This window comes from Malania oleifera, chromosome 12 (assembly GCF_029873635.1).
Source record: "Malania oleifera isolate guangnan ecotype guangnan chromosome 12, ASM2987363v1, whole genome shotgun sequence".
NCBI lineage: Eukaryota > Viridiplantae > Streptophyta > Magnoliopsida > Santalales > Ximeniaceae > Malania > Malania oleifera.
This window is the reverse complement of record NC_080428.1, coordinates 2,691,492-2,763,580: the sequence shown is the minus strand read 5'-3', so window position 1 is coordinate 2,763,580 and position 72,089 is coordinate 2,691,492. Positions and strand designations below refer to the sequence as shown.

The following is a 72,089-nucleotide window of genomic DNA, read 5'->3' as shown; positions in this document are numbered from 1 at the left end:
ATGAAAATATCATTCCATTTACAAGTATTGTTGGCTGGTTGGTAGCCAAAATGATGTAATTGGAATGAGGCACCCACAAGATATTCAAGAATGCTGTTCCGCCAAATATCCAGCCACACACTGAGTTCTGGCATAAAACTTACAGAGCTCCAGCAAAAGAGTACATAAAGTTTTTTAACTCTGTTCAGAAGACTCCTTTCCCTCAAAGGCTCTTCTGTTATGCTCCCTCCAAATGCACAAAGACAGGCACAGGGACTATTTTTTGACACCTAACTAAGTTATTCCTGCCCACTTCAGCACAGTTAACATTTCGACTATGTAAGGTTGCAATCACTGTACATGGCATTAAGACACTACCAAATAAGACCCCACAACTCCCATGAGCAAGAAGACTCGACGGTGCTCTCTCCTTTCTGGACAAATAATACCAGCTACGGTGAATGATAGATAACTCTTCTCCTAAGGTTTTACCCAAAAGAATTGTTGCTTCCCAAGCAAAAAAAAAAACACTTTCCTGGGTACTCCTGACCTCACAGGCTTGACAGGGAAATAGGACACAATCCTGATTGATGAGGTTGTAAAAGGACTTGACAGTGAAAACAAATTTCCCTACAATTATAATATCTTCAGCTTGTTCGGGTTACTAACATTTGCAATTGGACTTTGAGATTGGTTCTAAAATCCCATGACAATGTTAGGATCTTATGCTACATTTGAGAGTAGGAAGTTTTGAGATTGGATTTGGATTTTTCTGGAACTTGAAGAAGCTCAATACAATTATGCATTTTATTTTGTCTATATCCACACAATAGTGGATTGCATGAAATATATAATCCCAAATGCAAGGCTAGAGTTTTTGGTAACTACAACCCCCGAACTTCCATTGATAGTTTGAAGTAAACAATCTAGACAACCGTTGTAGTTAATGTGGTTTTGTGTTAATGGCATTAAAATGATCAAGATCTCATGAAAACGAGTAGAATAAAAATTTAAGAAATTTTAGCAGCTGTTTGGCATCCTTGTCAAAAATCATGCAGATAAAAATGAGAAATTAAAACTAAAAACCAAAAGTAGAATCTAAAAATTGCAAACAACCTTGGTTAAATTTCCAAAACCAAAACAGATTGAAAACTTCATGGAATGCATGTTCATTTTTTGGATCAAATAATAATTAAAAGTTTTGATTAGAGTAATGAAAATGTAAAAGAATACAAATTCAAAATATTATAACAAAAAAATGAATTATAAAAATTTTACTTAATTATTATATTTTTAAACTCTCTTTTAGTGCTTCAAGAGCAATCCTATTGCATATGAAGGTTGAAAAATGGTTCAAGTATTTTTTGGATAACTTCTACTTTTAAAAAAATATACATATATAGAAATTTATGGGTATTTTTATTTAAATTTAGTTTTAAATTAACATGGCAATTTTATTTTATTTTATTTTATTTGCATTAAAAATTGTGTAATGAATTATTTAAGGCTCAAAAATGAATTTTGGCATTGCAGCAACATGCATAACTAAAAATCATAAAATCTTGTTTTCAGATTTACGAAAATTAGAAACTAGCGACACAGACAAACAAGTTGTTGCCACCTATTTCTTCAACAAAAATGTAAAATAAACATGATACCAAACAACTCGTTAAATTCCACCAGTAGTCATTTGAATTGTTTTCTCAATGTCACTTAAAATACGTCTTGCCTAACTAGATAACATGCTTGACATAATGACAAGAACTATGATACTTCCAGAGTCAACATAATGGGTAGATACCATCCCTCAGGTTCCTATACCAAAGCTGAATAAGATTGAATTAGGCCATTTTATTCTAACATAATGAAACTTGAGGCTGAGTTATCTCCAAAAAAGAGATAAAAATGCACAATGCCACACTTGCAATTTCAATAGTTCATTTAGCTCTCCATCAAGATGTCCCATCATATGACCCCCATTTTACAGTCGTATTCTAGGCAATATGGCCGAGTCCAATATGTTCTACCAAGCCCACAGACTTGAAACTGAAAAAAGAAAAAATTCACATTCAAGACTCTTATTTGGTGACTATGTAGATTGGTAGTTTGGGGTCAAAGATAGAAAGTATCTATGTATTAGTATTAAGCTAGCATAAAAAAAAAAAAGAATTATTAAGTGAGAAAAAGGGAATACAAGGAGAAAAGCGTCCTCTAGAAAAATCTAAACAAAAAAAGGTATTTTGGTAATTAACTACTTTTGGAGATTGGTTGTTAGGTGTTAAAGTTAGAAGGTAATGGTATATTGGTTTTTCTTAGAAAGGAGATTTATTAAGAGAAGAAATACATGGAGAACAACACATCCTCTAGGGGGGAGGGGGGGGGGGGGCATCGAAGTGTGAAGAATAGGTAGAAGAAGAGAAAAATATTAAGTATACAACAAAGAGGATATAAGAATAGGAGTAAAGGGGCACAAAATTGCATAGATCTACCTTGCAGCTACTGGAAATCCGAAAGATCTTGTTTTATGGAAGGATGGCGCAATGGAAATATTGCATCATACAACAAATGCTTCTTCAGGAACTTGGAGGATAATTTGACATGGATTTTTACCCGTGTTTATGGTCCAGGTGAAGGACCCAAGGAGTTTTTTAAGGTCAAAGCCAAGTGGGATGCCCCTTGGGTCATTGAGGGGTGTGTTAATTTTATACCCCCATCTAAGAAGTAGAGGGATTTCAGAGAGCATAAGCATGAAGCAATTTCTAGTATTTATTAATGTGAATTACCCCCTTTGATCTTCCTGTCCTAGCTGGCTCTTTCACATGATCTAACTCTCAAAAGATCCCTTGTACTCTAGGATTGACAGTTAATCTCATAATGTTGGGAAGAACATTTCCCCTAGGTACTGGGGAAACTTCTTCCATAGCCCATCTTGGCTCACTTCCCTATTATTCTTGATGCAGCCAATGAGAGGAATAAAATGAGGCCAAGCAAAATAGAAGACATTTCCACAAGGTACTGGGGAAACTTTTTCCAAGACCCGTGTTGGATCACTTCCCTAATGTTCTTGATGCAGCCAACAAGAGGAATAAAATGGAGCCAAGTAAAATAGAGCCATATCTTTCTTTGTTGGTGACTCGAGCAGCCCTTTGGCTTACAGGAATCTCCACTATAGGAGACCTCTAAACGACAGGGAGATGGTGGAATTTCTTCTTTGTTATCTTTATTGAATGGGAGTAACCTTCCTTCGGGGAGAGATGTTTGTTCTTAATCTTTGGATCAATCGGGAGTATATTCTTGCAAATCTCTTTTTGAATTTTTAATCCATTCCAACTCTTCATTTCCGCTCTATTCTATCATTTGAAAGGCTGAGGCTCCCCCAAGAATTAAGGCTTTCACTCCATTGGTTGTGCCTAATAAGATAAATACTAATAACTTGAGGCAAATTAGGAGACCTTTGAAGACTCTCTCCCCCAATGTACGTGCGCTCAGTTACAAAAACTCTGAGACTACTTCTCATCTTCTTTTGCATTGTAAATTTGCAAGAAGGATTTGGAACAAGCTTTTTGGTATTATGAGAGAGAGTTGTGTATGTCCTTCGGTGGAAGACTTGTTAGCCATCTCTTTCGTAGGCTTTGGTACAGCAAAGAATAGGGCAGCAATATTGAAGTGCGGTATTTTTGAGGTTTTACGGGAAATATGGATGGAGCGAAATGCTCAGATATTTTCTGGGAAAAAAATTAAATTGGGTGCTGGTTGAAGAAAAAATTTCAGTATTTGGCCTCACTGCCGTGTGTCGGTTATGGATTTTTCAAAGTGGCAAGATTTCAGGAGTTACAAAGAGATTGGAGGAACATGCTAACTTGTTAATCTTTCTCTCTTTGTGGTTTCAAATTATTTATTTGTGGTTTGTCCTAGTTTTTCTCGGGATATGTCTCATTCTCCCTTTTGAAAATTCTTTCTCTTCTAATCAAATCTTCCTTTGTTCTCAAAATAAAATAAAATAAAATGGGGCAAAGCTCCCTTCGGTTTTGAAAACATGTGGCTTAAGCATAAAAGGCTTTGGTGATCAACTTAAGTTATGGTAATCCTGGCTTCAATTTGAAGGGCAAGCAAGCTTTTTGGGTGCCTCAAGATTGTCGTGATTGAAAGAAAAGTTGAAACGGTGGAATAAGAACACTTTTGGGAGTATTGACTGGAAAAAGGATGCAATCCTTAGCAGCCTGAAAGAGCTTGATGAGAGACAAATAGCTCAAAGCCTCAAAGCCAAAGAAACAACTTGGAAGAAACATGGAAATAACAACTTGGATACAAAAATCCCGGGCCTTGTAGCATATAGAGGGGATTGGAACAGCAGTTTTTTTTTTCCACTCAACAGCAGAAAGCCCACAGAAGGTTCAACACCTCGACCAAAGTTAGAACTCAAGGGGGAAGAGTTTGGTAAAGGAAGAGAACATCACGAAGGGCATTTTTTGTATAAGGATATCTACTCCAAATTGTGATTTGGAGACTAAAAGTTAATGGCATAACTTTATGCATTTCAAATACTTCCCCTGCACAGTGGCTAGAAAAGCAGGCCTTTTCATAAGGAGAAAATACTTGAAGCCCTCAAGGACTGCAATGGAGAGAAAGCTCCAAGGCTTGATGGCTTCTCTTTGGCTTTCTTTCAAACAAGCCGGAACCTTAAGCAGGACATAATCCATATTTTTATGAATTCCACGGATCATGCAGACTCAGGCAGCTTAAGTTCAACATCTGTAGTTGCACAGATTCCTACAAAAGCAAGGGCCTTTAACATCAAGGATTTCCATCCTATTAGCCTAGTGGTAAGTATTTATAAAATTTTATCCAAGGTGCTTGCCTTAGACACAAGAAAGAGACACTGGAAATTATTGGCCAGCACAATACACTTCAGTATCATGTGGACAAATCATGGATGCAGCCCTAATTCCTCTGAAGTCTTGGTTGCCAACTCCAAGGCAAGGAAATGCGGGGTGGTTCGCACACTCGACATTGAAAAAGCTTTTGACCATGTGAGTTGGGAATTTCTCCTCTATATGGTCAAAAAACGGCCTTTGGGGAATTTTGATGTAAATGGATCTGTCAATGAGTTTCAACATTTTTTGCTTCTGATAACTAGCTGACCCCCAAACTTTTTCCTATTTTTCTAGAGTGTTGAGGAAGGTGATCCCCTCTCTCTCTCTTTTTGATTATCATAATGATAGAAGTTTCAGTCTCCTGCTGCAAAAAGTCACCCAAGTAGCATCAAATGGTAGAGAAATGGAAGTCTCCCAGCCCCACTTTATTCACAACAACACTGTCTAACGTGCATTTTTATCGGTTTTGGAGTAATCTTGGGGCATAAAATCAATTTGAGAAAAAGTGCAATTATTTCAATGAAGGACAGCATTAAGGAGGCACTCCTTGAGGGCATTCTTGGCTGCAAATTGGCGGATGCTTTTCCTACCATCCTTGGCCTCCCTCTATGAGCTAAATTCGAAGAGAGAGGAGTTTGGAATCCTATCATTGAGACATTTTAGAAAAACTTGCTGGATTGAAAAGGATTTATCCGTCAAAATAAGGAATACTTACACTCATCAAGAGTACCTTCTCAACTTCCAAACCTCTGAATGCATTATGTCCCTCCATACCGTTCCTTGCTCAATAGCAAAAGCAATTGGAGAACATTCAGAAAAGATTACTTTGGAGAAGCATGGGAGTTCAAACACCATGCCCTACCACAGTTTATGTTTCATTTACATCTCAAGTGTAACTGCCTATCATAAAACGTAAACAATTAAGGGTAGACTATCATTTTTTATTAAATATACAAAAAATGCACCTTCATTATTTTTTCCTTCTGATAAATCAAGGTCACAAGGCAGAAAGTAGCGTACAGCTCGGCATGTCATCGCAACAAGCACAGATTCCAGATGACCACTGTGCTGGGACATCGCTTCCATGATTATGAACAAGATTATCATCACTGTGCACAATGACCTCTGCTTCTGGATCTGATTGTCCCAGAGGAATATAAGGGGGCGGCACGTAACTGCTTTGGCCCTTCATCTTTCTTCAGAACACAATTTACATATAATTCCCAGGTTTCTTTCAAACACTCCAGCAGTATTCTGTCAAAGCAGCTAATGGCATTAACAAAATGCAACTACCCAATTGAACACATAATAAGATCAATAAATTGACTTATTTAAAAAACACAGCAGTATATGACCGTGTCTCGAGTTGAAACCATCTATGTTATCTGGATGGCTATAGGAGCAACTATCTTATGCGAACCAATAACTAAGATATGAAAGCCATATTCAACTAAAATTGGACAGTAAACTGAAACAACCGTATATCCCAGAAAATCAATTGGACCATGCTTGCCAATTCAGATTCAGCTACCCACCCTAAAAGTTTATGGGATTCGGCCCTTCATCTGATTAACCTAATATGGGCAACAGCTGGTGAGACCATGAAGAAGGAAATCTAGGCTTGGAGAGGCATCCAAACAAGCCCAGACAGGAAAAAGGATTTGTCTTTGATCCTTCTCACAAATTTTCAGGTGGGGTGGAAGGACATAAACGGAAGAGCCTCTGAAGGAACAAATATATCTCTTATACTTCCAAAGATTTCCATAACTACCTGGTTTAATGGTTTTTACATTATGGATGGGATACACATAGTGTGGGATTTCTTTTTCTAAATTTTTTTTTGGAGATCGTCTCATGGGGACTTTTTGCTCGTCTTACTCGTACGAGTGGCAAGTCCTTGGCGCCCTCTACCGAATCAACTACTCAATTAAAAAAAAAAAAAAAAAGACACAATTTTTGCAAAGGAGAAGGGAAGCAGAGGTTAGAAAAATAGAAACCCAGAAAGAGGAAGCAGACGGAGTGATACCTGGATCTGCTAAGCTACGGATGGAAGAAGCCCAAGACCGGCGAGAACTCCGGAAGGTTAGAAATGATAACCCACGCAAGCGGAGAAGAGAAGAAGACAGACGGGAGGAGATATTGAGAGCCAATATGAGAAAACAGATACCGGGCGTTGTTACCAAGTAATTGTATATTTGGGGCAGTTTTTATTTCAACATTACCCAATAGGCAATGACTCATCGTCCCAATATTATAATAAATGTTTTTTTATAAAAAAAAATAATAAAGTTATTGACATAATAAAGTGATATTAAGTATAAAATAATTAGTTTATTATAAAACGTGTGTATTATATTTGAGAATATGTTATAACTTTTGGTATGCTCGCATAATTGTTCATTATGAAATTAACTTTTGGAATACCAATATAATTTTTACCTATATAAGGGCATATTTTATAATTAAAATTGAAACAAAAATAAAAAATAGTAACATTTAGTTCTTGAAAAATTAGGCAATTAAATTTCTATAATTCCAAATTTCGTTACTGTAATTTTTTTTTATAATTCTCTCTTTATTTCATTTACAACACGTTATCAGTACGATCAAATCTCTCATGGTATAACAAAATCTTTTAAATTTCATTGATATTATTCTAAAGTAAGAATCTTATTTATTTATTTTTTAACGTTTGTTATCTATATTACTTTAGTTTTTTTTTTTTTTATCAAACTATATTTATGTATTAACTATATTTCTTATCTTGAATACGCTTTTTTAAATGTTTTTATGTTGAAATATATGTAAGAATAACATTTACATTTTAATATTAACATCTAGTTCCTGAAAAATTAGACAACTGAATTTCTATAGTTCCAAATTTTGTTACTTTAATTTTTTTATAATTCTCTTTTTATTTCATTTATAACACGTTATCAATATGATCAAGTCTCTCATGGTATAATAGAATCTTTTAAATTTCGTTGGTATTATTCTAAGGTAAAAATCTTATTTATTTATTTTTTAACGTTTGTTATCTATATTACTTTAGTTTTTTTTTTTTTTTGTTAAACTATATTTATGTGTTAACTATATTTCTTATCTTGAATACGCTTTCTTAAATGTTTTTATGTTGAAATATATGTAAGAATAACATTTAAATTTTAATATTTACCTAACTTTTGAATTTTTATTTATTTTTCAAAGTGACTTTATGATGTCAAATCTCACAATACTTGAATTTGTTGTCCTTGAAATTTCTGAAAGAAATTATTTACCATAGGTTCTTGATGCTAAGATTCACTTTAATGCTATGAATCTTGATAATACAATTGAAAAAGGAAATCAAATATCTCAACAGGATCGCGCAAAGGCAATGATTTTCCTTTGACACAATTTACACAAAAAATTGAAAATTAAGTACCTTACTATAAAGGACTCATTAGTCCTTTGGAACAACTTAAAAGAGAGTATGAACACCAAAAAACGGTAATTCTTCTAAAAGTTCGATATGATTGGATACACTTGCGACTGCAAGATTTTAAAACTATAAGTGAATATAATTTAGCCTTGTTTAAAATTAACTCTCAATTGAAGTTATGTGGAGAAAAAATTACTGATGATGATATGTTAGAAAAAACATATTCGACTTTTCATGTCTCGAATGTGCTCCTACAACAGTAATATCGTGAGCGTAGATTTACAAAATATTCTGAACTAATTTTTTGTTTACTGGTGGCTGAACAAAATAATGAACTTTTGTTGAAAAATCATCAATCTCGTCCAACTAGCTCAACATCATTTCCTGAACTGAATGTGATTTTTTCTCAAGGTCATGGACGAGGTCGTGGTGGTAAAAAGTGTCGTGGTAGGAAAAATTGTTAGACCCGTGATGATCATCTTTCAAAGTTTGAAAGCAAAAATGCTGAAAAGACTCAAAGGAAGTGGGCAAAGAATAACGAAAGTTCTGAACAAAATAACAAAGTGCAAAATAATGACAATATTTGCTATAGGTGTGGAACAAAAGGTCATTAGTCTCAAATATATCGCACTCCTAAACACCTTGTTGATCTTTACAAGGCATTGTTAAAAGGAAAAGGGAAAAATGTTGAAGTGAATTTGTCTGAACTCATTGATGCTAAGTATGAGTCTCCTTTAGATGTTGATTTTAATGTTTCTGATTTTTTTTTTGTGGATCATAGTGGCAAAATTGATCATTTGATTGGAGATGGAAATGTCTACTATTAAATTATCTTCATTTTTATGTTCCTTTGAAAAAATTAATTTATGTAATTTTTAAAAGTTTTACATATAATATGTTTGGTAATATTTTGTTATATTTCTTAATTCTTAAATTTTATTTTTTCATTTACTAGATCATACAAAATAAACTTGATAAAATAGAGGATAACATGTGTTTGATGGACAGTGGCATGACTCACACAATTCTTAGTGTTAAAAAATATTTCTTACAATTAACATTAGTTGAAATTAATGTTAATACAATATCTGACTCTGCAAATGTAATAGAGAACTCTGGAAGAGTTCATATTATGTTTTCAAATGAGACAAAATTGTATATTGATGATGCGTTGTATTCTAGTAGATCCTAAAGAAATCTACTAAATTTTAAAGATATACGTCACAATGGATATCATGTTGAAACCAAAAATTAAGGAGATGAAATATCTTTTAATTACATCTACAGTTTCAAACCAAAAGATCATATTGGAAAATTTTTCAAGTTTTTTATTTTGTCATATTTCACAAAAATAAGGATGGTTGGATCAAATTTTATGTACCGGAAGTGCTCCAAGCCTAAAAGTTTTATACTCTGACATGATCGTCTTAACCATCCTGGTTCAACTATGATGCAACGAATCATTAAAAATACACATGGACATCCATTAAAGGATCATTTGTATTTCTTGTGCTAAAGGAAAACTAATTGTTAGACCTTCTTCATCTAAATTATCTTTAGAGTCTCCATCCTTTCTACAAAGAATGCAAGGAGATATTTGTGGCCCAATCCATCCATCTTGCGAACCATTTCGATATTTTATGGTTTTAATTGATGCTTCCACTTGATGGTCACATGTTTGTCTACTTTCAACTCGTAATGTTGCTTTTGCTAAATTTCTTACTCAAATAATAAAATTAAGATCAAGTTTTCTTGATCATCTCATTCAAACTGTCCATTTAGATAATGCAGGTGAATTTTCTTCAAAAGCATTTTATGACTATTGCATGTCAATAGGAATAAGTGTTGAACATTCTATTGCACATATTCATACACAAAATGGTTTAGCGGAATCTTTCATTAAGTGTTTACAATTTTTTGCTAAACCTATGCTTATGCGATCAAAGCTTCTTGCATCTACTTAAGGTCATGCTATAGTGCATGCTACATCTTTGATTAGAATTAAACCAACTGCATATCACAAGTTTTCACCTTCATACCTTGTGTTTAACTACCAACCTAATATATCTCATATTAGAATTTTTGCTTGCGCAATATATGTTCCTATTGCACCTGTGCAACGAAGTAAAATGGGACTACAACGTCGGATTGGTATTTATGTTGGTTTTGATTCTCCTTCTATCATTAGATATCTTGAACCACTAACTAGTGATCTTTTTAGAGTAAGATTTCTAGATTGTCAATTTGATGAATCAGTTTTCCCTTCATTAGGAGAAGGAAAAGGTAAAGGATTAAAAACATAAGAAATTTGTTGGAACACACCAACTTTGTCTAATCTTGATACACGCACAAATCAATGTGAACTTGAAGTTTAAAGAATAATTCATTTACAGAATGCTGCAAATCAATTGTTAGATGTTTTTACAAACACCAAAAAGGTCACTCAATTACATGTTCCAGCCACAAATATTCCTACTAGATTGATTGTTCCTGAAGAACACCCAATGGTAATAGCATCTAATAAATCTAAAATGCGCAAAAAGCGTGGTAGACCAATTGGTGCAAAGGATACTATTCCTCGGAAAAAAAAAAAAGGAAATGAATAAAAGTGACACTCCAAAAGAGGTCATTAACACTCAAGAAGAGGTTAAAAGAAATATCTATCAACAATCCCATATTTCCACAAAAGCAACACCAGAAGTGTTTCCGATACCAAAAAATTATGAGATCTCATTAAAATTTGGAAATATGCGGAGAAAAAATAAAGTTGTTGTTGACGATGTGTTCGCATATGCGATTGCTTCAACAATTATTAATGATAATGAGCCTTAACCTCAAACTGTAGAAGAATGTCAATATCGAAATGATTGGCCAAAATGGAAAGAAGCAATACAAGTTGAGCTAGACTCATTAGCCGAACGTAAGGTATTTGGACCAGTAGTCCAAACACCTGAGAATGTCAAACCTGTTGGGTATAAATGGGTTTTTGTACATAAAAGAAATGAATTGAATGAAATTGTGAGATATAAGGCGTGTCTTGTAGCACAAGGTTTCTCACAAAGGCCTAGTATAGATTATAATGAGACCTATTTCCCTGTTATGGATGTAGTTACTTTCAAATTGTTGATTAGTTTAATGGTTTCTGAAGGACTTGACATTCACCTCATGGACGTAGTAACAACTTACTGGTATGGCTCATTGGATAATGACATATATATGAAAATCCCTGAAGGATTTAAAATTCCTGAAACATATAATCCAAAACAACGACAAATGTATTATGTTAAATTACAAAGATCCTTGTATGGACTGAAGCAATATAGATGAATGTGGTACAATCATCTAAGTGAATATTTGTTGAAAATTGGATATGAAAATAATCTTATTTGTCCTTGTGTTTTTATCAAGAAGATAAATTTTAAATTTGCTATAGTCGCAGTTTATGTTGATGACATAAACATAATAAGAACCCCAGAAGAGATGTAGATTCCCGAACTCGTAAAAAATAAGAAAAGTATAAAAAAGGGATTTTGTTGGCTTTGTCAACGAAGCTAATGTTCTCGTCGACGAATGCCCTTCAGTGTTTCGTCGCCGAAATTCAGAGTATCGTCGACGAAGAGATCCCAACCGACAGGAAAAATATCAGGCTTGGGTTCGTCGACAAGGGAGGAAGTTCGGTGACAAACAGCCTTCTATGGCTCGTCGATGAGGGACCAATTCATCAACGAGTGTGATTGGGTCAAAAGTCTTATAAATATCATTTTTCATTACTTAAGGGTTATGAAACCCAAAATTCTCTCTTTCTCTCACTCTCTCTCTCTCTAGAACCGATGAGTTCACTCTCTCTCTACAATTCGTTGTTGTTCATCTCCCATTTCGACGATCGAAACTTACTGCGAGGATTAGGGAGCTAGGATCTACAGTTCTAGTGGATTAGATTTTCAATTTGGTGAAAAAGGTCGGGATTTGGATTTCGAGCGTTTCGGTTTCTATTTCGAAATCAAGTAAGGGGATTATATTTAATGCAGTGTTGTATTGTTTTTGAACCGATAAAAATGTTTGTGGGGTGAGTACGTTATGTTTTCAGTTAAAATTTCAAAAAACCAATCATTCAAAAGGCTCGTTTTCGAGCCTAGGATATGATATTTTGAGCAGAAATGAACGGTGGAAAGATCATTTTGTTTTACAAACCATTTATACAGTGTTTTCATGGTTGCCTACGGCCTATGTTTTTAATATGGAAAACTATGTGGCATGTGAATATTATTTTGAGAATTATTGAAATACCAGAATGGGTATGTTTATGTAATATTGAACTGTTTGCGAAATATACTGAAACTGTTTTGAGAAATGCAAGGATTTTATGAGAGGGTCGAGGCTTGAATTGGAAACAAAAAGGACCCGAGGCATGAGTGTGACTTAAACGGCCGAGGCTAAGATTTATAAAATAACAAAATTTTATTCAGAGGTTGAGAGCTGAGTTGTAATAGAGGGGCCGAGGCCTGAGTTTGTACTTTATGAGAGGGTCGAGACCCGAGATTGTATTAAACGGCCGAGGCTGGAGTTTATTTTGTGAAACGAGTTTTAAAGTACATTTTTATTTACTTAAATTACATGATATGTTTTAGGAAACCTTTGAACCCAGTGTTGCGAGCGTGGTACCATTGCTAGAGAGAGTTTCACTAGTTGACGTCTTGCGCCCACATCTACGAGCGTGTGGTGTTGGGTGGTTCTAGTTGATAGACTGAGATGCAATCGGACCCATAAGCGAGCTTGCAGAAGCCTGCCCATGTATATAGCAGGGAGTTGACTTGGCTTGGGTTGATCCCCCAGGTTTTTGTCCAACCTTTGGGCTGCACAACCTTGACCATGGGGGTTTATACATTGCGAGTAGTTTTAGGGTGTATCTTTTATGCATATCTGTATATTTATGTAATGATGTAAATGTTTTCCCAGTATTGATATATGTTTTGAGAAATGAGCATACATACTATGTTCAGTAAGAGAGAGAGAGAGAGAGAGAGAGAGAGAGAGAGAGAGAGAGAGAGAGAGAAAGAGGTATGATTCTAGTATACACTGAAAAGCATGCTGCCACACACTGTCATTAACTTAATCTTCCTTACTGAGAGCTCTCTCACCCTGTTGTACAACATATCTTTTCAGGGAATCCCAGAGATCGAGTTTAGCAAGATCCAAGGGGTGGAGACTAGTTAGTTATTTTTTTTGTGAGTGTCTTCAAGAACTCAGATATGAGTAGATATGGTAGTATGCCTTCGGGCTTGTATCGCTCATCATATGGACCAAGCATGTAAACTAGTTTTTGGGATGTAATATGTGTATGGACAGAACCTTGATATATATGTTGATTTAGACTCTGGTAATAGTATGTTTAGATTGTTTCATTTATTCCGCTGCATATCGTGTATGATATGATGGTATCAGGTACTCAAACGTCACTAAAGTAGCACCCTGGGCCCACGTGTCGGGTCGGGACCCTTCAGGTGGTATCAGAGCCTAGGTTTGCTAGGTTCTGCAGACTTTGATGGTTAGTGTTAATTACCATAGTATAGGTTGAGATAAGTTAACAATAAGAAAGGGTAAGATAGGTCGGGTTTTAGTCTAGAGGCTTGGAAACGTAATTTGGTCCACAGTCTTCTATGCTTTTCCTAAAATGACGATTTCAGGAAAACCATGGTAAATCCATTAATGTTTTGGTTCTAGGTGTAAGGACTGGACTCGGAAGGTATGTGCATCGTGTTATCATATGTCTAGGGTTGGATATTTTGGAAGTCTTGTAGTAGAAATGTACATGTGGGTCCTTTAAACTGCAGAATTACGTATTCTATCTGTTAACCATTCCATATATGTTTTAACCATGATAAATGTGGAATTTCTAAATCGGGTCATATCCTATCTTCAGGATGGATTTTAGAGGAAATGGAGTCATGATTAAAGGGGACAATCGCATGGATACCTCCAGTAGTGATGATGTTGAGGCTTCGTCCGTATTGCGTAGTAAGGCACAGCAGGCCAAGAGGGAGTTTTAGAGAGATTCCAAGGAGTAGAGTCAGACAGCGACTGATAAGGGTTGCACGTTCTAGCAGTTCTCGCAGATGAATTCGCTCGCATTCTCGAGAGAACTGAACTCGATTGCGGCGGAGGACTGGGTCTAGGAGATGGAGGAGCTATTGAAAGTGCTAGAGTGTCCGGAGGAATAGAAGGTACGTTTTTCTACCTTCAAACTGGTGGGGGAGGCAAAGAGATGGTGGTGATCGGAAAAGCTGGTAGAGGAGCAACATCCAGGATACGTATCAGTTACCTGGAGCCGATTTAGGGAGGTCTTCTTCAGCAGATACTTCCCCGTTGCCACCAAAGAGGTACATGTGGAGGAATTCCTATGTTTGACACAGGGATCCATGGTCGTGCAACAATATGCGGCCATATTTGTGGATCTATCCCGATTTGCTCCATATATGGTCCCGAATGAGCCAAGGAAGGCTTGAATGTTCGAGAGAGCACTAAGACACGCCATACGTGTGCAGGTGGCGGCGTTGATGGTCCAGGGCTTTACGGAGCTGATGGATAGAGTCATGGCAGCTGAAGCTAGTATACAGGAAGGGGAGAGAGAGGCAAGTCAAAAGAAGAGGTCTCTATCTCAGAGTTATTAGTCCAGCACCGATCAGAACTCTAGGAAGTGGCCTGGTAGTCCGTCGGGCCAGTGATAGGCGTCAGGACCGCGAGCCACTCAGGGAAATTCTCAATGCCTTGCCTGTCCTAAATGCAATAAGATGCATAAAGGTGAGTTTGGGGCTGGTTTTTCAGGTTGCTACAAGTGTGGTAGTACAGGACACCGGATACGGGATTGTTTTTAAGATTTTTTGGCGGGAACAGAGGTGGTGTAGATGCCTTGCCCACATGTTTTTCACCGAGGATGAATCTCGTCGTGGTTCGAGAGAAGTCGTCGTTGTTCAGTTAGCCGCTTCGAGTTGCCCAAGTAAAGTTAGAAAGAGACATTAACTCTATTTTGAGTACTATTTTTAATTTTTCAAAAATAGATAGGATAATGTTTGAAATTATAAATTTTAAAATTTGAATTTGAATGTGTAGATTTACTTTGTGGAGCTTTTTAAAGAAAAGTACTGCAATTTCTCAAAAAGCAATCTAATATTTGTCATCGAGTGCTAGGTTTGTTTCTTAGATACTCTTGCTTCTATTTTTTACTGCGTATTCTACACAAAATTTCACTGTTTTTTTTTTGTTTGGTTTTTGGATTTGTGACGTCTCCATAGCGGCTACAAAAAATTGTTCACCCTTATATATGAATATAACATGCTACACCCCATATTTCTGTATTTTGAATATAATTTTTTGCGAGATTATTGGCACATCTTGGTTACCTTTTAAATTTACAAGCTTATATTAGTATGTACTTTTGAATGGGAGCTCATGCGCAATAGTAGGGTTGTCGTCGTATGACGGATTCGAGATGTGGGAACAACCTCTTGCAAAAATGCAAGGTAAGGCTGCGTACTAACTATAGACACATTGTGGTTTACCCCTTCCCCGAACCCCACATACGCAGGAGTTTTGTGCATCGAGCTACCCTTTTTTATATAGTATGTACTTTTCTTCGTTTTTTAAATCTATATTATAATTGTCAATGCTAACTTTTTTTGGGGGGTGAGGGGGGAGGGGGTGCTAATTGTATGACTAAATAATGATAATGGCATAATAAAACTTAAAAAAAAAAAAAAAAAGTCATCCTATGATTGTTGAGTCCTTAGATTTGGATTTGTATTACATTTAAAAAAGATATGATACAAAATTATATTAAAATTTGTCTAAATTCACTTAAATCCAAATCCACGTGTGAAACCCATGACCCAAAACGCAACATCAGTGAATTTCTTGAATTTAATTGTCATTGGTTTAGATCTTCTTACGATTATTAAATGCACAAATAATCAATAATGGTTTTGTTTGTGTTGTGTTTTCTTCCAATTCCAGCCAAAACATATTTGGAAACTTGAGTTGAAAGAGTTTAGTAATGAAAATGGTTACGATCTTAACAGGAATGGTGAAAGTGGTCCTTTGGTATTTGATGTTTTACAAGAATTATTGAAACTTGAGTATGCTTTAAGGTTGATTCTTGTGATTATTTGCTTCATAGGAAGCAACACACACACACACACACACACACACACACACACACATATATATATATATATATATATATATATATATTTATTTATAATAGAGATATTAGAATAGAAAGGTTGGTATTGTAAGTTAGGGCATAGTACGTGGAGTTATATAGATTTGGTTGCAGTCGCAGTCAAAAATCAATATGTTGTGTTTGTCTGTCAACAGGAACAATCTCAATTTTATATAATATAGATTTATGTTGTGGTGGAAAGCATGGATTTTTAATATTTCAATTAGATTTGAGTAAATTTGAATAAATTTAAAAGTAATTTTACATTATATCTTATCTAAATTTAGTACAAATACAAATTAAAGGTCTCTTGATCTAGCTAATTTCTTCTTGAAATTACATTTAATTTAATTTGGTGGTTGATGAAAAAATAGTAACGGATTGATTGACAAAAAAATATAAAAATTTAATCAAGCTGATTATAAATGTATTGAAGTTCTAATTAAGATATAATTTAAAAGTAAGTCTTCTTATTGAAGTTTTAAAATAAAATAGGAATTCATAATACAATGCCTCACACAATTTTACATCTTTCACTAAAATAGGTAAATTAAGTTTATCGTGATAATTCATTTACCGACAGCATTCTCAATTCGTTGTAATTGATACTACACATGTTGAATAATCTATTATAATTTATGTATTACTGATCATTATATCGTTAATTTCATGAAAATAACAAACTTTAATTTTTTTTAAAAAATGTAAAAATTTGTGTATATGGAAAGATTGATAGGTTAAGGCTAATTAAATTCCAAAAGTTTCTTAAGAGACTTGAGAAGACATAACAACAGAACAATTACATTTCAAAGCAACAAAGACAACAAACTAAGCATGAAAAACTGAATGCAACAGCGGCTATAAAAAACAAACACTTAAAAAAGGAACCAGAGCCTATCTCCCAATAAGCCAATACCGTCCCTAATCTGAAACTGGAAAAGCAAGCCTGCAACAAATCGATCAAGGCCACGGAGAGTCTTTCACTCATTCCAAAGGAGCGCCCCCCTCCTCAAATTACCCTCCCAAAATGGACAAAATGCATTTAATAACTATTACATCATCCAAAGTACAATTAAGATAAGTATTAAAATAATTAAACTTCTCTTACTTGTCTTAAAATTTTTAAACATTATTTTATGATAAAATTAATTAAACTTCTCTAACTTATTTGGATCTTCCTGTTCTTGGTTTTTTTTTTTTTTTTGATCGATTTGACCTGGATTAAACCATCAATGTACTATATCTTTTCTACACTTCTCCTTTTTATCTTTGTTTTAATTTTTCCTTTTTTGTTTTGAATGACTCTTTAATCTTTCTTTGCATTTGATTTGACAATCGCTTGAGCAGCAACTTTAAATTGCTAATGGGTCTATTCCCCATATGGTTAGACGCATCAAAGCTATCTTTTGTGGGCAAAGACAAGAAATCAAAACGTCCACTAGGTTCTCAATTTCAACAACCTTTGCAAAAAATTTCTTTATATATTTAAAAAAAAAACAGTTAAGAAACAAAAAAATCATAACTGAACCACCAAAATTTGGTTCTCCCTAGAGTAGCCAATTCAATTTTGATTTTAGTTTCCACTAACTGATTTTTCATAAAATTACATTAAACTTGGTAACTAAGAGCCTAACCTTCCTTCATCAGTTTCATCATGATCAGTGCCTTAGGTTTGACCGCCATGAATTGCTACTTCACCACTTATCGTCCTACGTTGTACAACTATTGTATTATTTCGGAGCCGAAACAACCCAATACCGCCGATACTTTCGACAGCCTCCATGTTAAACTCAAGTTCAAACTCTTGAGGAAGCAATGGTGGTCTTCTGCTCCTAACAACGGACCATCCTCCTAAGTTTTCTTCAGGAAAAGATATCAGTCGTCGTATGAAGACTTCGTGCAAACCCAAGTGTTCGTGTCTTATGCAGATGCTTCCCGCACCGTCTCCCGCATCCTCTTTGCCCTCCAAATTGACCGCGCCTTCCACCCGCTACTTCTCAGAGAACTTATTTGCAGGGTTCGCGAGATGATCGCAAATCGTGCCCTGTAACTCCCCCCTGCTGGCACCCCAACTCGCGCCCTCCCGCTTTCCGTCAAGCTCTTGGTGGTGACCGAGCACGTCTGTGACGAGAGGAATCTACCTGCAGTGGTGGAGATGCTCAAGCCCATGGCAGCGGTGTGGGCGCTGGACTGTCAATCTCTCGGCTTCTGCTCGGTATGCTTGGAAGATTTTGCGGCGGGAATAGATGTGGAATGGTTGCCTTGCTCGCATGTTTTTCACCGAGGCTACATCTTGTCGTGGTTAAAGAGTAGTTGTCGTTGTCCTGTCTGCTCTTTCAAGTTGCCCAACTAAAGTTAGAAATCTGACTTTAAAATTAGTAGCATAGTACGATTCATTTAAAAGAAAAGGTAGTGATCCAACTTTAGCCTTTGAAATTTTAAAGACTTAAACAATTGAACACGACGAACAAAACTTATTATTCTTCCAAATATTCTAAGTGGTAATTGGTTCAAAAAATGATATCACAACTTATCTTCAGTGATTTCAATTTCAATAAGCAAATGATTAGCCCGAAAGAATAAATATATCAATACCACATTAGATCACAAACTTAGTGCAATCATACACAGTTTCTTTATAAAATAATTGCTTAGCAAAAAACGAAATCAACCTTAAAGCATAAAGACACTACTATGACAACAAAGTTCCCACAAAATATTTAAATGATAAGAAATATGATGCATAGAATAACAAACCTAAAATTTCAAAAATCCTTGTAAAACATCGAAAACCAAAAGATCACTTTCGCCATTCCTGTTAAGATCGTAGCCATTTTCATTACTAAAGTACTTTTTCAACTCAACTTTCCAAATATGCTTCAGCTGCAATTAAAAGAAAAAACACAACACAAAACCATTATTGATTACTGGTGCATTTATTATAAGAACACATAAACCAATGACAATTAAAACAAAGAAAATAAAAATAATACTGAAAATATAATTAATGTCTCTTTCTAACTTTACTTACGCAACTCGAAGGAGCAGACAGAACAACGCCGATTACTCTCTAACCACGACAAGATGCAGCCTCGGTGAAAAACATGTGAGCAAGGCAACCGTTCCACATTTGTTCCCGCCGCAAAATCTTCCAAGCATATTGAGCAGAGGCTCACAAATTGATAGTCCAGCGCCCACGCCACCGCCTAATTTTTCGGTGCCGCTGCAGGCTTGAGTGTCTCAATCGCTGCAGACAGATTCCTCTCGTCGTAGACGTGCTCCGTCACCACCAAGAGCTTGACGGAAAGCGGGAGGGCACGAGTTGGGGTGCCAGCAGAGGGGAGCTGCAAGGCCCGATTTGCGATCATCTCGTGGACCCTGCAAATAAGTTCTCTGAGAAGTAGGGGTGGTAGGTGCGATCGATTTGGAGGGCAAAGAAGAAGCAAGAGACGGCGCCGGATGCCTCCGCATAAGACGCGAACACATGGGCTTGAAGTCTTCATACGACAACTCGTATCATTTCTTGAAAAAAACTTGGGGGAATGGTCCGTTGTCAGGAGCAGAAGCCCACCATTGCTTAGAGTTTGAAGTCGAGTTTAACACGGAAGCTGTCGAAAGTATCTGCGGTATTTGGCTATTCCGGCTTCGAAATAATACAATAATCGTACAACGCAGGACGATGAGTGGTGAAGTAGCGATTCATGACGGCCAAACCTAAGACACTGATCAAGATGAAATTGATGAAGAAAGGTTAGGCCCTAGTTACCAAGTTTAATGTAATTTTATGAAAAATCAGTTGAAATAAAATATATATATATATATATATATATAAATGGAAATATTAAAATGTGCACACGTATATAGGAAACTTAGCTTCCCTGCTACTGACTACTATTGGAAAGAACAAAAAATAAAATGATACGTGTAAATGAGGTAGCATTTTCATATTTCTTTGTTGTTCGAAATATAAATTGGCAGATCTATAATAATAACTTATAATAGAGGATTTTAGAGCCCTCTAGTGGACTTTGTTCTATGTGACATTTAAAAAAAATTCAGCATTTTCAACATGGAAGATTGAATGTTATTACTTCTCTCTCCACCTCTTCATCTGCCCTTACATTAACGTCTGGTCTCTCTTTATTTTAAGATATTTATTAATGGTGTCATTTAATTAAGTAGACCATGTCTTCTCGAAGCAAACTCTTTTCATTTTTCAAGATTTCATGTTGGATAGAAGTTGTTGCATGGTCAATTTAGTACTTCATTATGGAAGAATCAATACTTCACGTCGTGTTATATATTCACAGGCACCAATCGATCGGTAGCCCTCTTGTGACCCATATCAATATTAGCCTACTCCGTCATCATTGAGGTGACTTTGCTTCCAAAATGATTGATATATCTCCTCAATTTCATGCATGCTTGCTAGCTAGATCTATAATTATAGCAATATCCATGTCCGCTGCACACTAAAACAATCAATTACTCTCATTCCTCTTTCGCTTTTGATTCATCCATTCTTTTTAGTTATTTTGTTTACTTGTTTATTTATGTTTTGCCATCATTTGATTGCAACAAACTTGACAAAATGCTTTTCATTTTTATTTTTAACATGTAATTAAACATTATTAAGTATTTTTTACACATAAATTATGTTTATTGCAACACATACAATTAAGGTATTGCCACCACATTTAATTTAGCATTATTTATTTATCATATTAATTATGCATAGTTTCATAACATCGCTTAAAAATTTAATGCCTAGCTATTTAAGATTCGTTAAAAACAAAGTTTCAAATTCAAGCCTTGAAATTTGTCCCTTCTCAAACATGGCTTAATTTATTTGTATATGTGATGTTTATTTGTTAAATAATCATTAAAAAATAATATTTAGATATATAAAGAATTTGTTGATTTCAATTTTCTCAATATTTTTTCTAAGTGTAGTGCACTAAACATAAATGCATATTTCCAATTTAAAATATTAGTTAATTCTTGTCTTTCATTTGTGCTATATTATTTGACACTTATTAATGTTCATGTTATCTTCTTTTTTATTGTAACTCTATAATTAGATATTCTACTAAGCAATACAATCTCTTAGTTTGATCACTAATTATCTTAAACCCAAACTTTAAAATATAAAAAGAAAGGCAATCATATTTTATGGTAAAATATTTTTTTTGTAAGACATTTATATTTATTTGACTGTATACAGTTATTAACAAAAGTTAAGACCATTTCATTAAGTATGATATTTGTGCAATATCAGTATCTAATTCAAAAGTTATAACAGTAGACACATTAACTCTATATGGGTAAAAAAAATATCAAATTTTTATTTATTAATTTTCTATAAAAATATAAGAACACGTACAACCATAGGAAAAATAATCTTTAGTAAGCAATGTTATATAATAGAAAGAAAATTGAGTAAAAACAAGATTGAAAAGGTAATGATTAAAAGCACAATCTTTAGTAAGCACTGATGCGATCATATGCTTCTTACCAACCAACCGGCCGGACAAAAGAAATGAAAAGGAAAATTTAGAGTAAGCGCGTACCGTGCTGGTGGGTCATTTCGGTTTGGCTGGACCGGCTAGATAGAAAACCCTTTTGGTCTAAATTGAGTTTTAGGGCCTGAACCACTCTTGCTGGCGGGAGGGCTGTTGAGCATCCTGAATATTCAAATAATATATCATAAAATTTTGGGCGACTTCTGAAGTTTGCTTGAATGTTCAAAACCACAGCTCCCAGGCAGAAGCAAAAGTTACAGAGAACTGGCAATGCAATGATAAGGGCAGATGAGACAAGGAATGTCTGATTGGCCAACTGGAAGACAGGGTTGTCCACAGCAGTAAACCCGCATCTCCCAAAATCATAGTTCTTATGTTTCTCCAACTGTAAACATTTCGGTAGCATAATTTTTTCCATGTGCCCAAATTTTGATAAATTTATGAAAGCATAGAGCTGTGAATATATGGAAAACCTACCATTGCATTCATTCCTTTGGTAGTCAAAATGTATCGAATGTGAATCAAACCATAAAGCATCTCTGCCGCTGATTCGACTAATTCGTTCTGTTCTTCTATGAATATATTACCTATCCAACCCAACAAATCCAACTTGGATCATTATGAAGACCCAACCACTAAAGTTCATAGAATAAAAGCATACATCAAACTAGATCTAATTCAAAGTGTTCATTGAGAAAATCGGAAAGTAATTTTCTTAAGCAAGTTGTAAGAGCGCCTAAAAAATGATTTATTTGAACTCAGTCAGGCTAGAACAGCAAAGAATTTCAAATCTGTAGCAACAATTGTTTCAATAGAAATACTTTTTTTGAAAACAAAAAGAAGATTTCATTAGATGAAGAATCAGGAGAAAGTGCCTTTGAAGGTCTCTTACTATGCTAAACATAAACATAAGATGGGTACTATTTTTAAAAATTATAATGCATGTCATTAATTTTAAAGCAAATGTGCAGTAACAGCATCAAACAAGTGGACCCTAATGAATCCACTTGTCCTAGATTTTGCCATCACCAAAAACAAACATGAACAAAGACAGATGAAATGGCACAGTCAGACGCACAGAGAAAATGTACTAGTGCCCCAACAAATGAGAATTCAAATTCCCGAGTACCAAACAGGTGAATCAAACGAAAGCTAAAACATCAATTTCAATTCGAGCAACCAATCTTATCCCATCTGTACCTGGTTTCTTGCGCCACTCACGGTCGTTGCCCGCTCCACGGGGCAAGAAAACGCCCCGTCCCACGCGATATGGAAGATTGTATAATTGGAAGAAAATTTAGTTAAAACAAGATTGGAAATATGAAGATAGACCACATATTAATTTTTCATTCTATAATGGTCTTGCTGTGTATTGCCGCTGCCGGAGTTGGGACGCTGGCCGTGGAGTGTGGCTGGATCTGCTGGTGTGGGGCTGCTGTGGTGCCACGGTGGTTGAGTCTCTCCGGCTACGTTTTCTGTGTTTTCTTCTCTGCTGTGTCGCCGGAGCTGGTGAGCAAGACCGGAGAGATAAGGATTGCCTTCTTTGCTGCAGTCTGTGCGTGGGCGCTGCCCTTGTGCGTGGAGTGCTGTGGGGGCTGCTCTGCGGCTGTGCAAGGTGGAGGAGGGAATGCCGTGAGGCTGCAGGGGAGCTGGGTGCTTGGCCGTGAGGTGAGGGGTTGTTTAGGCGGCTGTTTTTCTTGGTATTTTTGCTGGGACGGAGAAGAAGAAGAAACTGGCAGCAGTAGGGAGAGAAGCAAAGGCTGCCGCCCAGCCGTGGGTGAGTGCCGCGAGAGAGAGAAGAAGATGGTGCCCAGCGCCGTGAAAGAGAGGCGCTCACACCCCCCCCCCCCCTTTTTTTATAATACTTTAAAACCCCAAAGTATATTGTTGCCCTATTCTCCGGCCCATGCCCTGCGTGGGCCATGTGTCAAAAAAAATATATATATATATATATATATATATATATATATATATATATATATATGTTGATGACATGTTGGTTGCTTGTGGAGACATGGATATGTTAAATCAAGTTATGACCATACTCAAATTTGAATTTGAAATGAAAGACTTAGGACCTGTTAAAAGAATATTTGGTATGAAAATAACTAGAGAAATGAATAAAATACTTCTCTGCTTGTCTCAAAAGTCTTATATTTCAAAGACATTAAAAAGATTTGGAATGAGTCATGTTATTTCTACTTCTATTCCTGTTGCACAACATGTTAAATTGTCTAAAAAACAGTGTCCTGAAACTGAAGATGAGTCACTATTTATAAATAGAATACCTTATGCTAGGGAAATCAGGGAGGAATATAGGGAGAAACCTAGGGTTCTTCGCAGGTGCGAAGGGGGGATTTCTTGGATTATTCTTGGGCTGATTTTTAGAGGAGATCGGTAAGACAAAAAATGGTAAATCTGTGTGTACTTGTATTTATTTCCACTGATTTAATATAGTGTCTCTGCAGGTGAGTTTCTGCCGTGGATGTAGGCCAATTTTTGGGCCGAACCACGTAAATTTGTTCTTGTGATTGTGTGATTGGCATGTTTATGTTTTACTGAATATTATTTGGTGAGCATATATTTTTTTTTATCAGGCTTAGCACACGCACGCGTCAAAATAAACAGGTTTAAGTTTGGGTGTGATTGTAGTTGATGCTTGGACAAAAATCATATTGTTATTGTGGTTTGTTTGGAATTAATTAAAATCTGAAAATACAATTAGTAATCAGCTGAATTACACACAACAATAACAAACGTTAAAAAATAAATAAATAAGATTCTTACCTTAGAATAATACTAACGAAACTTAAAATATTCTGTTATACCATGAGAGACTTGATCGCACTAATAACGTGTTGTAAATGAAATAAAGAGAGAATTACAAAAAAAAATTAAAGTAACGAAATTTGAAACTATAGAAATTCAGTAGTATAATTCTTCAGAAACTAGATGTTACTATTTTTTATTTTTGTTTCAATTTTAATTGTAAAACATGCCTTTATATAGGCAAAAATTATATTGGCATTCCAAAAGTTAATTTCATAATGAACAATTATGTGAGCATACCAAAAGTTATAACATATTTTCAAATATAATATACATGTTTTATAATAAACTAATTATTTTATATTTAATATCACTTTATTATGTCAATAACTTTATTTTTTTTATAAAAAAAAACATTTATTATAATATTGGGACGATGGGTCATTGCCTATTGGGTAATGTTGAAATAAAAACTGCCCCAAATATACAATTACTTAGTTAACAACACTCGGTATCTATTTTCTCAGATCGGCTCTCAATATCTCCTCCCATCTGTTTTCTTCTCTAGTCCGCTTGCGTGGGTTATCATTTTCTAACCTTCCGAAGTTCTCGCCGGTCTTGGGCTTCTTCCATCTGTAGCTTAGCAAATCCAGGTATCACTCCGTCTGCTTCCTTTTTCTGGGTTTCTATTTTTCTAACCTCTACTTTTCTTCTCCTTTGCAAAAATTGTGCCTTTTTTTTTTAATTGAGTAGTTGATTCGGTAGAGGGCGCCAAGGACTTGCCACTCGTACGAGTAAGACGAGCAAAAAGTCCCCATGAGACGATCTCCAAAGCAAAATTTAGAAAAAGAAATCCCACACTGTGTATCCCATCCATAATGTAAAAGCAGATTTTCTCAATTGTATGATGTTCAAGTAATGTATATGTTTGGTTTGCAAAAGATATATAATCTTTGTATTCAACAAATAATATATTAGTCAATGAATATTGCAACAAAGATCAATATCACATAAACAAATATTTTTTCAAAGTTATATCAAAATAAAACCCACAAGATATTAGAAAATGTTTTGAAGAGATTTTGCAATCCAAAAATAAATACAAACTTCACAAGATATTGCAATGAATGTGCAATACTCGGAAGTTTAATATAAGTCTTCTTAGGAGAGACTTATTAACAAAGTCCCCTAAGAAAACTTAGGTTTTGCTCTTAAGAAAATCGAATCAATCAAATAGAGCAAGGAAAACAAACCTATAGAACAACCACGCTTAAACACACTTACAAAGAAGTTTGAGTAGTAAGATTAGGTATGAATAAGTGTAGGAGGCTCAAAAGTGAGTATTATAGGTTTTTGGTTTTTTCAAAGAATTTTTCCTAATCAATTATGCTAATCTCCTCTAATTTGCACAAATGGTCTCATATATATAGACATGGGAAGAGTCATGACCCTTAGGGACTATTGGGTATTATTAAGAAAATTTTAAATTATTTGAACGTAATTAACCCCGTTTAAAATATTTAACTACGGTAAAAAATTCAAGGCAACCTGAGAGACCCGGTCAACTAGAAACCTTTCGATCGACCAAAGTTCATATAGGTCGGTTGACCGGGCATATTTTGAACTGGGCATTCGGTTTGTAACGACCTGCTATTTAACTTGAGTTTTATTTTTTATTTTTTATACTATACTATAACAACTATAATGCTCTGATACCAAATTGAATTAAACCCAACCATTAACCTAAGCAGCGAGAAGCAGAAATTAAATAAACATAACCATATATAATTATATACAATACCAAAGTGCTAAAGTGTTTCCTAGAATATGCATATATGACTGTTCCCCAAAATACCCTCAACTGACTAGGACTATACAAGAATACTCTCAAAAAATACTCACTCTACTGTCAGGGCAATACTGAGGCCCCTCTATCTACGAGCCTATTCTGCAAGCCTACCTGGATCACCCGAAAAATGTTAAAGTAACGGAATGAGCCAACGCTCAATAAGACGAAATATGCTATTGCTAGTGTGTGACAATTGAGTTACAATATTGTAAAATCTATTACTATATAATCATGTATCACAAAATCTGTAAAAACAATACTAGTAATATAAACCATCACCTTTTCCCGGTTGCTTATCGTATCTGTACTTTAGGTTTCTACTCAAAATACTTCTAATATATATATATATATATATATATATATATATATATATATATATATATATTCTATCTCTGTAAATCTGTATAAACATAGTAATAATTGAAAACTTCCCCATGGATAACTGCGTATCATGATTTAACCCCTCATGACAGGGTTGTGTGGCTCGTAAGTGGGATCTACCTTAGCTGGCAAACTAGGAATAAATCACTATACTCCATCAGTTTGATCAGCCTTCCTCAACCAATATCTGATGGGGAGTTTGTCCACTCGTGGGCTCTATATAATCGACTGTTATACCACACATTATCTGAATAGGTAGTTGCACTCTATATACTGTATGTAGCTACGGTACCGTGCTCTGTAATCTATAATAGTCCAATAGGGTCTGATACTATATAATACATCTCTATATACAACTATCTATTTTACCATGATTCTGTAATAACTGTATAAACCATGACGATGTGATAAACTGTATCTGTATCAATTGTATTTCTGAAATGAACTGTAAAACTGTATGTCATGGTATTGTAAACTGTATCTATATCAACTGTATTTCTGTAATAAACTGTAAATCTGTATAATCATGGTATTCTGAAAATGCTGTAAAATATATTCACTATCTATATATTCTGTATAACATACTCTAAAAATATTGCAAAACATACTTCTGTACTATATCTATATTCTCAAGCTATACAGTAATTTAAAACATATTAAATATACTTGATAAATTGTAAAACTATATTAAATTCCTGCTGTGAATAATAATCTAGTATAAATATATATACTATACTGAAAATCATACTAAATTTTCCTAACATAGCATATTTCTCTTACCTAATTTCTGCTAAAATCTCCATACTGAGACAGGTCCTACACCCGCAGGGTTCTTCACTTAACACCCTGAAAATCATACATCCCAAAACAAAAAGTCACTATTTCTATGTCTACAGTATTTCCTACAACTGCTAGAAAGTCAAATTCCGAATAAAAGATGTTACCCTAGATTTCGGATGAAATCCAACTTCATCCCATCGACGATCCGCTCCAACAGACTTGGAGAGAACTTCCCTAGGAGCATCGTGGTGGCCTTAGATCTTCGATCCGGCGACTGACGGGGCCAAAATCGAAGAAAGAAGGGGGAAGGGCCGTAGAGGAGAGAGAAGAGAGAGTCTTCGCTGAAATTTCTACGTAAAACTGAGTTTAAGCACTATTTATATTGTGGAATTTGTCGACGAGCCACGTCACCTCGTCGACGAGTCCTATAGAAAGTTCATCGAAGAACCTACACCCTCATCGACGAATTTCAGACTTCCAAAAAATCCTTCTCGGTATCTTCTCGTCGACGAGACAGGACCTCGTTGACGAGATCTTGAAGAACCCTCGTCAACGAGGCTTGGGAAATTTCTTGGACTTATTACCTCCAAAATGCAATGTCGTCGACGAAGTTGACTACCTCCTTCTCTTACTGTTTCCATTTTTTCCCTCTTCTTTATTATTTAAATATCATTATTGTTCGGGCCGTTACACGGTTGATTGGACATCATGTTCGAGGCAATTTTTCCATTTTAGTGAGGTTTGATCGACCAGGCTGATTTTGAATTGAGCGATTCGATCGACCAGATTGTGGGGATTTCTCTCGAGGACCCTCGGTCGACCAGAAAGTTGGAATACAATTTGGGCTCGGTCGACCAGGAAGTCAAAATGTTAACTTCAAGAGGTTTCGGTCGACCGGGGGCTAATTGAACTATACAGTTCGATCGACTGGGACAAGGTCAATTTGTTGACCCAAATCGGGTTCAGTCGAGCAGGGCAGAATGAACTGCATGGGCCGGTCGACCGAAAGTGCACAAAGTGTGTATTTCGGTCTTATTTTGATTCACAAACATCCTATTCAATGTGCCTAACATATGAGAGTGCAAAGGTGAGTGTCTTAGGTCTTTTCTAGGTCTAGTTTTAGTTATGATTCATTTTTGGCCTGAGTTTACTTATTAGACCATGCATGTGATGTGTGTGATGATTATTACAAGTAAAGTACTAATTACTATTATAGACCAATCACACAACTGAATATGTATTACAATTATAAACATTCTTCAAGTTTCATTTGCTTTATGTTCATCTTGATCTTGACACTTTTAGGTTCCTCCACAAAGTGTCAAACACTCATTAGATATAATGAGTATTTGTTATAATCAAAACCGAACGTGACCTATAAGCTCAACACCAGTTTTCTTTTATTTAGTATCATTTCAATGTTTGAAAGGTTCACAAAAATCCACACAAAATGTTAGAAAAATCACATAATTTTTATAAATCCCAAAAATATTTTCCAACTTTGACTTCCATGTTTTTATTCAAGCGCCTCCTAGTTCTTATTCAGGCGCGAGGCAGGGCGCATGGAAGAAGTATAGTGGTGGTGAAGGTCAACGGAGAGAGACTGGAGGTGGTACATCTCAGGGTACCACGTCCGTACCTGGTTGTCCTTCTTGTGGCAAACCTCATGTAGGGAAGTGTTTGTTGGGTTTGGGGGTTTGCTATCGATGTGGCAAACCAAGACATATGACATGCTACTGCAGCACATTGGGTGGCAACGCACCCCCACAACAGCCATCATTGCCTCATCCGGTACCATGAATAGAGCAAATCGTGCCAACTCTTGGAGCTTGGCAACATACTGCTGAACTGTCAGCAGCCCCTGCGACAGACTCATAAATTCCTCCATCTTGGCATTTCTGACCGCGGTTGGGAAGTACCACTCAAAGAATAGCTCTCTGAAATAGCCCCATGTCATCACCACTGGAATGGGTCGATGCTCTTCCAGTTTCTTTACGGACTCCCACCACCTCTGTGCCTCGCCAGTCAACTTGAATGTTGCAAAAGCTACATTTTGCTTCTCTGTACAGTTTAGAACATCCAGGACCTTCTCAATATCCCGGATCCAATTCTCAACTCGAATCGGATCTGCACTTCCTTTGAGAACAGGGGGCTTCAGCCGGGTGAATTGATCGATGGAGCATCCCAACTTAGCTGTGGGACGGTTCTGCCCCCTATTTGTTTGCACCACCTCGACCATAAGCTGCGGTGCAAAATCCCGTAGTACGCTTGTGGAGACACTACCAGCCTCATGGCTGGCTCCCTCACTACTATTGCCTCCTACGTTGGCAGTATTCTCCCTCGACTCCATCCTGAACAAGCAATTGAGGAAATTGATTAGAAACTTCACAACCTACATATCGACTATTACTACAATACTATAAAACTCAATTCCCGAAATTAACATTCCTAACACTGACGTACTCTGCTAATTCAACATTCTCATTCTAACTGAAGTCCTGCCTCTCCACACTGACGTACTCTTTTATTTGATTTGGCGGTGAAAAACTCCCATTACATGGAAGTATTTAATTTGTAACAAGGATCGATTAATTTTGATCTATTTTTGTTGAATGGGAGGGTATAATTCTAGTAGGAGGACTGCCGACCTCTATTTTTTTTTCCCAAATACGTGGGGTTTATCATGTGATATTTATTATTTGATGTGTTTTTATTGAATGAGAGAGTCAAACAAAATGACCTAGTTTTTTCTCCTCAATCAATCGCAATATAAAATTTTTTGGGTTAGTTGGATTAATGATCTCATTAAATAATTTTTTATCAATTAACTTAGCTACAATTAGCTTTAATTTCTTATATGTTTATTGATTCTTTTAATTTCTTTAATATTTTTTGAAATTCTCTAATTGTGAATTGAGTTATCCTACACTCGACAATCCCTAAAGAAATTAGCAATATATGTACATAAATTATAACAAATTAATTCAACATATACCGGTCCAATTATAGTAAATTCATAATACCATCACTGAATGAACTATACAATAACCTAATTTTACCTATTTTTGTGAAAGACACAAACTTTTGTTGGTTACTATAATCTTTAAAAAAATCAACAATGTATAATCAATACTATGTAAATTATAGCAGATTAATTCAACATGTACAATACCAACAATGAGTCCACTACCATCTTCTTCATCGACCACCAAATTAGGCTAAATGTAATGCCATTTAAGAACAATTAAGTATTATTTATTTTCTAAAAGAATTGAGACATTGACCAAGCACACTGGTAAGAATAAATACCTCTAATGTATATATATATAATCTTCAACTCCACATGAACTGAGCAAGGAAAGAAAAATCATTTGCATACAGTAAGGAAATTGTTTAAGGAAGATAAATCAATTTCCATCCATGTCATGGAAAAAGTTTTTTAGTTTCCTAATTTAAACCGATTTGCAGTAATTATATATACATATATATATATATATAGTTTTTTAGTTTCCTAATTTATAAAGATTTGCAGTAATTATATATAGTTTTTTAGTTTCCTAATTTATAAAGATTTGTAGTAATTATATATGGTTTTTTAGTTTCTAAATTCATACAGATTTGCAGTAATTATACATAGTTTTTAAGTTTCCTAATTTATAAAGATTTACAGTAATTATATATAATTTTTTATTTTCCTAATTTATACAGATTTGCAGTAATTATATATAATTTTTTTACTGCAAATCTGTTTAATATATATATATTGACAGGCCCACGCAGGGCATGGGCCGGAGAATAGGGCAACACTTTACTTTGGGGTTTAAAAGTTTTATAAAAAGTGGGGGGAGGAGCACCTCTCCTCGGCGCTGGCACCATCTTCTTCTCTCCCTCACGGCACTCACACACCCACGGCTGGGCAGCGGCCTTTGCTTCTCTCCATACTGCTGCCGCCTACACAACCCCTCACCTCACGGCCAAGCACCCAGCTCCCCTGCAGCCTCACGGCATTCCCTCCTCCTCCTTGCACAGCCACAGAGCAGCCCCCGCAGCACTCCACGCACAAGGGCAGCGACCACCACAGACGGCAGCAAAGAAGGCAATCCTCATCTCTCCGGTATTGCTCACCAGCTCCGGTGACACAGCAGAGAAGAAAACACAGAAAACGTAGCCGGAGAGACTCAACCACCGTGGCACCACAGCAGCCCCACACCAGCAGATCCTGCCACACTCCACGGCCAGCGTCCCAACTCCGGCAGCGGCAATACACAGCAGGGTCATTATAGAATGAAAATTAATATGTGGTCTAACTTCATATTTCCAATCTTGTTTTAACTAAATTTTCTTCCAATTATACAATCTTCCGTATCTTGTGGGACGGGGGGTTTTCTTGCCCCGTGGAGCGGGCAACGACCGTGAGTGGCGCAAGAAACCACGTACAGTTGGGATAAGATTGGTTGCTCGAATTGAAATTGATGTTTTAGCTTTCGGTTGATTCTCCTGTTTGATGCTGTTACTACACATTTGCTTTAAAATTAATGACCTGCATTATAATTTTTTAAAAATAGTACCCATCTTATGTTTATGTTGAGCATAGTAAGAGACCTTCAAAGGCACTTTCTCCTGATTCTTCATCTAGAAATCTTCTTTTTGTTTTCAAAAAAAGTATTTCTATTGAAACAATTGTTGCTACAGACTGAGTTCAAATAAACAATTTTCTTACAACTTGCTTTAGAAAATTACTTTCCGATTTTCTCAATGAACACTTGGAATTAGGTCTAGTTTGATGTATGCATTTATTCTATGAACTTAAGTTGTTGGGTCTTCATAATGATCCAAGTTGGATTTGTTGGATTGGATAGGTAATATATTCACAGAAGAACAGAACGAATTAGTCGAATCAGCGGCAGAGATGCTTTATGGTTTGATTCACGTTCGATACATTTTGACTACCAAAGGAATGAATGCAATGGTAGGTTTTCTATAAATTCACAGCTCTATGCTTTCATAAATTTATCAAAATTTGGGCACATGGAAAAAATTATGCTTCCGAAATATTTACTGTTGGAGAAATATAAGAACTATGATTTTTGGAGATGCGGGTTTACTGCTGTGGACAACCCTGTCTTTCAGTTGGCCAATCAGACATTCCTCGATCAAGCACTGTGAAAATTTACTGCTCCAAATGCGAAGATATTTATTACCCTCGATCCAATTCTCAAGGTGGTATCCTTTATTCAGGATGCTCAACAGCCCTCCCGCCAGCAAGAGTGGTTCAGGCCCTAAAACTCAATTTAGACCAAAAGGGTTTTCTATCTAGCCGGTCCAGCCAAACCGAAATGACCCACCAGCACGGTACGCGCTTACTCTGAATTTTCCTTTTCATTTTCTTTTGTCCGGCCGGTTTGGTTGGTAAGAATCATATGATCGTATCAGTGCTTACTAAAGATTGTGTTTTTAATTATCTATCTTTCCAATTTTATTTTTCCTTAATAAACTTTCAATTATATATTCTTCCACATCGATTGTTTGTGTTCTTATATTTATATAGAAAATTAAAAAATAAAAATTTGGTATTTTTTTTTATCCATATAGAGTTAATGTGTCTATGTTATAACTTTTGAATTAGATATTGATATTGCACAAATATCATACTTAATGAAATGGTCTTAACTTTTGAATGGTTTATTATTATGTTATTTAGGGTCCCTTTCTCTTCTCAACTAATTTTATAACCTAAGAGTAAGCTGAATTAATTGTTTTCAAGTTTTAAAAATAAAACTAAATTGTTGGCGACCAAGAAAAGATTTGGGTGGATGATCCAAAAGCACAAATCCACCTATGATGGTTTATGAGTTTGAACACAAACTGAACTGCGAGTGCGAATGTCTACTAAAATATTGTTTTAAAATATTACTATCTAAAGATAAAACTTGCCACATAATGATACTATGTAGTTTTGTTAATAACTGTATACAGTCACGTAAATATAAATGTCTTACAAAAGAAATATTTTACCATAAAATATGATTGCCTTTCTTTTTATATTTTAAAATTTGGGTTTAAGATAATTAGTGATCAAACTAAGAGATTGTATTGCTTAGTAGAATATCTAATTATAGAGTTACAATAAAAAAGAAGATAACATGAACATTAATACGTCTCAAAAAATATAGCACAAATGAAAGACAAGAATTAACTCATGTTTTAAATTGGAAAAATGCATTTATGTTTAGTGGTGTATGTGTTAATTTTGGTTTGATTATTTACTTTTAATTTGTGATTGATTGATTGACTTGACTACTTGGATTATTGATTACTTGTTTAGCTAAGTAATAGTGTTGTGTTGTTGATTGATTAAAAGAACTAAGTTCTTGTGTGATTGGTAAATCAAACAAACAAGTCAAGAATTGGTTAAAGGAATTAAAAGAAAATTTTAAAATCCAATTCACCCCCCCTCTTGGGACTACACTTTGTTTTTCAAATTCCATGTTTTGCTTGTTTGATGTGAAGTCTTAGGAAGAAATTTAGTTCATTCATCATGCTCTTTAAATCGACAAAGCTTTTGTTAGACTATAAACGTGATTTGGATACTTATGATTTTCAAAACGTGAGGATTGTTCTACATAAACTTCTTCATTTATGTAGCCATTTAAAAATGCGCTTTTGACATCCATTTGATACAACTTGAAATCCTTAAAAGTAACATAAACTAAAAGCATTCGAATGGCTTCCATTTGAGCTACAGGTGCAAAGGATTCCTTAAAGTCTATTCCTTCTTCTTGGTTATATCTCTGAACTACTAATCTTGCCTTATTTCTATCAACTATCTCATGTTCATCTTTCTTGTTCTTATATATCCATTTTGTTCCAATAGCTGTCTTATCTTTAGGTTTAAGAACTAATGTCCATACTTTATTTCTCTGAAACTGATTTAACTCTTCTTACATGGACACCACCTAAGATTCATTCTCGATTGCTTCACTCACGTTCTTAGGTTCTTTTTGAGATACGAATGCACAATGATTAATCATATTTCTAAGTGAGGATCGTGTGGCTATTCCATGGGATGGTTCACCTATTATTTGATCAATGAAGTGATTCTTTATGTACTTTCATTCCCTAGGTAGTTCATTAACCTCATTTTCAGTTTGATTATTTTCAACAGATGGTTCCTTGGTTTCATTTCTCTTATCTGAATCATTTTCAATAAACAATTTTTTAAACTCCTTATTCATCTCAATTTCATCCTCATTAGTCTGATTAAAAAAGCTTTGTAATCCATCAAATTTTGAGTTGAAAATTTCAAATCAAGTAGTGCTCAACATCTTCATATCAACTCACCAAAAATGCTTCTGCTCGTCTGTTTTCCCTTTTTCTAAATTTGGAATTTAGAAAGGCAAAAGGGTCACTTTCAATAAACATTTTGATGAGTGATGAAGAGGCTCTCTTTTGGTTTTTAATTAATATAAGCAGTAGGAGTATCTGTTTTTCCAGATGAGCATGTTTTTTTTTTTTTTTAGATAATTGAAATTTCCTAATATCTACATAAAAATATTAAATATATATAATTGCAAGTGATGCAGCCAATCCTTGAAAGAAAGTTTTAAGGAGCTTTATTGGCTTAATTCCAAATTAAGAACAATTAGTTAGATCGGGGAAAACAAAATATGAACAGCCAAAAATTAAATATTATTTATTTTCTAAAAGAATTGAAACATTGACCAAGGAAAAATCTTTGGCATAGAGTAAGGAAATTGTTTAAGGAAGATAAATCAATTTCCATCCATGTTATGGAAATAGTTTTTAAGTTTCCTAATTTAAACAGATTTATAGTAATTATATATATAGTTCTTTAGTTTCCTAATTTATAAAGATTTGCAGTAATTATATATGGTTTTTTAGTTTCCTAATTTATACAGATTTGCAATAATTATATATAGTTTTTTAGTTTCCTAATTTATACAGAGTCCACTACCATCTTCTTCATCGACCACCAAATTAGGCTAAACGTAATGCCATTTAAGAACAATTAAGTATTATTTATTTTCTAAAAGAATTGAGACATTGACCAAGCACACTGGTAAGAATAAATACCTCTAATGTATATATATATAATCTTCAACTCCACATGAACTGAGCAAGGAAGGAAAAATCATTTGCATACAGTAAGGAAATTGTTTAAGGAAGATAAATCAATTTCCATCCATGTCATGGAAAAAGTTTTTTAGTTTCCTAATTTAAACCGATTTGCAGTAGTTATATATATACATATATATATATATATATATATATAGTTTTTTAGTTTCCTAATTTATAAAGATTTGCAGTAATTATATATAGTTTTTTAGTTTCCTAATTTATAAAGATTTGCAGTAATTATATATGGTTTTTTAGTTTCCTAATTTATACTGTATAAATTAGGAAACTAAAAAACTATATATAATTACTGCAAATCTTTATAAATTAGGAAACTAAAAAACTATATATATATATATATATATATATATATATATAATTACTGCAAATCGGTTTAAATTAGGAAACTAAAAAACTTTTTCCATGACATGGATGGAAATTGATTTATCTTCCTTAAACAATTTCCTTACTGTATGCAAATGATTTTTCCTTCCTTGCTCAGTTCATGTGGAGTTGAAGATTATATATATATACATTAGAGGTATTTATTCTTACCAGTGTGCTTGGTCAATGTCTCAATTCTTTTAGAAAATAAATAATACTTAATTGTTCTTAAATGGCATTACATTTAGCCAAATTTGGTGGTCGATGAAGAAGATGGTAGTGGACTCATTGTTGGTATTGTACATGTTGAATTAATCTACTATAATTTACATAGTATTGATTATACATTGTTCATTTTTTTAAAGATTATAGTAACCAACAAAAGTTTGTGTCTTTCACAAAAATAGGTAAAATTAGGTTATTGTATATATTGCTAATTTCTTTAGGGATTGTAGAGTGTAGGATAACTCAATCCACAATTAGAGAATTTCAAAAAATATTAAAGAAATTAAAAGAATCAATAAACATATAAGAAATTAAAGCTAATTGTAGCTAAGTTAATTGATAAAAAATTATTTAATGAGATCATTAATCGAACTAACCCAAAAAATTTTATATTGCGATTGATTGAGGAGAAAAAACTAGGTCATTTTGTTTGACCCTCTCATTCAATAAAAACACATCAAATAATAAATATCACATGATAAACCCCACGTATTTGGAAAAAAAATAGAGGTCGGCAGTCCTCCTACTAGAATTATACCCTCCCATTCAACAAAAATAGATCAAAATTAATCGATCCTTGTTACAAATTAAATACTTCCATGTAATGGGAGTTTTTCACCGCCAAATCAAATAAAAGAGTACGTCAGTGTGGAGAGGCGGGACTTGAGTTAGAATGAGAATGTTGAATTAGCAGAGTACGTCAGTGTTAGGAATGTTAATTTCGGGAATTGAGTTTTATAGTATTGTAGTAATAGTCGATATGTAGGTTGTGAAGTTTCTAATCAATTTCCTCAATTGCTTGTTCAGGATGGAGTCGAGGGAGAATACTGCCAACGTAGGAGGCAATAGTAGTGTGGGAGCCAGCCATGAGGCTGGTAGTGTCTCCACAAGCGTACTACGGGATTTCGCACAGCAGCTTATGGTCGAGGTGGTGCAAACAAATAGGGGGCAGAACCGTCCCACAGCTAAGTTGGGATGCTCCATCGATCAATTCACCCGGCTGAAGCCCCCTATTCTCAAAGGAAGTGCAGATCCGATTCGAGTTGAGAATTGGATCCGGGATATTGAGAAGGTCCTGGATGTTCTAAACTGTACAGAGAAGCAAAATGTAGCTTTTGCAACATTCAAGTTGACTGGCAAGGCACAGAGGTGGTGGGAGTCCGTAAAGAAACTGGAAGAGCATCGACCCATTCCAGTGGTGATGACATGGGGCTATATTAGGGAGCTATTCTTTGAGTGGTACTTCCCAACCGCGGTCAGAAATGCCAAGATGGAGGAATTTATGAGTCTGTCGCAGGGGCTGCTGACAGTTCAGCAGTATGTTGCCAAGCTCCAGGAGTTGGCACGATTTGCTCTATTCATGGTACCGGATGAGGCAATGATGGCTGTTGTGGGGGTGCGTTGCCACCCAATGTGCTGCAGTAGCATGTCATATGTCCTGGTTTGCCACATTGATAGCAAACCCTCAAACCCAACAAACACTTCCCTGCATGAGGTTTGCCACAAGAAGGACAACCAGGTACGGACGTGGTACCCTGAGATGTACCACCTCCAGTCTCTCTCCGTTGACCTTCACCACGACTATACTTCTTCCATGCGCCCTGCCTCGGGCCTGAATAAGAACTAGGAGGCGATTGAATAAAAACATGGAAGTCAAAGTTGGAAAATATTTTTGGGATTTGTAAAAATTATGTGATTTTTCTAACATTTTGTGTGGATTTTTGTGAACCTTTCAAACATTGAAATGATACTAAATAAAAGAAAACTGGTGTTGACCTTATAGGTCACATCCGGTTTTGATTATGACAAATACTCATTGTATCTAATGAGTGTTTGAGACTTTGTGCAGGGACCTAAAAGTGTTAAGATCAAGATGCACGTAAAGCAAATGAAACTTGAAGACCAATTCATGTTTATAATTGTAATAAATATTCAGTTGTGTAATTGGTATGTAATAGTAATTAGGACTTTACCTGTAATAATCATCACACACATCACATGCATGGTCTAATAGGTAAGCTCAGGCAAAAAATGAATCATAACTAAAACTAGACCTAGAAAAGACCTAAGACACTCACCCTTGCACTCACATATGTTAGGCACATTGAATATGGTGTTTGTGAATCAAAACATTACCGAAATCCACACTTTGTGCACTTTCGGTCGACCGGCCCATGCAGCTCATTCTGCCCCGGTCGACTGAACCCGGTCTGGGTCAACAAATTGACCTTGTCCCGGTCGATCGAACTGTATCGTTCAATTAGCCCCCGGTCGACCGAAACCTCTTGAAGTTAACATTTTGACGTCCTGGTCGACCGAGCCCAAATTGTATTCCAACTATCTGGTCGATCGAGGGTCCTCGAGAGAAATCCCCACAGTCTGGTCGATCGAATCGCTCAGTTCAAAATCAGCCTGGTCGATCAAACCTCACTAAAATGGAAAAATTGCCTCGGACATGACGTCCGATCGACCGCGTAATGGCCCGAACAATAATGATATTTAAATAATAAAGAAGAGGGAAAAAATGGAAACAGTAAGAGAAGGAGGTAGTCAACTTCGTCGATGACATTGCATTTTGGAGGTAATAAGTCCAAGAAATTTCCCAAGCCTCGTCGACGAGGGTTCTTCAAGATCTCATCAACGAGGTCCTGTCTCGTCGACGAGAAGATACCGAGAAGGATTTTTTGGAAGTCTGAAATTCGTCGATGAGGGTGCAGGTTCTTCGATGAACTTTCTATAGGACTCGTCGACGACGTGACGTGGCTCGTTGACAAATTCCACAATATAAATAGTGCTTAAACTCAGTTTTACGTAGAAATTTCAGCGAAGACTCTCTCTTCTCTCTCCTCTACGGCCCTTCCCCCTTCTTTCTTTGATTTTGGCCCCGTCAGTCGCCGGATCGATAATCTAAGGCCACCACGATGCTCCTAGGGAAGTTCTCTCCAAGTCTGTTGAAGCGGATCATCGGTGGGATGAAGTTGGATTTCATCCCAAATCTAGGGTAACATCTTTTATTCGGAATTTGACTTTCTAGCAGTTGTAGGAAATACTGTAGACATAGAAATAGTGACTTTTTGTTTTGGGATGTATGATTTTCAGGGTGTTAAGTGAAGAACCCTGCGGGTGTAGGACCTGTCTCAGTATGGAGATTTTAGCAGAAATTAGGTAAGATAAATATGCTATGTTAGGAAAATTTAGTATGATTTTCAGTATAGTATATATATTTATACTAGATTATTATTCACAGCAGGAATTTAATATAGTTTTACAATTTATCAAGTATATTTAATATGTTTTAAATTACTGTATAGCTTGAGAATATAGATATAGTACAGAAGTATGTTTTGCAATATTTTTAGAGTATGTTATACAGAATATATAGATAGTGAATATATTTTACAGCATTTTCAGAATACCATGATTATACAAATTTACAGTTTATTATAGAAAATACAGTTGATATAGATACAGTTTACAGTACCATGACATACAGTTTTACAGTTCATTTCAGAAATATAATTGATACAGATACAGTTTATCACATCCTCATGGTTTATACAGTTATTAGAATCATGGTAAAACAGATAGTTGTATATAGAGATGTATTATATAGTATCAGACCCTATTGGACCATTATAGATTACAGAGCATGGTACGGTAGCTACATACAGTATATAGAGTGCAACTACCTATTCAGATAATGCGTGGTATAACAGTCGATTATATAGACCCTATGAGTGGACAAACTCCCCATCAGATATAGGTTGAGGAAGGCTGATCAGACTGATGGAGTATAGTGATTTATTCCTGGTTGGCCAGCTAAGGTAGATCCCACTTACGAGCCACACAACCCTTTCATGAGGGGTTAAATCATGATACGCAGTTATCCATGGGGAAGTTTTCAGTTATTACTATGTTTATACAGATTTACAGAGATAGAATATATATATATATATATATATATATATATATATATATATATATATATATATTAGAAGTATTTTGAGTAGAAACCTAAAGTACAGATACGATAAGCAATCGGGAAAAGGTGATGGTTTATATTACTAGTATTGTTTTTACAGATTCTGTGATACATGATTATATGGTAATAGATTTTTACAATATTGTAACTCAATTGCCACACACTAGTAATAGCATATTTCGTCTTATTGAGCGTTGGCTCATTCCATTACTTTAATATTTTTCGGGTGATCCAGGTAGGCTTGTAGAACAGGCTCGCAGATAGAGGGGCCTCAGTATTGCCCTAACAGTAGAGTGAGTATTTTTTGAGAGTATTCTTGTATAGTCCTAGTCAGTTAAGGGTATTTTGGGGAACAGTCATATATGCATATTCTAGGAAACACTTTAGCACTTTGGTATTGTATATAATTATATATGGTTATGTTTATTTGATTTCTGCTTCTCGCTACTTAGGTTAATGGTTGGGTTTAATTCAATTTGGTATCAGAGCATTATAGTTGTTATAGTATAGTATAAAAAATGAAAAATAAAACTCAAGTTAAATAGTAGGTCGTTACAGACCGAGTGCCTAGTTCAAAATATGCCCGGTCGACCGACCTATATGAACTTTGGTCGATCGAAAGGTTTCTAGTTGACCGGGTCTCTTAGGTTGCCCTGAATTTTTTACCGTGGTTAAATATTTTAAACGGGATTAATTACGTTCAAATGATTTAAAATTTTCTTAATAATACCCAATAGTCCCTAAGGGTCATGACTCTTCCCATGTCTATATATATAAGACCATTTGTGCAAATTAGAGGAGATTAGCATAATTGATTAGGAAAAATTCTTTGAAAAAACCAAAAACCTATAATACTCACTTTTGAGCCTCCTACACTTATTCATACCTGATCTTACTACTCAAACTTCTTTGTAAGTGTGTTTAAGTGTGGTTGTTCTATAGGTTTGTTTTCCTTGCTCTATTTGATTGATTCGATTTTCTTAAGAGCCAAACCTAAGTTTTCTTAGGGGACTTTGTTAATAAGTCTCTCCTAAGAAGACTTATATTAAACTTCCGAGTATTGCACATTCATTGCAATATCTTGTGAACTTTGTATTTACTTTTGGATTGCAAAATCTCTTCAAAACATTTTCTAATATCTTGTGGGTTTTATTTTGATATAACTTTAAAAAGATATTTGTTTATGTGATATTGATCTTTGTTGCAATATTCATTGACTAATATATTATTTGTTGAATACAAAGATTATATATCTTTTGCAAACCAAACATATACATTACTTGAGCATCATATGATTGAGAAAATCTGCTTTTACATTATGGATGGGATACATAGTGTGGGATTTCTTTTCCTAAATTTTGTTTTGGAGATTGTCTCATGGGGACTTTTTGCTCGTCTTACTCGTACGAGTGGCAAGTCCTTGGCGCCCTCTACCGAATCAACTACTCAATTAAAAAAAAAAAAGGCACAATTTTTGCAAAGGAGAGGGAAAGTAGAGGTTAGAAAAATAGAAACCCAGAAAAAGGAAGCAGACGGAGTGATACCTGGATTTGCTAAGCTACAGATGGAAGAAGCCCAAGACCGGCGAGAACTCCGGAAGGTTAGAAAATGATAACCCACGCAAGCGGACTAGAGAAGAAAACAGATGGGAGGAGATATTGAGAGCCGATCTGAGAAAACAGATACCGAGTGTTGTTAACTAAGTAATTGTATATTTGGGGCAGTTTTTATTTCAACATTACCCAATAGGCAATGACCCATCGTCCCAATATTATAATAAATGTTTTTTTTATAAAAAAAATAAAGTTATTGACATAATAAAGTGATATTAAGTATAAAATAATTAGTTTATTATAAAACATGTATATTATATTTGAAAATATGTTATAACTTTTGGTATGCTCACATAATTGTTCATTATGAAATTAACTTTTGGAATGCCAATATAATTTTTGCCTATATAAAGGCATGTTTTACAATTAAAATTGAAACAAAAATAAAAAATAGTAACTTCTAGTTTCTGAGGAATTATACTACTGAATTTCTATAGTTTCAAATTTCGTTACTTTAATTTTTTTTGTAATTCTCTCTTTATTTCATTTACAGCACGTTATTAGTGCGATCAAGTCTCTCATGGTATAACAGAATATTTTAAGTTTCGTTAGTATTATTCTAAGGTAAGAATCTTATTTATTTATTTTTTAACGTTTGTTATTGTTGTGTGTAATTCAGCTGATTACTAATTGTATTTTCAGATTTTAATTAATTCCAAACAAACCACAATAACAATATGATTTTTGTCCAAGCATCAACTACAATCACACCCAAACTTAAACCTGTTTATTTTGACGCATGCGTGTGCTAAGCCTGATCAAGAAAAATATATGCTCACCAAATAATATTCAGTAAAACATAAACATGCCAATCACACAATCACAAGAACAAATTTACGTGGTTCGGCCCAAAAATTGGCCTACATCCACGGCAGAAACTCACCTCCAGAGACACTATATTAAATCGGTGGAAATAAATACAAGTACACACAGATTTACCATTTCTTGTCTTACCGATCTCCTCTAGAAATCAACCTAAGAATAATCCAAGAAATCCCCCCTTCGCACCTGCGAAGAACCCTAGGTTTCTCCCTATATTCCTCCCTGATTTTTCTAGCATAAGGTATTCTATTTATAAACAGTGACTCATCTTCAGTTTTAGGACACTGTTTTCTAGACAATTTAACATGTTGTGCAACAGGAATAGAAGTAGAAATAACATGACTCATTCCAAATCTTTTTAATATCTTTGAAATATAAGACTTTTGAAACAAGCAGAGAAGTATTTTATTCATTTCTCTAGTTATTTCCATACCAAATATTCTTTTAACAGGTCCTAAGTCTTTCATTTCAAATTCAAATTTGAGCATGGTCATAACTTGATTTAACATATCCATGTCCCCACAAGCAACCAACATGTCATCAACATATAATAGCAAATATATATGACATTTATCACATGATTTAAAATAAACACAACCATCATAATTACTTCTACAGAAATCATTTTGAATCATGTAAGAATCAAATTGTTTATACCATTATCTAGGTGATTGTTTCAACCCATATAAAGATTTCTTTAATAAACATACATGATTTTTATTCATTTCCATATCAAAGCCTTCGGGAGGTTGCATATAAATTGTTTCTTCTAAAGTACAGTGCAAGAAAGCAGTTTTAACATCAAGTTGTTCCAAATGCAAGTCATGTACAGCAACAAAGGATAATAGAATTCTAATGGAACAATGCCTCACAACAGGGGAAAATATTTCATTATAGTCTACCCCTTCCCTTTGTGTAAATCTCTTAGCCACTAACCTAACTTTATACCTAGGTGGTTCAACTCCAGGGATTCCCTTTTTCCTCTTAAAGATCCACTTGGATCCTATGAGTTTTTGTTTTTCCAATCTAGGTACCATCACCCATGTCTCATTCTTGTTTAGAGACTCAATTTCTTTTTGCATTGCAAGAATCCATTTTTCAGCCTCTTTACTATCCATAACCTCTCTAAAAGTCTTAGGCTTCACCTCAATTTCTATTTCAGCAACAGAAAGAACAAAAGCTATCATATCAGCTTCCCCATACCTTTGAGGAGGTCTTATGACCCTCCTCTCCCTATCCCGTGCTAGAAGGTAAGTTTTTCTTAATTCAGAGGTTTTTGTTTATGAGTTTTGTTTTTCAAAATCAGCAGCATTTGTTTCTAAATGGCTATGAGAAGTGGAGGGTTGCTCCACCTCAAGTTGCAAGTCACTAGTGTCAGAGTGTCTAACACTTTCATCCAAATTTTTTGGTTTTCCCCCCATTTTAGTTTCATTAAAAACTACATCCCTGCTAATAATACATTTTTGTTTTCCAGGTTCTACAACCCAAAGCTTATAGCCTTTAACCTCCTCTGGGTATCCCACAAAAATGCATTTAATAGCCCTAAGCTCTAATTTATTAGTTCTAATGTGGGCATAGGCTACGCACCCAAAAACTTTTAAACCCTAATAATCAGCAGGCTTACTCGACTAGATTTCTTGAGAGGTTTTATAATTTAAAGCTGTGGAAGGAAACCTATTAATAAGGTATATAGCAGTGGTCATCGCCTCTGCCCAAAAGATCTTGAGCAGACCTGAAGTGACTAACATGCATCTTATCCTTTCCAAAATAGTCTTATTCATGCTTTCAGCTAATCCATTGTCTGTTCTCAGTGTTTTAACTCTTCTGCCAACTTGATTTTCAACTAAGGTTTTCTATTCTTTAAACTTTTCAAAAGTATCACTTTCATGTTTTAGAATATAAACTCATACTTTTCTAGAAAAGTCATCTATAATTGACAGAAAATACCTACAACCACTATGAGAACTAACCGTAGCAGGCCCCCACAAATCTAAATGTATGTAATCAAGAGTCTGTTTCGTGGTGTGAGTGGACTTCTTAAAACTAACCCTAGTAGACTTACCCAAGACACACTCCTCACAGAATGACAATCCCTCAAGTTTCCTATCTCCAAGGAGCCCCTGTTTCTCCAGCTCCTTTAGGCCCTGTTGGCTAACATGTCCTAGCCCCTTATGCCACAAGGAAACCTGATTTTCTACCCTGTGATTGATAGGTGAAGCCTCACCAATCATTGTCTTTCCTACTAAGGTGTACAACCCATTCTTTAGCACCCCTTTCATCACTACCAGTGAACCTCTACAAACTCTTAGGCTACCTCATTTAGACTTAAACGTGTACCCTGTCTTATCTAAGCTACCAAGAGAAATCAAGTTTCTCTTCAGCTCAAGTATGTACTTCACATCTTTTAGCACTCTTTCCATCCCATCATGCATTAGAAGTCTCACAGTCCCAATACCCTGTATTTTACATGACTTATTGTTTCCTAGGATAACATAACCTCCTTCTAAGCATGTAAAGGACTCAAACCAGTTTTTCAATGGACACATATGGAAGGAACATCCTGAATCTAATATCCATTCTTTTCTTGAATCTCTATTAGAGACATTCAACACTTCCACACTATCATACCCATCTAAAACTACAGCTGCCTTACCCTTTGATTCCTAGGTGGTGGCATTTGCACCATTTTTCCACTCAAGGCAGTCCCTCTTAAAATGTCCTTCCTTGTGACATGCAAAACACTTTAGTGCCTTGCTCTTAGACTTTGATCTAGACCTCTCGTCTTTTCCTTTCTTGTTCCTCTTTCAGACTTACCTCTCACATTTAACCCTTCCCCTGACCCTGTTTTAAACTTAAACTTAGTGTGCAATTCTCTAGAGTGCAAAACTACTTGCACATCTTCTAAAGTCAGCCTCTCTCTCCTATACATCATAGTTTCTTTAATATTGTCATATGTGGAATCAAGAGAACTCAATAAAAGAATTGTCTGGTCTTCTTCATCTATACTAATATCAATATTAGTAAGATCCAAAAGAATTTTATTAAATTCATCTAAATGTTCATCAATTGATGTTCCAGGGGTCATTCTAAAGGTGTAGAGTCTAGTCTTCTTATGGAGTCTATTTGCTAGGGATTTTGTCATGTACAAACTTTCTAGTTTTTACCACACTCTAGCTGCCGTATCCTCATTGGCAACTTCCCTAAGCACTTTATCTCCTAAGGACAAGATAATGACACTATGTGCCTTTTGGAGGATTTCGGGCTTCACTTTGTCGGCGGAAGGTAAACCTAGTTTCCTCTCTTGTGAAGTAGAGGCTCCTTTCTTTTCTCCAAGAAGAGCCTCCTCAAGCCCCTGCTATACAAAGATGACACGCATCTTAATCCTCCATAAGCCAAAGTCATTTTTCCCGGTGAATTTTTCTATTTCAAACCTAGCGGTCCCCATCACATAGTCAGGCTCTAATACCACTTGTTGTATGTAATTCAGCTGATTGCTAATTCTATTTTTAGATTTTAATTAATTCCAAAAAAACCACAATAACAATTTGATTTTTGTCCAAGTATCAACGACAATCACACCTAAATTTAAACCTGTTTATTTTGACGCGTGTGTGTGCTAAGCCTGATCAAGAAAAATATATGCTCACCAAATAATATTCAGCAAAACATAAACATGCCAATCACACAATCACAAGAACATATTACGTGGTTTGGCCCAAAAATTGGCCTACATCTACGGCAGAAACTCACCTCCAAAGACACTATATTAAATTGGTGGAAATAAATACAAGTACACACAGATTTACCCTTTCTTGTCTTACCGATCTCCTCTAGAAATCAGCCCAAGAATAATCCAAGAAATCCCCCCTTCGCACCTGCGAAGAACCCTAGGTTTCTCCTTATATTCCTCCCTGATTTTCCTAAAAGAAACCCTCCCTAAGAAACCAAATCTGAGCTTACCTTGCCTTACCCTTGCGCGAACCTCCATTGGAGATACCCACGCTGCACCCACCTCCTGCCGTCTCCCTCTTCCGTGCGCATCAGCTGAAGGATCTCTTGGCGGTGATGGCTTCCTCATTGCAGGTGAAGACACTCGCGGCTCTACAGGCAGAAGCCTCGGCTACATTGAACCCCTTCTGAAGCTCGGGTGAAGGAGCCTCCTCTCGGTTCTCCAAAGGAAGCCGCACCCACCTCCAGTTGTGCTGCGATATCTGAAGCTGCAAACGGAAAGTTCAGAAGGCCTTCTCCTGCCCCTCTGCTGCTTTTGTTTTAATTTACAACAAGAAAAGCAAATTACATCCATGCCCCCATAACAAAATTAAAATACACAGCAACAACTGTTGGATCTGAGGAAGAAATGGACGGCCTGGATACTTCTTAGCTTGACACTCTAACAGTTATCTATATTACTTTAGTTTTTTTTTTTTTTTTTTTGTCAAACTATATTTATGTGTTAACTATATCTCTTATCTTGAATACACGTTCTTAAATGTTTTTATGTTGAAATATATGTAAGAATAACATTTACATTTTAATATTTACCTAACTTTTGAATTTTTATTTGTTTTCAATGTAACTTTATGATGTCAAATCTCACAAAACTTGAATTCGTTGTCCTTGATATTTTTGAAAGAAATTATCTACCATGGATTCTTGATGCTGAGATTCACTTTAATGATATGAATCTTGGTAATACAATTGAAAAAGGAAATCAAGCATCTCTACAGGATCGCGCAAAGGTAATGATTTTCTTTCGACACAATTTACACAAAAAATTGAAAATTAAGTACCTTACTATAAAGGAATCATTAGTCCTTTGGAACAACTTAAAAGAGAGATATGAACACTAAAAAACGGTAATTCTTCTAAAAGTTCGATATGATTGGATACACTTGTGATTGCAAGATTTTAAAACTGTAAGTGAATATAATTCAACATTGTTTAAAATTAGCTCTCAATTGAAGTTATGTGGAGAAAAAATTACTATGATGATACGTTAGAAAAAACATATTCGACTTTTCATGTCTCGAATGTGCTCCTGAAACAGCAATATCGAGAGCGTAGATTTACAAAATATTCTGAACTAATTTCTTGTTTACTGGTGGCTAAACAAAATAATGAGTTTTTACTGAAAAATCATCAATCTCGTCCAACTAGCTCAACATCATTCCCTGAATTGAATGTGGTCTTTTCTTAAGGTCGTGGTGGTAAAAAGGGTCGTGGTAGGAAAAATTGTTGGACCCGTGATGATAATCCTTCAAAGTTTGAAAGCAAAAGTGCTGAAAAGACTCAAAGGAAGTGGGCAAAGAATAACGGAAGTTCTGAACAAAATAACAAAGTGCAAAATAATGACAATATTTGCTATAGGTGTGGAACAAAAGGTCATTGGTCTCAAATATGTTGCACTCCTAAACATCTAGTTGATCTTTACAAGGCATCGTTAAAAGGAAAAGGGAAAAATGCGGAAGTGAATTTGTCTGAACTCATTGATGCTAAGTATGAGTCTCCTTTAGATGTTGATTTTGATATTTCTAATTTTTTTGTGGATCCTAGTGGCAAAATTGATCATTTGATTGGGGATGGAAATGTCTACTATTAAATTATCTTCATGTTTATGTTCCTTTGAAAAAATTAATTTACGTAATTTTTAAAAGTTTTACATATAATATGTTTGGTAATATTTCTTAATTCTTAAATTTTATTTTTTCATTTACTAGATCATACAAAATAAACTTGATAAAATAGAGGCTGGCATGTGTTTGGTGGAAAGTGACATGACTCACACAATTCTTCGTGTTAAAAAATATTTCTTGCAATTAACATTAGCTGAAATATATGTTAATGCAATATTTGGCTCTGCAAATGTAATAGAGAACTCTAGAAGAGTTAATATTATGTTTCCAAATGGGACAAAATTGTATATTGATGATGCGTTGTATTCTAGTAGATCCCAAAGAAATCTACTAAATTTTAAAGATTTACGTCGCAATGGATATCATGTTGAAACCAAAAATGAAAGAGATATGAAATATCTTTTAATTACATCTACAGCTTCAAACCAGAAGATCATATTGGAAAATTTTTCAAATTTTTCATTTGGTCTATATTTCACAAAAATAAGGATGGTTGAATCAAATTTTATGTACCGAAAGTGCTCCGAGCCTATAAGCTTTATACTTTGGCATGATCGTCTCTACCATCCTGGTTCAACTATGATGTGATGAATCATTGAAAATACACATGGACATCTATTAAAGGATCAGAAAGTTCTTTTACCCGGTGATTATTTTTGTATTTCTTGTGCTCAAGGAAAACTAATTGTTAGACCTTCTTCATCTAAATTACCTTTAGAGTCTCCATTCTTTCTGCAAAGAATACAAGGAGATATTTGTGGCTCAATCCATCCATCTTGCGGACCATTTCGACATTTTATGGTTTTAATTGATGCTTCCACTTTATGGTCACATGTTTGTCTCCTTTCAACTCGCAATGTTGTTTTTTCTAAATTTCTTACTCAAATAATAAAATTAAGATCAAGTTTTCTTGATTATCCCATTCAGACTATCCGTTTAGATAATGCAGGTGAATTTTCTCCAAAAGCATTTTATGACTCTTGCAAGTCAATAGGAATAAGTGTTGAACATTCTATTGCATATGTTCATACAAAAAATGGTTTAGCAGAATCCTTCATTAAGCATTTACAATTTATTGCTAAACCTATGCTTATGCGATCAAAGCTTCCTGCATCTACTTAAGGCCATGCTATAGTGCATGTTGCATCTTTGATTAGAATTAGACCAACTGCATATCACAAATTTTCACCTTCACAACTTATGTTTAACCACCAGCCTAATATATCTCATCTTAGAATTTTTGGTTGCGCAATATATGTTTCTATTGCACCTACGCAACGAAGTAAAATGGGACTACAACGTCGGCTTGGTATTTATGTTGGTTTTGATTCTCCTTCTATCATTAGATATCTTGAACCACTAACTAGTGATCTTTTTAGAGTAAGATTTTTATATTGTCAATTTGATGAATCAGTTTTTCCCTTCATTAGGAGAAGGGAAAGGATTAAAAACACAAGAAATTTGTTAGAACACACCAACTTTGTCTAATCTTGATACACGCACAAATCAATGTGAACTTGAAGTTTAAAGAATAATTTATTTACAGAATGCTGCAAATCAATTGTCAAATGTTTTTACAAACACCAAAAAGGTCACTCAATCACATGTTCGGGCCACAAATATTCCTACTAGATTGATTGTTCCTGAAGAACACCCAATGGGAATAGCATCTAATGAATCTAAAATGCGCCAAAAGCGTGGTAGACCAATTGGTGCAAAGGATACTATTCCTCGAAAAAAAAAAAAAAAGAAATGAATAAAAGTGACACTCCAAAAGAGGTCATTAACACTCAAGAAGAGGTTAAAAGAAATATCTATCAACAATCCCATATTTCCACAAAAGCAACACCAGAAGTGTTTCCGATACCAGAAAATTATGAGATCTCATTAAAATTTGGAAATATGCGGAGAAAAAATAAAGTTGTTGTTGACGATGTGTTTGCATATGCGATTGCTTCCGAAATTATTAATGATAATGAGCCTAAACCTCAAACTGTAGAAGAATGTCGATATCGAATTGATTGGCTAAAATGGAAAGAAGCAATACAAGCTGAGCTAGACACATTAGCCGAACGTAAGGTATTTGGACCAGTAGTCCAAACACCTCAGAATATCAAACCTGTTGGGTATAAATGTGTTTTTGTACGTAAAAGAAATGAAATGAATGAAATTGTGAGATACAAGGCACGTCTTGTAGCACAAGGTTTCTCACAAAGGCCTGGTAGAAATGAAATTGCGAGCATCCTTTGTCTCAAAATGCATCCTCTCTTCTTGCTTGTGTTGTAATACATGTATGTTAGTTTTGCCTCAAAATCATACAGATCTTATATTGACTAGATGTTGTGGGAAATACAAAATGAAAGGAACAGAAGAAGAAGAAACCTAAATTAAGTAAAACAGTGCTAATGCCGGTGGGAAGGAATTGTAGATCACAGAGGTTTTTGGAGACATTGAAATTAAAAGGTAAAGAAGAAGAAGATGAATAAAGGGTTAATAGGGAACAGGGGGTGTTCCTTAGGTTCTGGGAAGAAAAAGAATAGCAGAGTGAGGTGGTGAGATCTGTTATGGTTGTTTGGTTTAATGTTGTTTTTACACATTTAATCCATCACATGAGCCTACTAGAATGGGTTTGTACATATCTAAACCACAGCCTAGTGAATTGAAGTTCAAAACTGCTCAATTTTAGACAGGTTGGATTGGGTCAGATTCGCTTCATTTTTTTGCAGATTCTATTCCATGCAAAAAATATGGGATTAAGGTCTAAATTTGAGGCTGGATAATCTCTGTTGTGCGGTCTTCGCTCCCTTATACCTTACTCTTACCCTTTGTTCCTTGACCAAATGTTGTTACACATTCACGTGATTATGCTTTGAACTGTGAATATGTTTTTCTGTTTTTCTTTTATTTTATTTATGGTTTCTTGATTAGAGTTACATTTTTATTCAATAAGATAGGTGAAAATAACAAAATAAGGTTTTTTTTTGCCTATAGCTATATATTACTTGTAGAGTGATTAAAATTCTTCTAAAAATGACATTAATTATGAACTATGAATACACTACGTTCTCTGTCTTTCATTTATATTTGCCATTTGTTTGTTTAAATTACATCAATACTCAATAAATTTGTGAGACGTGACAAATGTAAAGCTTTTTCTTGCTTGTCCTTATATCTTATATATGTAAATTGATTTTTCTAAAAATCATATGAACATTAGTATTGAAGTGTGCCGCGGGCTGAACACTTCACCCCTTGTGAATAGCTGTGCAGCACTAGCTAAAGCACTCATGCTTAACTAGTCAGCCAAAGTGTACTACAGTTTTCCACAAGAACACATTCACGGTTATTGAATGAAATGTAAGTAGAAGCAGTAAGCAATTCTGGTAAGAAAATGACAAGCACGCGTTAAACATTGAAGCAACATAATTCATTAACAACACACCTTTCCAGAATAATGCCCCTCAGAATAACCATGGAAAAACTTGAACCTCATGAGGATTGGCTTGCGGTAGTTGTTACTCAGGAATGGTCTTGAGGCAGATATGACAATTTCCTCTCTTTAATGATCCTGTTATGTGCAGTCTCAGTTTTCCTTTTTCTGGCAGTGTGAAGGTACTGAAAATACAATGTTAGGGTTTCGAAACCCAATGTGTAAATCTTTGGAATGTCTAAGAGTTCTCAGCTGATCTGATTTTAATGGGTTATCAAGAATCTGTATGCTCAAATTTCTTTTGTTGTCACAAGATAGCCTTTTATATATATATATATATATATATAAGCTGTTTCAATTTTTAAAAAATTGAAGCGATAGCGGATAGTCTTAAATTTTGAGGTGAAGGGAGAAAAAGGATCTGCTTAGCTGATGCAAAATATTTGGGATAAAGACATGACTGCTGCTGTGATTACTGCTGCTAACTGTTCTGAAAAAGATAATAGATGTGCGCATGTGCATGTTTCCATGTATTCACAGATGTATTGTGTATGCTACTAAATTTTGTATGTCTATTTATAATATGTTCTGCTACACTGATGTCTTAGGGAATGTGCAAATTTAATCCTGAGCTACATTATGATGCTATGAATTGCAGCGGGTGACAGAGACTCGGACCATCAAATTGACAGATAGGATGTGGGCGAGACTTCTTGCATCAACAAACCAGCCCAGTTTCATGAATGTCAATGATGAGATGGAACAAAGAGTTGATAAACAGACCACTGAAGTGTTCAACAATGCAACGATTAAGTCAACATAGATTTTATAAGGTTCTAACCAATTGAACTCTTGATCTTAGAAGGATCAACACCTCTGGAAAGGTAAATATGGCTACTACATCTTTGAATCATTTTAATTAAGTACATTTATATGTTGTCTACAATTTAGGTTCAATTGTTGTGGGTTGGCGTCAATAAAACATGTCAAGATTTCTCAGTCAGATTTAAACAACACTAATGTATTTGTATCATGCATATGAGATTGTAAAATGCAAAATTAGTTGCCATTTTTTATTCTCCTGCAGTGATGACAAAGCTTGCAGTTCCTGAGAGAATACTTCTAATTTGATTTGACAAACATCTAGTAAATACATATAATATATAGATGAAAATAATGGAACTATCATTTAGAAGAAACTGTACATTGTTCCACTAACTTTGAAATAATCCTGTTATTTTCTTAGGGAATTAAACTCGTCCAACAAAAGAATAGCAGCAGATAAAAGGATCTAAGAGTGTCGAGATGTTTAAGGCTTCAAACGAGTCAAAAAATTTGCGAGTTATTTGGTCCTCAACTCGATAATGGTTTATTCGAACTCATTGACCAAGATAAAATGAGCCAAATTCAAACTTTACTTTGGAACTTGCCAACTAATAAACTCAAGCTCGAGCTCGATCATACCTGGCTTGTGCAAAACGTCCACTAGGTTCTCAATTTCAATAACCTTTGCAAAAATTTTCATTATATATTTAAAAAAAAAAAAAAAACAGTTAAGAAACAAAAAAATCATAACCGAACCACCAAAATTTGGTTCTCCCTAGAGTAGCCAATTCAATTTTAATTTTCGTTTCCATTAACTGATTTTTCATAAAATTACATTAAACTTGGTAACTAAGGGCCTAACCTTCCTTCATCAGTTTCATCATGATCAGTGCCTTAGGTTTGACCGCCATGAATCGCTACTTCACCACTCATCGTCCTACGTTGTACAACTATTGTATTATTTCGGAGCCGAAACAACCCAATACCGTCGATACTTTCGACAGCCTCCATGTTAAACTCAAGTTCAAACTCTTGAGGAAGCAATGGTGGTCTTCTGCTCCTGACAACGGACCATCCTCCTAAGTTTTCTTCAGGAAAAGATATGAGTCGTCGTATGAAGACTTCGTGCAAACCCAAGTGTTCGCGTCTTATGCGGATGCATCCCGCAGCGTCTCCCGCATCCTCTTTGCCATCCAAATCGACCGCGCCGTCCACCCGCTACTTCTCAAAGAACTTATTTGCAGGGTCCGCGAGATGATCGCAAATCGTGCCCTATAACTCCCCCCTGCTGGCACCCCAACTCGCGCCCTCCCGCTTTCTGTCAAGCTCTTGGTGGTGACCGAGCACGTCTGTGACGAGAGGAATCTACCTGTAGTGGTGGAGATGCTCAAGCCCATGGTAGAAGCGCGGGCGCTGGACTGTCAATCTCTCGGCCTCTGCTCGGTATGCTTGGAAGATTTTGCGGCGGGAACAGATGTGGAACAGTTGCCTTGCTCGCACGTTTTTCACCGAGGCTACATCTTGTCGTGGTTAAAGAGTAGTTGTCGTTGTCCTGTCTGCTCCTTCAAGTTGCCCAAGTAAAGTTAGAAATCTGACTTTAAAGTTAGTAGCATAGTACGATTCATTTAAAAGAAAAGGTAGTGATCCAACTTTAACCTTTGAAATTTTAAAGACTTAAACAATTGAACACGACGAACAAAACTTATTATTCTTCCAAATATTCTAAGTGGTAATTGGTTCAAAAATTGATCAAGTGATATATAAATATTGTTGCTGATATCACAACTTATCTTTAGTGATTTCAGTTTCAATAAGCAAATGATTAGCCCGAAAGAATAAATATATCAATACCACATTAGATCACAAACTTAGTGCAATCATATACAGTTTCTTTATAAAATAATTGCTAAGCAAAAAACAAAATCAACCTTAAAGCATAAAGACAATGCTATGACAACAAAGTTCCCACAAAATATTTAAACCATAAGAAATATGATGCATAGAATAACAAACCTAAAATTTCAAAAATCCTTGTAAAACATCGAAAACCAAAAGATCACTTTCGCCATTCCTGTTAAGATCGCAGCCATTTTCATTACTAAAGTACTTTTTCAACTCAACTTTCCAAATATGCTTCAGCTGGAATTAGAAGAAAAAACACAACACAAAACCATTATTGATTACTTGTGCATTTATTATAAGAACATATAAACCAATGACAATTAAAACAAAGAAAATAAAAATAATACTGAAAATATAATTAATGTCTCTTTCTAACTTTACTTGCGCAACTCGAAGGAGCAGACAGAACAACGACGATTACTCTCTAACCACGACAAGATGCAGCCTCGCTGAAAAACAGGTGAGCAAGGCAACCATTCCACATTTGTTCCCGCCGCAAAATCTTCCAAGCATACTGAGCAGAGGCTCACAGATTGATAGTCCAGCGTCCACGCCGCCGCCTGATTTTGCGGTTCCGCCGCAGGCTTGAGCATCTCAATCGCTGCAGACAGATTCCTCTCGTCGTAGACGTGCTCCGTCACCACCAAGAACTTGACGGAAAGCGGGAGGGCACGAGTTGGGGTGCCAGTAGGGGGGAGCTGCAGGGCCCGATTTGCGATCATCTCGTGGACCCTGCAAATAAGTTCTCTGAGAAATAGGGGTGGAAGGTGCAATCGATTTGGAGGGCAAAGAAGAAGCAGGAGACGGCGCCGGATGCCACCGCATAAGACGCGAACACATGGGCTTGAAGTCTTCATACGACGACTCGTATCATTTCTTGAAAAAAACTTGGGGGCATGGTCCGTTGTCAGGAGCAGAAGCCCACCATTGCTCAAAGTTTGAAGTCGAGTTTAACACGGAAGCTATCGAAAGTATCTGCGGTATTTGGCTATTCTGGCTCCGAAATAATACAATAATCGTACAACGCAAGACGATGAGTGGTGAAGTAGCGATTCATGACGGCCAAACCTAAGACATTGATCATGATGAAATTGATGAAGAAAGGTTAAGCCCTAGTTATCAAGTTTAATGTAATTTTAGGAAAAATCAGTTGAAATAATATATATATATATATATATATATATATAAATGGAAATATTAAAACGTTCACACGTATATAGGCAACTTAGCTTCCCTGCTACTGACTACTATTGGAAAGAACAAAAAAAAAATGATACGTGTAAATGAGGTAGCATTTTCATATTTCTTTGTTGTTTGAAATATAAATTGGCAGATTTATAATAATAACTTATAATAGAGGATTTTAGAGCTCTCTAGTGGACTTTGTTCTATGTGTCCATGTGACATTTAAAAAAAAATTCAGCATTTTCAACATGGAAGATTGAATGTTATTACTTCTCTCTCCACCTCTTCATCTGCCCTTACATTAACGTCTGGTCTCTCTTTATTTTAAGATATTTATTAATGGTGTCATTTAATTAAGTAGACCATGTCTTCTCGAAGCAAACTCTTTTCATTTTTCAAGATTTCATGTTGGATACAAGTTGTTGCATGGTCAATTCAGTACTTCATTATGGAAGAATCAATACTTCACGTCGTGTTATATATTCACAGGCACCAATCGATCGGTAGCCCTCTTGTGACCCATATCAATATTAGCCTACTCCGTCATCATTGAGGTGACTTTGCTTCCAAAATGATTGATATATCTCCTCAATTTCATGCATGCTTGCTAGCTAGATCTATAATTATAGCAATATCCATGTCCGCTGCACACTAAAACAATCAATTACTCTCATTCCTCTTTCGCTTTTGATTCATCCATTCTTTTTAGTTATTTTGTTTACTTGTTTATTTATGTTTTGCCATCATTTGATTGCAACAAACTTGACAAAATGCTTTTCATTTTTATTTTTAACATGTAATTAAACATTATTAAGTATTTTTTACACATAAATTATGTTTATTGCAACACATATAATTAAGGTATTGCCACCACATTTAATTTAGCATTATTTATTTATCATATTAATTATGCATAGTTGCATAACATCGCTTAAAAATTTAATGCCTAGCTATTTAAGATACGTTAAAAACAAAGTTTCAAATTCAAGCCTTGAAATTTGTCCCTTCTCAAACATGACTTAATTTATTTGTATATGTGTTGTCTATTTGTTAAATAATCATTAAAAAATAATATTTAGATATATAAAGAATTTGTTGATTTCAATTTTCTCAATATTTTTTCTAAGTGTAGTGCACTAAACATAAATGCATATTTCCAATTTAAAATATTAGTTAATTCTTGTCTTTCATTTGTGCTACATTATTTGACACCTATTAATGTTCATGTTATCTTCTTTTTTATTGTAACTCTATAATTAGATATCTACTAAGCAATACAATCTCTTAGTTTGATCACTAATTATCTTATGGTAAAATATTTATTTTGTAAGACATTTATATTTATTTAACAAAACTACATAGCTTCATTATGTAGAAAGTTTTATCTTTAGATGATAATATTTTAAAACAATATTTTAGTAGACATTCGTACTCGCCGATTTTACGTATTTAAAATTTTCTTCCCTATCACTTTATATATATGTCAATCAAGCTTTCGTAAGTCATCAACACTTGTCTTTGCGTCCGCTCCCATGGACAACCATAACCCGAGCATCCCCCTCCTCGTTCAGTTTGTGTTCAAACTCATAAACCATCATCGGTGGATTTGTGCTTCTGGATCATCCACCCGAATCTTCTCTTGGTCGCCAACAATTTGTTTTTCTTATTAAACCATTAATTTTTGTTTAGTTTTATTTTTAAAACTTGAAAACAATTAATTCAGCTTACTGTTAGGTTATAAAATTAGTTGAGAAGAGAAAGGGACCCTAAATAACATAATAATAAACCATTCAAAAGTTAAGACCATTTCATTAAGTATGATATTTGTGCAATATCAATATCTAATTCAAAAGTTATAACAGCAGACACATTAACTCTATATGGATAAAAAAAAATATCAAATTTTTATTTATTAATTTTCTATATAAATATAAGAACACGTACAATCGATATGGAAGATTATATAATTGAAAGTTTATTAAGGAAAAATAATATTGGAAAGATAGATAATTAAAAACACAATCTTTAGTAAGCACTGATACGGTCATATGATTCTTAGCAACCAAACCGGCCGGACAAAAGAAAATGAAAAGGAAAATTCAGAGTAAGCGCGTACCGTGCTGGTGGGTCATTTCGGTTTGGCTGGACCGGCTAGATAGAAAACCCTTTTGATCTAAATTGAGTTTTAGGGCCTGAACCACTCTTGCTGGCGGGAAGGCTGTTGAGCATCCTGAACCACCTTGAGACTTGGATCGAGGGTAATAAATATCTTCGCATTTGGAGCAGTAGATTTTCAGAGTGCTTGATCGAGGAATGTCTGATTGGCCAACTGGAAGACAGGGTTGTCCACAGCAGTAAAGCCGCATCTCCCAAAATCATAGTTCTTATATTTCTCCAACTGTAAATATTTCGGTCGCATAATTTTTTCCATGTGCCCAAATTTTGATAAATTTATGAAAGCATAGAGCTCTGAATTTATAGAAAACCTACCATTGCATTCATTCCTTTGGTAGTCAAAATGTATCGAACGTGAATCAAACCATAAAGCATCTCTGCCGCTGATTCGACTAATTCATTCTGTTCTTCTGTGAGAATATTACCTATCCAATCCAACAAATCCAACTTGGATCATTATGAAGGCCCAATAACTTAAGTTCATAGAATAAATGCATACATCAACCTAGATCTAATTCAAAGTGTTCATTGAGAAAATCGGAAAGTAATTTTCTTAAGCAAGTTGTAAGAGCGCCTAAAAAATGATTTATTTGAACTCAGTCAGGCTAGATCAGCAAAGAATTTCAAATCTGTGGCAACAATTGTTTCAATAGAAATACTTTTTTTGAAAACAAAAAGAAGATTTCATTAGATGAAGAATCAGGAGAAAGTGCTTTTGAAGGTCTCTTACTATGCTAAACATAAACATAAGATGGGTACTATTTTTAAAAAATTATAATGCATGTCATTAATTTTAAAGCAAATGTGTAGTAACAGCATCAAACAAGTGGACCCAAATGAATCCCCTTGTCCTAGATTTTGCCATCACCAAAAACAAACATGAACAAAGGCAGATGAAATGGAAAAGTCAGACGCACAGAGAAAATGTACTAATGCCCCAACAAATGAGAATTCAAATTCCCGAGTACCAAACAGGTGAATCAACCGAAAGCAAAAACATCAATTTCAATTGGAGCAACCAATCTTATCCCAACTGTACCTGGTTCTTGCGCCACTCACGGTCGTTGCCCGCTTCACGGGGCAAGAAAACGCCCGTCCCACGCGATATGGAAGATTGTATAATTGGAAGAAAATTTAGTTAAAACAAGATTGGAAACATGAAGATACCACATATTAATTTTTCATTCTATAATGACCCTGCTGTGTATTGCCGCTGCCGGAGTTGGGACGCTGGCCGTGGAGTGCGGCTGGATCTGCTGGTGTGGGGCTGCTGTGGTACCACGGGGGTTGAGTCTCACCGGCTACGTTTTCTGTGTTTTCTTCTCTGCTGTGTCGCCGTAGCTGGTGAGCAAGACCGGAGAGATGAGGATTCCCTTCTTTGTTGCCTCTGTGCGTGGGCGGTGCCCTTGTGCGTGGAGTGCTGTGGGGGCTGCTCTGCGGCTGTGCAAGGAGGAGGAGGGAATGCCGTGAGGCTGCAGGGGAGCTGGGTGCTTGGCCGTGAGGTGAGGGGTTGTGTAGGCGGCTGTTTTTCTTGGTATTTTTGCTGGGATGGAGCGTGAGTGAAGAAGAAGAAGAAACTGGCAGCAGTAGGGAGAGAAGCAAAGGCCGCTGCCCAGCCGTGGGTGTGTGAGTGCCGTAAGGGAGAGAAGAAGATGGTGCCCAGCGCCGTCAAAGAAAGGTGCTCCACCCCCCGCCCTTTTTATAAAACTTTAAAACCCCAAAGTAAAGTGTTGCCCTATTCTCCGGCCCATGGCCTGCGTGGGCCCGTCAAATATATATATATATATATATATATATATATATATATATATGAATATATAAAATTACTGCGCATCTGTATAAATTAGGAAACTAAAAAAACTATATAATATATATATATATTATACAGATTTGCAATAATTATATATAGTTTTTTTACTGCAAATCTGTTTAAATTAGGAAACTAAAAAACTATATATAATTACTGTAAATCTGTATAAATTAGGAAAATAAAAAACTATATATATATATATATATATATATATATATATATACTGCAAATCTGTTTAAATTAGGAAACTAAAAAACTATATATAATTACTGCAAATCTTTATAAATTAGGAAACTAAAAAACTATATATATATATATATATATATAATTACTGCAAATCGGTTTAAATTAGGAAACTAAAAAACTTTTTCCATAACATGGATGGAAATTGATTTATCTTCCTTAAACAATTTCCTTACTCTATGCAAATGATTTTTCCTTCTTGCTCAGTTCATGTGAAGTTGAAGATTAATATATATATATATATAAACATAATTCCAATTAAGAACAATTAGTTGGTGGTCGACGAAGAAGATGGTAGTGGACTCAATTGTTGGTACTGTATATGTTGAATTAATCTGCTATAATTTACATAGTATTGATTATACATCTTTCATTTTTTTAAAGATTATAGTAACCAACAAAAGTTTGTGTCTTTCACAAAAATACGTAAAATTAGGTTATTGTATAGTTCATTCAATGATGGTATTTTGAATTTACTATAATTGGTCCAGTATATGTTGAATTAATTTGTTATAATTTATGTACATATATTGCTAATTTCCTTAGGGATTGTAGAGTGTAGGATAACTCATTTCACAATTAGAGAATTTCAAAAAATATTAAAGAAATTAACAGAATCAATAAACATATGAGAAAGCTAATTGTAGTTAAGTTAATTGATATAAAATTATTTTAATGAGATCATTAATCTAACTGACCCAAAAAATTTATATGTTGCGACTGATTGAGGAGAAAAAATTAGGTCATTCTATTTGACGATCTCATCCAATAAAAACACATCAAACAATAAATATCACATGATAGACCCCACGTATTTGGAAAAAAATTAGAGGTCGGCAGTCCTCCTACTAGAATTATACCCTTGCATTCAACAAAAATAGATCAAAATTAATCGATCCTTGTTACAAATTAAATACTTCCATGTAATGGGAGTTTTTCACCGCCAAATCAAATAGCAGAGTACGTCAGTGTGGAGAGGCAGGACTTGAGTTAGAATGAGAATGTTGAATTAGCAGAGTACGTCAATGTTAGGAATGTTAATTTCAGGATTTGAGTTTTATAGTATTGTAATAATAGTCGATATGTAGGTTGTGAAGTTTCTAATCAATTTCCTCAATTGCTTGTTCACGATGGAGTCTAGGGAGAATACTGCCAACGTAGGAGGCAGTAGTAGTGAGGGAGCCAGCCATGAGGCTGATAGTGACTCCACAAGTGTACTACGGGATTTCGCACAACAGCTTATGGCCAAGGTGGTGCGAACAAATATGGGGCAGAACCGTCCCACAACTGAATTGGGATGCTCCATCAATCAATTCACCCGACTGAAGCCCCTTATTCTCAAAGGAAGTGCAGATCCGATTCGAGCTGAGAATTGGATCCGGGATATTGAGAAGGTCCTGGATGTTCTAAATTGTACAGAGAAGCAGAAAGTAGCTTTTGCAACATTCAAGTTGACTGGCGAGGCACAGAGGTGGTGGGAGTCCGTAAAGATACTGAAAAAGCATCGACCTATTCCAGTGGTGATGACATGGGGCTGTTTCAGAGAGTTATTCTTTGAGTGGTACTTCCCAGCCACGGTCAGAAATTCCAAGATGGAGGAATTTATGAGTCTGTTGCAGGGGCCGCTGACAGTTCAGTAGTATGCTGCCAAGTTCCAGGAGTTGGCACGATTTGCTCCATTCATGATACCGGATGAGGCAATGATGGCTGTTGTGGGGGTGTGTTGCCACCCAATGTGCTGCAGTAGCATGTCATATGTCCTGGTTTGCCACATCGATAGCAAACCCCCAAACCCAGCAAACACTTCCCTGCATGAGGTTTGCCACAAGAAGGACAACTAGGTACGAACATGGTACCCTGAGATGTACCACCTCCAGTCTCTCTCCGCTGACCTTCACCACCACCATACTTCTTCCATGCGCCCTGCCTCACGCCTGAATAAGAACTGGAAGGCACTTGAATAAAAACATGGAAGTCAAAGTTGGAAAATATTTTTGGGATTTATAAAAATTCTATGATTTTTCTGACATTTATTGTGGATTTTTGTGAACCTTTCAAACATTGAAATGATACTAAATAAAAGAAAACTAGTGTTGACCTTATAGGTCACATTCGGTTTTGATTATGACAAATACTCATTGTATCTAATGAGTGTTTGAGACTTTGTGCAGGGACCTAAAAGTCTTAAGATCAAGATGCACGTAAAGCAAATGAAACTTGAAGACCAATTCATGTTTATAATTGTAATACATATTCAGTTGTGTAATTGGTATGTAATAGTAATTAGGACTTTACCCGCAATAATCATCACACACATCACATGCATGGTCTAATAGGTAAGCTCAGGCCAAAAATGAATCATAACTAAAACTAGACCTAGAAAAGACCTAAGACACTCACCCTTGCACTCACATATGTTAGGCACATTGAATATGGTGTTTGTGAATCAAAACATTACCGAAATCCACACTTTGTGCACTTTCGGTCGACTGGCCCATGCAGCTCATTCTGCCCCGGTCGACCAAACCCGATCTGGGTCAACAAATTGACCTTGTCCCGGTCGATCGAAACCTCCTGAAGTTAACATTTTGACTTCCTGGTCGATCGATCCCAAATTGTATTCCAACTGTCTGGTTGACCAAGGGTCCTCGGGAGAAATCCCAACGGTCTGGTCAACCAAATCGCTTAGTTCAAAATCAGCCTGGTCGACTAAACCTCAGTAAAATGGAAAAATCGCCTCAGACATGTACGTCCGATCGACCATGTAACGACCTGAATAATAATGATATTTAAATAATAAAGAAGGGAGGGGGGGAAATGGAAACAGTTCGCGTTCGTCAACGACATTGCATTTTGGAGGTGATAATTCCAAGAAATTTTTTGGGCCTCGTCGTCGAGGGTTCTTCAGGATCTTGTCAACGAGGTCCTGTCTCATCAATGAGAAGATACCGAGAAGGATTTTTTGGAAGTCTGAAATTCGTCGACCAAGGTGTAGGTTCGTCGACCAGGGTGTAAGTTCGTCGATGAACTTTCTACAGGACTCGTCGACGAGGTGACGTGGCTTTTCGACAAATTCCGTAGTATAAATATTGCTTAAACTCAGTTTTACGTAGAAATTTTAACGAAGACTCTATCTTCTCTCTCCTCTACGGCCCTTCCCCCTTCTCTCTTCCATTTCGGCCCCGTTTGTCACCGGATCGACGATCTGAGGCCACCACAATGCTCCTGGGGAAGTTCTCTCCAAGTCTGCTAGAGCGGATCGTCAATGGGACGAAGTTGGATTTCATCCCAAATCCAGGGTAAGGTCTTTTATTCGGAATTTGACTTTCCAACAGTTGTAGGAAATGCTGTAGAAGTAGAAATAGTGACATTTTGTTCTAGGATATATAGTTTTTAGGGTATTGAGTGAAGAACCCTGCGGGTGTAAGACTTGTCTTAATAGGGGGATTTTAGTAGAAATCTGATAAGGGAAATATGCTATGCTAGGAAAATTTAGTATGATTTTCATTATTGTATGTATATTTATGCTAGATTATTATTCACAACAGGAATTTAATACAGTTTTACAATTTATCAAGTATATTTAATATGTTTTAAATTACTGTGTGGCTTAAGAATATGGATATAGTACAGAAATATATTTTGCAGTATTTTCAGAGTATGTTATACAAAATATACAGATAGTGAATATGTTTTACAGCATTTTTAGAATACCATAATTATACAGATTTACAGTTTATTACGGAAATACAATTGATATAGATACAGTTTACAGTACCATGACAAACAGTTTTACAGTTCATTTCAAAAATACATTTGATACAGATACAGTTTAAAATCCAAATATTTTCTCTCAAGCAAAACTCTCACTACTACTTCTACTTTCTCAAAAACCACTCATACTTACCTTCTCTTATTGCTTAAATTCTCTGTAAGTTGATTGAGTGATTGTGTTGATTGGTTTGCTCTCATTCTTTGATTGTTTGAATCGATTTTCTCGAAAGCATTACCTGACTTTGCTAAGCTTCTAAGTATTGCATTTTCGTTGCAATATCTTAGGAAGCTTTGTATTTGTTTTTGGCTTGCAAAAATATTTTCAAACCTACTCAAATATCTTGTGGAATCTTTATTGAACTATTTGTGAAAAGATATTTGTGTTTGTTACATTAATCTTTGTGACAATATTTATTCAAGTATATATCATTTACTGAATACAAAGATTATCTATTTTGTAATCCAAGCATATACATATTCACGTGATTTAGACATTCTACTAATTGATATTCTTGAGACTTGCTTGATATTCTATGTGTACACATTTGATTGAATATTTTGAAATACACAGATTGTTGTTAACACTCTCACGTACTCATTACACTGATAGAAAATACCTTTGAGAGTTGAACTATCTAGACCACACTGAGCTTACATTTTAAATCATCTGTGGTGTATGAGATTGAATGCATTTGTGTACAAATATGCTTTACGTGAAAGCACTTTCATATTGTACCATTTGATTGTAAAATCTAAGTGATTCTAGGCGTGGCCTGAGGGGGCAGTAATTCAGCCCGATATGGATTGGTGTAAAGGTTGAGGTCAGCCCTATGCTAATTGACTTGGTTTGTATAGGTGTTGCTCCACCTGTTTAAGTGAGCAAGTTATTGTGGTAATCCTTGTGCTAGTTAGCCAAGGCGAGGACGTAGGCAGTTGGCCGAACCTCGATAACATATCTACGTGTCACCCTCTCTTTACTGTTTTTTGGTGCTTGTGTGTTTGATTAAACTGCTTTATTTATTTTCTGGTATATTTATATTATTTGCACTAGATTGACCATAGGGTTGTGAACATACTGCTGTTAGGAGGAATACCTAGGGGCTAAATTTTAAAAATACCAATTCAACCCCCCCCCCCCCCCACTTTTGGGATCATGGTAAAGCTAACAGAAACATCTGGGATCCAAATTAAACTCAGGTTCAAATCTAAGTCTAAAACTTAGAAACAGAGGGGGGGTACTTGCACTCATAATCACACATACAGTGACATCATATGAATTGAACAAATGGATATAGAATTTTACCTTTCTCTTTTTCTCCTCTGGTCTTCTTTTCTAGTCTATATGTGTGTCTGATTTGGGTGTCTGCTCTATTGGAGATTTCTGAATTCAGCCTCTCCGCTCTCTGGATGTGTGCTATGTGCTGTGGGTTTTAAAGAGCTTACCCTTTCTAATTGAACCTCTCTCACAGTTCATGTGGAGTTTCTTCTTTATGAGCCCCCAAGTGCCTCCCCCAAAGCTCTCAATTCTTGCAGAGTGTCCTCCCTTTCTTCCTTTCTTTTTATTTTCTCAACGCTCCCTTTATGCTCTCTGAGGTGTCTCTCTATTTTTGCAGACTGTTACCGTGCTCTCATTGTGTGTCCTTCTACAATGTCAGACTCCCTATTTATAGGGAGTCTAGGGGTCCTAATTGGCACCAATTTCCTTCCTCCCTCCAACATAATTATTGAGCTGGCAAAGGAATGATTCCTTCCAACCAATTTTACTCTTCTACATGGGATTCTATATTTGCCTTTTTATTTTATTTCTTTTTGGATTTTCTGCTAACAGAAAAATTTGGTGGTTCTTCTGTGCATGGGCGATTAGGGAGAGAATGTTCTAGGTGGCAGCATATGAGAGGAGGGCATGACATCTTGATTGTTATTTCTTATTTTGCAATTTTCTTTTATTTTCATTTATTCTTTTAGTAACCTCAACCTGTATATACCCACAAGTTTTCTTTCCTACAACATTATCTTTTGCCTTGTATCTTACACATATACTGATGTATCCCCACCCCATTCGTATTGTGACATGTATATTTTTGATTTGGATGTCACCTACACGTACACCTGCACAGGAGGCATGTGCCTCACTCCCCCAATAAAATGTGTTGTGATTTTATTTTTATTTTTTTGACCAGTTTTGACTCTTTGCTTAAGGGGCCCTGAGCAATAAATATGGTTGACCAATTTTGATTTAAAGAAGCTAGCTATTATGAATTGACCTTAACGTCAAACACCAACCCCGGTTTCAAAATCAAAGGATCCGCCCAACAAATCTAATTAGGAGGTTTGAAAGTAACATTTCACAAATAAAACATTTAAAACTCGATTTAAAAACCAAATTTCGAAAACACCATCTAATGAGAGGATTATTTTGAAATTGTGAGACCTCTCCTAGAATTAAAAGAAATCCATTTTGCAACTAACATGATTTAAAAGACTCGAAAATGAAGGAAAATAAAAGGACTCGATTTTTGACACTCAACTGAACACTCAAAACTAAAACCCTATTCAAGGAATTGATTTTGAAACTAGAAAAGCTTAATTTAGAGCACAACTTATTTTACAAACCTTAAGAGGATGAAGCTTTGTGATTAGAGAATTTTTATAAAATTAGTTACAGTAAAGGGACTTAAAATAACGGGACTCATCCTGAAATAGCAAGACTATCTTGAAATTTTTGGGATTTCAAGATGGGACTCTAATCTTGAAAAGGACTCAAAGTTGAAACAATCGAGACTCTAGTTTGACTTAAAGTCAACCTTATTACACCAGGTCTTTTCAAGAAGGCCTCGTAAAAATTAGGGTGCCTACAGCAGTTACTATATTATAGAGTAACACTCAAATTGTGTGGCATGAGTATGAATATTTTATGTACATATAAGCATGTCAGATTATTTTGTGATTATACAGAACAAATACGATTTGATAATGATATTTATAAATTGTTATAAATATTACATAAATTATGATATTGTTCGGTATATTTTGATAGTTTAGTTGGCTTAACATCGTGACAGTTTAGTCGGCCTAGTGTCGTGACAGTTCAATCAGTTTTATGCTGTGATCAATTATGATATAAAAAATTTTATGTAGAAATATGAAAATGAGTTTATGATACAGTTATATTATATGAAATGTATTATATGGTAGTAGAACCCTGATGGATTAGTTTAGATTCAGAGTACGATATCGTAACTATTATGTTAGATCAGTGCCACCACATGCCTTAGATAGAGTATTGGTGAATGGTAGTCGATTGGGTCATTGAAGAGCAGTATATCCCTTCTGGAAGTTTGGACCAGGTTGGGGTGGCAAATCGTACTTACAAACGCGTTATGTTTGGCTTAGTGTGGTAGACCAATTATAGCTAAGTCCCGCCTACGGCCGCACAACCCAGTCATGTGGGGGTAATACATGATATCAGTTAGTTATCCATCCAGGAAAAATTTTCAGTATTATACAAATATATTAGATGATTTATATATACAGAGAAACTTATTATGATAAAGTAGGCTTATGTTGAAAAGTATGTATTTACCAGACTTATATATGTATGAGTACAAATTTACATGATTTATAAGTTACGTTAATTATTTATAGGATATGTTTATGATACACTAAAACTCATGTTGCCACACACTGATGATAATCTATTCCTTCTTACTGAGAGGTGTCTCACCCCAAGAATTTAACATTTCAAGAAATACGAGAAATCAAGTCTAGAGTGCTCTGGGAGGGATCTAGATAGTTTTGTTTAAAGTAAGTACCAGTGAGTACTGATATGTATATAGTGATGTTTTTGTGCACCACGGGTTGTAATTATGTTTATGGAAGATACTTATGTGATGATTGATGGTAATAGAACTTCGGTATTGTATCTGAGATTTTATGTATATGTTTCCACTATTTGGATTAGATGAATTATGGACAGGTATACCCGTTATCCCACTTCGGGTTCGGGTTAGTACAGTATGGTATATGAGCAAATTTATTATTATTATTATTATTATTTTTATAATTCTAGCAGTATAATTTTAGGGTCGTTACAATAGGACCTCCTTCCAACCTCCAAATAATTGTTTTGCGAATTAAGGCACAACTACACTCATCTTCTACAAACCCACCATCGCCTGCTACTCTTGCAAGAACCTTTGCTATTCATTTGTAAACCCAACTCTATAAGCTTATCATTCTAATTTTCTTTTGTCCCCATCCAAAACTTTGTCTCGCTAACTTTTTGTAATTAGTATTTTTTTTTTTCAATTTTCAAAAGCGAAGGCAAACATTCCCAAATCCATCTAACCACCAAACAAGGGAATCTAACTCCATTAGCTCCAAAACTGAGTTTTCTCCTCCAAGCAACAAAACACCCTATCCAAACTTTTTATTTGCAAATTGAAGGGTTCTCTTCAATCGAACACTATTTTGAGGAAGTTTCGCTTCCATACTATATATGTGTGCTCATTTATTTGAATTCTAATTTCATACATTAAAGAACTTTGATAGTTTCCAACTAAATTTTTCCTTAGCTCATCAACTTAATATATTGGATTATCATATTAACTAGATGCGAGAATTGTAACTTCCAAATCTGAGATGACTGGCCCAATTGATCATGGGATGAGTCTTAAGACACCTTATACATAGTAGTCTTTTTTTACATGTTGATATTCCCTTGGGTGTTGCATGCATTTATGTGGGCTAGTAATATGATTTCTTATTGAAAGATCTTCTCATACTCACCTGAATTAATTATTTCTATATCCTTTTGTGTGTGGCCCCATTTAATTTAAATTCATCATATTATTGTCGCCTCGTTTTCTTTAACCAATTTTAAAAGATCCTCACTCTTTGAAATTCTAAATTTATTAGATACTTGACTCATGGGTTATAAAAGAATATCTTCTATTCCTCTTTTACTCGAACAAAATCTACATTTACCTCCATGCCACTTTTATGGCAACCTGGAATTGAATTTGACCCTTTACTCTCCTTAGAAAGTGATCTAAGGATCCATGGCTGACTTATGGAAAGATTGAATATTCTCTTTAAGCATAAGAATTACGAGAGAGAATTACATACACCAAAGAACTATAACTTTTTAGGAAACCTTAGGATAATCACTATCCACAAGGACTTCACCATTAAAGAACCCCTAAGATTTCTAAGCACCTAAATCCGAGAGTAGCCACTAACATTCCTTCAATTGCTCTCATATCCACACATACTAAACCATAAAGGAACATAGAGAGCTAGGAATATACTCTAATGTGCAAAGGTGTGCACATTCTAAAAATTGCACAAAATATTATTTCTAATATTCCACTATTGCAAATGGTAGCTCATTCCTTGCAGTGACTATTTACACAAGAAAAAGATCATAGTGCAGCATCCTAGGATAAAAAAGTCAATGGTTTGCCGTGACTTTTTCGTAACTCCCGGTTGTTTTATAAAAAGTCATAGAAAATCCTCGATGAATTTCTGCTTTCAGTTGCGGGTCAAAACTCCAAAATTCCAATTGCTTGTTGTATTTTACTTCGCTACGCATCCTATATCTGATCACTCCTACCACACCTACCCATTCCTATCCTTATCCTACTTCATACCTATACTCTGGTAATAATCATCCCTAAAGTTTATAGAATCTGTAAACTAAGCTCTGATACTAACTGTGACGACCCAAAAATTTTATGCTCTGCTACCAATTGTGACGACCCAAAAAAAAAAATTTGTTCAATTTCTCTGATACCACTTGTAATAGCCTGAATATTTCATATTATAATAATCACTGATACAGACAGCGGAAGACTTCAAATTCAAATTACCAATGAAACAACCTGCTAATAAAATAAAATTATTTTCCCCTATTTTAATATTTAACAATAATTTAAACAACGGAAGGCCAATCATATAAAAAAAATCCACATATAATACGATACCAGAGTGTCAAATCATTCCATGATATACAAACAACACTGTTTCTCTCGAAATTGCCCTTTCTAATACCAAGTAATACTCACTCTCAAAAAGGGCAGTACAACAGCCCCTTTACCTGTGATCCTGCTCCGCTCGCCTAGTTGGTTCACCTAAAAAACAATTCAACACTGGGATGAGCCAACGCTCAGTAAGATGAAACATGCTGTTACTAGTGTGTGGCCACTGAGTTATAGTCAGTAAAAATAATCTTATTTAGGAATAATATGAATAATTGAATCTGGAAATGCTAATATTACATAACGTATAATAAAACCCTTAACTATATTATTTAACATGCCAATCTGTATGAAACTACATTACGTATTAATACTACTATTTCTGAAAAATCTACTTATACTTATAATATCTGAGAAAATTCTCCTGGATTGCTGTATGTCATGATTTAACTCCTCATGACAAAGTTGTGCGGCCTGAAGGTGGGACCTATCCTGGCTGGCCGACCAAGGTAAGTCAATTGAACTCCGACAGTCTAATCAGCCCCCTCAATCCATATCTGATGGAGAGCCTGTCCCGACGTGGGCACGATCGACCTCATACCACTTACTATCTGAGTAAAGTGGTTGCATTCTGAACTTAATATTTGTAGCTACGGTACCGTGCTCTGCTGTCTGATCCATCAGGGTCTGATACTATATAGGTAACCGATATCTATAATATACTATTTTTACTGTGGTTTCTAAAACAACCATAACCTCATAAAATTTAATTGAAATTCTAAATAAGCTGACTGAAAATCTGTTTTCTGTATAACTAAACTGCTGTCTGAATGTTTATATATTGGGGCGTTATGGTACTGATAAACATGTTATTCTAGAATTTCTGAAAATGCATATTTCTGAGTATAATATTCACTAAAAAATTCATCATTGTATATCATGCAAATATCATAGTATTTGTGTTAATGACTATAAACATGGCATTCACAAATTCTATAATTATAGTACTGTTTCTGTTATCAACTCAAGCCACACAAATACATACTAATATTATCAAGTCCTGGAAACTATAATATATATATATATATATATATATATATATATATATATATATATAACCTGAATAGTAATTTGATAAAAATATATAATTCATGCTGAAATCACAAAAAAATTTCTAGCATAGTATGTTTCCCTTACCTGACTACTGGAAAACTCTTATGGTATACTGGCTAACACACGTAGGGCTTCCTACTCAACACCCTTAAAACAACATTCGCCAAAACAAAATATCATTATTTCTTTGCCTACTTCATTTCCTACAACTGCCAGAAGGTCAAAAATTGACTAAAAGACCTTACCCTGATTCTGGGAAGAAATTCAACTCGATTCCACTGATGATCTGCTCCAGTAAACTAGGAGAGAACTTCGCCAAGAGCGTCGTGGTGGCCTCAAATAATCGATCCGGCAATTGACGGGGCTAAAATCGAAGAGAGATGGAGGAGAGGCCGTAGGAGAGAGAGAGAAAGAGAGAGAGAGAGAGAGAGAGAGAGAGAGAGAGAGAGAGAGAGAGAGGAAGTTACATTGAATTTTATGTGATTAAATTGAGTTTAGAGCTATTTATACTGCGGGATTTGTTGACGAGCCACGTCACCTCGTCGAAGAGTCCTGTAGAAAGTTCATCGATGAATTTGCACTCTCGTCGATGAATTTCAGACTTCCCAAAAATCCTCTCTCGGTATCTTCTCGTCAACGAGGTCCTAAAGAACCCTCATCGACGAAACCCCTATGTTTGTCGACGAGGCCTGGAAAATTTTCTTGAGTTATTATACCCAAAATGTGATGTCGTCGATAGACGCAAAGCATTCATCGATGAAGTCCGTTGCCTCATTCTGTTCTTGTTCCCATTTCCCTTTCTTTTTATTATTTAAATAACATTATTGTTCGGGTCGTTACATTCTCCCCTCCTTATAAAATTTCGTCCTCAAAATTTATTATTTGTATGATTCCTCCTTTTGAGAAGGAGAAACAGTCTACTTATTTTATTACCTTCCCTCGTTTATGGCAGAGGAATACCGTGATTACATGGGTAGTTCTGGGAGATTACAACTATAAAAAGAAAATTCTCCCATCAAAACACTACCTATACTATACTCCATACTACAATTACATTATACAAACAAAA

The 72,089-nt window shown here is 35.3% G+C and overlaps 2 protein-coding genes and 1 pseudogene across 7 annotated transcripts in view; 1 reads left to right on the top strand and 2 right to left on the bottom strand.

Annotated features, from left to right (window-relative positions):
- The window catches only part of LOC131144623 (protein PLANT CADMIUM RESISTANCE 10), a 9,190-nt gene extending 2,098 nt beyond the window's left edge, over positions 1-7,092 (bottom strand). The window contains exons 1-2 of one of the 4 annotated variants that reach the window (XM_058093362.1): positions 6,880-7,092; positions 5,819-6,107 (exon numbers count right to left, since the gene is read on the bottom strand). In XM_058093362.1, the coding sequence (XP_057949345.1) occupies positions 5,819-5,960 (142 nt within the window). In that variant the 5' untranslated portion in view covers positions 5,961-6,107; positions 6,880-7,092. The remainder of the gene's footprint in view (positions 1-5,818; positions 6,108-6,879) is intronic. The other 3 variants (XM_058093360.1, XM_058093363.1, XM_058093361.1) reach the window with 3 other exon arrangements.
- A 24,501-nt stretch (positions 7,093-31,593) lies between these two features.
- Positions 31,594-38,342, top strand: LOC131144622 (uncharacterized). 3 transcript variants are annotated; one of them, XM_058093357.1, is made up of 4 exons: positions 31,594-32,063; positions 32,650-32,759; positions 32,921-33,142; positions 37,343-38,342. In XM_058093357.1, exon 4 carries the CDS (start codon positions 37,344-37,346, stop codon positions 38,160-38,162), a length of 819 nt encoding a protein of 272 aa, XP_057949340.1. In that variant the 5' UTR covers positions 31,594-32,063; positions 32,650-32,759; positions 32,921-33,142; position 37,343; the 3' UTR covers positions 38,163-38,342. The 3 variants fall into 3 exon arrangements, with proteins under 3 accessions (XP_057949340.1, XP_057949342.1, XP_057949339.1); XM_058093359.1 differs by having other exon boundaries at positions 31,594-32,091; positions 33,029-33,142; XM_058093356.1 differs by having other exon boundaries at positions 31,594-32,091.
- Positions 38,343-46,822: 8,480 nt separating this feature from the next.
- LOC131144949 (casein kinase II subunit beta-1-like) lies at positions 46,823-58,967 on the bottom strand (annotated as a pseudogene).
- Between the last annotated feature and the right edge of the window lie 13,122 nt (positions 58,968-72,089).

Excerpts from the sequence above, each read along its gene's own strand:
- LOC131144622 (XM_058093357.1), top strand. The coding sequence starts at position 37,344 with ATGGAGTCGAGGGAGAATACTGCCAACGTAGGAGGCAATAGTAGTGTG.